This window comes from Onychostruthus taczanowskii, unplaced genomic scaffold (assembly GCF_017590055.1).
Source record: "Onychostruthus taczanowskii isolate IOZ18803 unplaced genomic scaffold, ASM1759005v1 scaffold6, whole genome shotgun sequence".
NCBI classification, from domain to species: domain Eukaryota; kingdom Metazoa; phylum Chordata; class Aves; order Passeriformes; family Passeridae; genus Onychostruthus; species Onychostruthus taczanowskii.
This window is the reverse complement of record NW_024503679.1, coordinates 7,721,432-7,793,520: the sequence shown is the minus strand read 5'-3', so window position 1 is coordinate 7,793,520 and position 72,089 is coordinate 7,721,432. Positions and strand designations below refer to the sequence as shown.

General features: G+C 42.0%; 1 protein-coding gene across 11 annotated transcripts; it reads right to left on the bottom strand.

The window, feature by feature from the left end:
* Positions 1 to 13,910: 13,910 nt before the first annotated feature.
* Positions 13,911 to 45,381, bottom strand: SEMA6D (semaphorin 6D). 11 transcript variants are annotated; one of them, XM_041418542.1, is made up of 19 exons: positions 45,325 to 45,381; positions 28,701 to 28,842; positions 28,196 to 28,307; positions 27,535 to 27,595; positions 27,364 to 27,426; positions 27,176 to 27,277; positions 26,865 to 26,955; positions 26,468 to 26,587; positions 25,937 to 26,025; positions 24,968 to 25,185; positions 24,728 to 24,859; positions 24,376 to 24,531; positions 24,121 to 24,294; positions 23,266 to 23,406; positions 23,087 to 23,164; positions 22,207 to 22,298; positions 21,807 to 21,863; positions 19,828 to 19,995; positions 13,911 to 17,745 (listed from the first exon to the last, which is right to left on the bottom strand). In XM_041418542.1, the coding sequence occupies exons 2-19, from the start codon at positions 28,807 to 28,809 to the stop codon at positions 16,442 to 16,444; spliced, it is 3,267 nt and encodes a 1,088-aa protein (XP_041274476.1). In that variant the 5' UTR covers positions 28,810 to 28,842; positions 45,325 to 45,381; the 3' UTR covers positions 13,911 to 16,441. The 11 variants fall into 11 exon arrangements, with proteins under 11 accessions (XP_041274476.1, XP_041274477.1, XP_041274475.1 ...); XM_041418543.1 differs by lacking the exon at positions 45,325 to 45,381 and adding an exon at positions 45,020 to 45,304 and having other exon boundaries at positions 22,207 to 22,268; XM_041418541.1 differs by lacking the exon at positions 45,325 to 45,381 and adding an exon at positions 45,020 to 45,304 and having other exon boundaries at positions 13,912 to 17,745.
* Between the last annotated feature and the right edge of the window lie 26,708 nt (positions 45,382 to 72,089).

Below are 72,089 nucleotides of genomic sequence, written 5' to 3'. Positions count from 1 at the left end.
TCAAAGAGAGCAGCCTTCACAGTCCTAACAGGCTTTCATCCATGTGGCTTCTTGCTTTCCCCCTCCTCCTTCTGCTCTAGCTTTCTCTTGTTCACCTCTCTGCTCTGCAGCTTGCTTGGATGCCTTGCTGCCTTGGGAGCTCAAGACCAAGGATTCTTTCAAGCTTTCTGTCCTAGCATGTAACTGAATGCATTCAAAGACTCCCAGATGTGACTGGCTGTGAGTGTATTGCATGAGCTGGGCTGAGGGCTGTACCTAAGCCACTTTCAACTCTCTCATAGTTTTTCCCTCCCCTACTGGCCAAGGAAACCATACATCCTTTTCCTGGTAAGAAGAAAAGAGCTCAAAGACTTTCCGTGTCGTTTCCTTCCTACCATTAAACAGATCCATCTCTATACATCTGATAGAATTTTCTTTTGCAGCTAGTCAACTCTCCTGATTGTGCTCTTTGCTGATCTGGTGGTTATTTTTGTTGCCTCTGTGGAGAGCTGCTCTCAGCACACCCAGAGCCAACGTTCCTGACAGGCAGCACAATCCTGGAGTGCCTTGGCAGGCTGCCTGCGTCTGTCCTGCAGGCCCTGGGGGGACTCTCACACGTTTTGCTGCTTACTTTCCTCTTTCCTAGAGATCTAACACAATTTTGCAAGTAGTCACTTGGAGCCATATTTTCCTTTGCCCTGGAATATTTTTTTATTTATTTTTAGTAAACGTTTGTCAGTATTTCTAACATTGTGCCTCCAGCAACATGGCCTGGACTGAAGCCACGCAGCAGTCTGACAACCTGTTAGGCGAGTCTCCTATCAATTAGGCTGCAGCTGTCATTGGATCTATTCTCAGCCTCCTTGGTACGTGTTTGCAAATAACAGGGGCTGCTGTTTTGCAGCTCTTAATTTTTTTTTCCTCCACAGCCAGTCAAGAACATTTTGTCCCTAGAATTCCTCCTGTCTCCTTTGTTTTTGCTTTCTAATCATCCTTGCTTTATTCTATAAGCATAAGAATATATGTTTATCGAGGATATTATTATAAGTAAAGTGTCCTCACTCTCATTTATATAACGTACAAAACAAGGAAAACGTCCCCCAAAGATACAAAAAAGGAATATCTTACTCAAGGCTATACCTTGATCCTTTAAACATTTTCAGACTTTCTCCAAAGCATCCAGACTTCTTCTTACCTGTGGGGAGCTGCCATTTTGAAAGCCCATATTGCATGGAAGCTCTTCATGGGGGCTACCTTGTTTCTGCTGATGTCTGAACTTTGAGGTGATGGTGTGCTTTGTTATCAGGTTTTCCACAGCTGGAATAGAGTCCCCGACAATGTACAATCTGTTGGAATTTCTTCTTATACCTTCTGGAGTTTACAGATTTCTCTTCTAAAATATAATGAAGATGGCTCTATAATTTTTTTTCAGCTGTTACACACTGCATGCTGGTATTTGATGCTAATTTTTCATCCAGGAATCTGTGGAGTACAGCCCACTTTGTATTAGATAGAGGAGCCATGCTTAGGCATACAATTTCTTTTGTTTTGCTTCCATAGGAAATGGGAAATCAGAATTAGGTTGTTCAAGCAAGGCAAATACACTCAGGGTATTTCATCCTTGGGTTGATTGAAAAGACAAATTTTTGATGTAATTCCTTTCATAAGCCCAGCTCCATCTTTGCACACCCAGTAGAAACTGTTCCTCCTTCCTCTCAATCCATAGGTCTTAACAACATGCCTCCAGCCAGCTTGCTGCTCTGGAAGCAGAACCAGCCCATCATAGGCAGATTGCAACAGTTGAGTTTAGACCAGCTCATGCTGAATTGGCTGAAACCCCTGTTCCTGCCTGGTGGGAAGCTAAGGGCAGATGGGGCTTTTTTCCTATCCCTACAAAATAGCATACAATAATGCAAGGACCTTCCCTGTCATCACTCGATGTTTGCTCTGCAAGAATATCCACCAGGAGCCCACTCAGTGCTGTGGCTGAGCTGCCATTCAGAGCCATCTTGAATCTCTTTTGTATAAAATTATTCCATCCTAACTGGGTGGCCCTGTGAAGCTTGTGGGCACTGTAGGTGTTTATGCAGCCCTGCCTGGCAATGCTGTACCCAGAACAGGAAGGTTTCACAGGATCCCAGCTGCTTTGGTGTTACTGCATCAAGGCATGGGGCAGCTGCTCCTTGAATGGAGCCTGCAGAGCTCTGGGCACCCACTCTGTACATGAGGAAGGGGGGGAAAAATTAGGGATTCCAGAACACACAGAAGACCTAGGCAGGGCACTGTTGGATAGTCTAGTAGTGCATTGGCACCTCAGAAAGACATGAGAGGTTTTGTGATACTCTTCCTAGCAAGGGTGGCTCTAAATCCCTTAGGAAGCCTCTATTTAGACTAGAATCTAGGCTCCAAATTCAGGTGTTTCATGAAATACTTGTTAGAGATAGATCCTGATGAGCAATGCAGACCTTTGGGCAATCTCCAGCTGAGATATTTAAGGTTTCCCAAGTACTTATTAATGAAGAATGCATTTCACATGCATATAGCATTCCACATTGCTCCTGCTCAGCCACTAAGCTTTCAACTCTCTGAAAGTGTAAGCCTAGTTAGAGCAAACTGCCATCCTGCAGACAAAGCTTAGTTGGCAAGAAGATGTAGTTTATGCAGTATTAATGTTCTCCTGGTAAACAAAGACAAATAAAATGCTTTACTTGTTAACACCAACTCAAAGGGAAAGGGAATGATGGCACTTGCTGTAATCATGTTCAATGTTCTGAAGTTGTCTGTGTTTTTCACCTTTATTCTAAGCTCTTGTTGATAATTTTCTTCTTATGTTTTAATAGTGTGTGTCTGCTTCTGAGAATTCAGTCTACGACTTTGTTTCCAGACTATATTTAAGGTGAAGGGTTCTCTCTGGATTTTACAGTGATAATATTAAGTGCAGCAGGAACATTGGTTAAATAAGCAGGAGAGGCCAGAGCTGACTACTTTGGTGTTCATTTCGTTGTCAGCTGCCATTGGAATGGTGTTCAGATTAACGTGATTACTCTGCAGTGGCTGCAAGTTCACAGACCAACTGTGCACTTTTATCAAAGTCGTTAGAATGATTTTAGTCCAGGTTTCCTACCAGAATTATTTATATAAAATGCAGCTGTAATTCTATACTGGCCGTTTACACGTGAGGATTTCTATTTCAGGAAGCTTTGGAAATAGCCAGGATCTTCAACTGCACCCTTTCCAAAAGATACAAGATCCTTTTAACATTTAATGATGACTGAGAAGGTGCTTAAAAATAACTTAGAAGCACAAAGCACATTAGTGCGGTCCCCACCAGCTATAGGACCGGACTAACAGTTACATTTTGGATTCTGTTTGCTTTTTTTGTCCTTTCTTGTTTCATGACCTGAGGTGAATTGCCTAGTTTCCCTTGACAAATGAGCTTAATACTTATCTATTGTCTATATTTACGTTATTACATTTAGGAGGCGATAGGATCTGAATTCATCTTCTCTAAGGAAAGAACTGTAAAACTCTGTGGTTGTCAGGTAGTATAAAATATTTCCTTCTACTTGACTGCACATGGTATTATCTGCTCTATAATTTGCTGGGTATCAAGTCCATTTCACATGCACAAGGTCCCTGGTTAATGATGGTATAAGTTCTTTTGGGAGGGATTATGCTTACATATAGATTTGTAAAATAGTGAATATAATGGCAAGCTAATCTTGACTGTATCATTTATGATTTGCTGAAAGTTATACAATATAGGTAATCAATTAGCCCATTCTCCTTCGTGCTGCTAAATGAACATGAACAGCTCATAATGGGCAGCAGTAAATAGACATTTGTATGTACACAGGTACCCTGTGCAGTGAAAGGGGCATGCAGGAGACAAGGTGCTGAACAAAACAGCCCTGCATAAAACCAGGCTTTCATTTAAAGGAAGAAAAATGTTGCTGAAAGCTGCAAGATTATTAGCATTACTATGCATGAGCAGCAGTCAAAAAAGGTGTTACAAGAGGAAGAGAGACATTATTCAAGTGTCTAAGAAGATGGACCATCATCAGCAGTGGAGAGAGAAAAGCTTCCAAAGAAATAGCATAGCATTTCAAACATTAAATTATAAGGGGACTGAGGCTTTAAAAGGCATATTGGAGTTTCTGCATTATTTATAATTTGAGATTGCCTCTTCCCCCTAGATGCTTAAGTTTTGTTCCATTCATACAGAACAGAAAAGTCCTTCTCATACTTCTCAGCTTCTGGACACTGAAGCAACTCTAAGTTTTAGGATATAATTTACTCTAAGAAGGCATTGATCACCTGCAGTGCTGCACTGGGCTGAAGCTGCTTCTTGGGAAAGTTGGGAAATGAGGAAAATTTGGCTGCCATTGCTCTGGAGCTTGGGAATGGAGGGCTTGAAATTCTGTATTATTTTGTATTTTTATCGCATCCATACCTATGAACTCCAGGCACTGACAGGATTTCACAGTGCTGGGTGCTGTCCTTTCCCCAACACAATTTAAGGTCTCGTGGACACCTTTTTTGAACCTAGTGCACAGCTGCACTGACAGCGCAATCACTCAGAGTGCAGAAGCTTACACTAGGAAAAAAAAAACAAACCTGCAAAAATATACCTTGTATCAGTTGCCTCAGCAGAAGAAGCTGTATTGGCAAAAATAAAGGGTTTTTTTTCCCTTTTGCTCATATTATATCTGTGTCTACATTAGGGCTTTTGCTGGCATAACTGAAAAAAAATCACAGCTAGCTGACAGGGATATGCTGACAATTTTTTTAAAATAGATGATGGATCAGTGTGTGTTTCTGTATGTAGGGAAGAGGGAGGGGTGAACACAATTTAAAATAGAAGTTTCTAAAATTGCTTTGCAGAGATACCCTTTAAATGGCAAGCACTACTACCCTTGCCAATAACTTCCTGCCTCCTGGCCCTCCTGTCCTCCTCACCCAGGCTTAGACTCCAGCCCTGTATTCCCCTTCCCTCGCGCCTTGTCTGCTCCACACCCTGGTGTGCCACAGGGACTCTTGCCTGCTGTCCTCAGTTCTGCCCTGGCATCCTCCCACCTCCGTGCCTGTGCCTCCACCTTCACTGCAGGCAAACACCTGCACTGAGGCTCCAGTGCAACACCTCTGCCACCACGAGCTGCCTTTCCTCCCTGAAGTGGGAGTTTCTTGCCTTCCTCCCAAGGCCTCTGTTGGGTTTGAGGGCTCAGGCTTTGCATACAAACATTAGTGCTCCATACACACTGTGCCATTGCAAAATGTTTCATTTTTTCAACCAAGCTGCATATTAAGTAAGAGAGCAGAGAAATTTCAATTTCTAACATGAAGACAAAGAATTTCCAGAACATCCAGAGAATATCTTTAGGAAGAGATAGAGCTGTGGTAAGGCCCAGGATTCGGAGCATGAATGTTGGTTCTGTTGCTGCTTCTTCTGACCAGACAATTACTATGTTTATGTTGTTCCCTCACTCAGGTTGGTTGCTCCAAATGACATAGAAAGGTATTTTATCTACTAGCTCCTGGGGAAGGAATTGATCCCATGTCATCTCTGGACAAGAGTTACTGCTTTGGTGCTTCAGATTCTCTGTGTAATAAAATGAGACTTCACAGTCATGGGGTATGAACCCTAATTTGATCAAACTAAGGTGAGGTCCTGTAATGGGTCTGAAAGTGCAGGGAGCAGGGATTAGCTCTTTCTCAGATGATTAACACTCCTTTGGAAGCACAATTTTGTGAAAATAAGTTGCTAAATGGGCTTCAGATGGTGTGAGAGAGTGAGGAGTGAAAGGCAAGCATGCTCCTGAGCAGACAGCAGCCTGGGAAAACAGGTCCTTGAAACACTCACTTGTCAAGATTTATAGCCAGCACCCCCAGAGTCCTTACTGATGGTTACTGAAGGTAATTCATAGGTTATGCACCTGGAAATGAAACATATCTAGTAATTTTTTTAAAAGAGCAGTGAGAGGACTTGTTTTAATTTTTTTTTCTGAATATGAAAGTTTAAGCATTTAAATAGCTTTTAAGTAAGTAACCCAAGCCCATTGGTATAAATTATTTGTTCAGAGTTTAAACTGACATTTCATAAGTATGTTAATTGATACCCCACTAACTTGCTATAGGTATCTTCCTAAGTGCCAATTATCTGCCTCAACATTCCCCACAATTTAAGTTTGTTAGTAAGAAGCTAATTATACTAGTTTATTGCTGATGGAATTACATGAAGAGTAGATTTCACTCTTACATACTTATTAGACCTCAGTAAGTGATCCTTAGCAGTCTGTTGCTATTCAATTAGCAAGTAATAACTTACTTAATGAATCTAATTGAAATGCTTATTTCAGTCAGGCACCTCATATAAAGCGCTTTACTTTGAGCACTTTCCTGAGTGCTAGTTGTGTTTACTTAACAAGAACTAAATGGGGCCACTGAGGAGAACTCAAGACTCTGATGAGAACTGAACCAGTGTTAGTAAATTCCTGCCAAACATGCCTAGAAGCATCTGCCAGGTGATTTCTGTTTTACTGAAATATCACAGGAATAAACCAAGACTTCTGTGTCTCTGAGGATTTAAATCCACGCAGAGGATTCTGCGGCATGAAATTCTCGGAACACTCCTCCTGCAGTGGATGTAAACACGCTGGCTGCTCTGCTGGGAGCTGCACAGCTCAGCTCTGCTGCTCTGCATGGATGCTGTCATTGAGTTCTTGTTCCAGTTCAATTCTCTTAAAAACTCACTCCTTCTCCCTGGGAGCCTGCACGTTTGGCTTGAGATCGATAGAAGTATGATGATGGGTACATTTAACCATCTAAAGCTATTGGTATAATTACAGTCCAAAAGAGGATACAGTTGAAGGGTTTTATACTGTTCCATGTCCTTCAGTGAGACTGACACTAAGTCATGGTGAATTTAATCTTACTGCACTGAACTGTTGTGAGTGACCACTCCTGGGGTGAGCAATAGTCAACTCCTGTGTAGAGACAGGTCCCTCACAGCAGTGACAAGGGGGTGTGTGCAGGTATTGGGCTGCACACACCGTGCCTGGTGAGCTGTTAGGTGGGAGTTTCTTTCATGGGAAGGGCAGAATTCAGATGGCATTTTACAGTCTAGGAAAGGATAACCTGCTGTGCTCATTTATGGCATGGGAAGAGCCAACAACAGTTGGCTTCTGAAGCTGTTTTATGCTTTAAGATTAAAAGTGTGCTTTATTCTGTAATGAGGATTTAACAGACAAGACTTGTGTTTGCAGATAAATGCCAGGATATCTTCCTAAGCAGTGCTAACAAATTATGCCATTTGGCAATATTAGTGTATGGGCAGTAACCTTTTCTCAAGAATTTTTAGCAGATAGATTTAGTGTCAAAAAACCCCATAAAAGCTGAAATATCTTCTCCAGTATATCAGGTTTGTTACCAACCTTTTAATGTATGCCTTCTACTCATTGAATTGAAAGACCTTATTGATCTCTTTGCAGCTGAACTGATTATTGGGGTAAGAGAGAGACTTCCTGAAAGAAGGCAAGAGAAATTATTCATTTAACATATTCTCATTTTAGTAAACTTCCATTTAACCCCCAGGGTTAATTAAAAAAAAATTGCTGGTTGGCTGGCATAAATTTATTAAATCAGACAGAAACTGAGTTCAGGCTAGTACATTTAATGTCAACGTTTGTAATAATCTTAGGGGGAAAAGAATTCACATAGACTTATTAGTATTCCAGAATTGCTTTATTTTAAAACAACAGCCATAACAGCAGAAAAACGCAGCAAGGAAAGTAGCCCCCAAAATGGAAACAGATTTTGTAACCTTGGACAGTAGAGAAATTCTTAAAAAAGGACTTTGTAAGTCTGTGGTTAATGGTTGAAATTCTGTTGTCATCAGGAGGCATTAGCTAGTCAGTCTCTGTAGGGCTGGGATTAGGAGATTTGGTGTGTTGTCCAGTGATGCCATGGGTCTTCCCCATGTCTGCAGGGTGAATGTTACACATCAGAGCTGGCGTCTTTGTTAATGTCTGAACAGGAGCAAGGATTAAATAGGCCTAACAGCTGAGGGGATTTTCAAAGGCACGAGTGGCATTTAGACATGTATCCTCTGCTGGTTTCTGTCAGTTTCCCAAACTTGCTTTCAGACCTCTGGTTTGGATCTGTTGCCCCACTGCTCTCCCTGACCCTGTCATGGACAAGCTACTTATGGGTGGTTGATGGACATCTGGGGAAATTTTCAGAGAGACAAAGTCAACACCTGAGTTACACTGATGAGATGGAGGAGCCCATGCTTGATAGGAAGGACTTGATAGGGAACCATCCTGGAGAAGATTCTGCCTTGTCGTTCATGTTGTGATAAGCTTGAGGATGAGACTGGGTGGCATAACAAAGTTGCAGTCTGCCATTTTGAAGCTGAGCTCCTCTGATCCTGACTTCACTTTGCATCTGAAGCAAAGGGGAGTGGAGCTAGAGTATCCTACAAAGCAGCAGTTCAGGAGAGAAGCCTTCATTGGAAGGACTCTATGAAAAAACAAACAACTACTAAAATAGTAAAGTGCAGCTTCATGACAGATTAATTATTGTTCTGTGCAAAGCAAGTTAGACTATGTTTCAAAAAACACAAGGAGGAGTGTAAAAGCTCCAGTACTGGGTTTAGATAGACACCGCTGACATTGTTAGCTGGGTGGCATTTGTGCAAGACTTTATTAGAAGCCAACATCATAAAGCTGTCCATTCTGTCAACTGGTTTCAGGGCAAACATTTTCTCCTCCCTCCTGCCATCAAGTTGAGATGACAGGTTTCTAAATGGTTTTCATCTGAAATGCGAAAAAAAAGTACATTTTTCACAACTGATCTTGCTTTGTGTCCTATGTGATATTTTGTCCCTCCTGGTCCCTTTCGTAGTTAGAGCCTTTTGAGATGTATCCCCTCCCTCAGAGTATGGGGAGCAGTTCTCCCTGGAGTTTGGTTCCTGTGGAAGAGCAAATCCTGTCTTTTACCCCAAGTACTGCAGTTTAACTGAAACAGCAGGGACTAGCAAGGAATGATTGTAATATGGAACATATCATGTATAGTAAAATGTCATTTTCAAGTACTTTCTGAACTCTAGTCCCAGTAATGAAGCAGCTCTGAAACATCACATGACTTCTCAGTGTGTTGCACTCTGTATAACCTTGCCTTTGATCGTGATGTCATTTCAGATGAAAGGCTCGCGTGGAGAACGGTGCGCTGTGCATTAGGATCGGTAGATGTCCTCTGGGATCTGAGCAGAGAAGGACTGTTTGAGATGCACACTCTGTGCTTGTCAAAGACAAGTAAGTGCTGCAATAAAAAGAGTAGTTGGATATCTAAACGCCCCTCAGTCTAGGTAGAAGGAAGACTTCACCTGTCTGCTAGAAGATCCGCCTAATCTGAAAGTTCTTTTAGAAAGGGTTTTAAGGAGGAATAATAATTTTTACTGTCATTCAGTCCAGGGTCCTAGCTCAGGTCAGTTATTTCCTGAATTCTTGAGTAGCTCCAGGTGGCCCTGCTTAAGCAGAGGGGCTTGAAACAGATGATCTCAGAGGTCCAATCCAACCTCAATCATTCTGTGATCTTGTGATTTTGACATTTAGATGTGCCTGACTTACCAGTAGAAGTGAAACAAACTCAAGGCACCTTCTTCTGCTTCTGTTAGCACCAAAAATGCCCTCCCAGCAGTCTCAATGAGGTCTCTGAGTACTTTCACCTTGTATTTCTCTTGTGCCTGGGAGCTCAGCATTTAGCACCTTATGTCCCAGTTGAGTCCAATATTTGATGGGATTTGCTAGCAAATTTAAGAGCAGACTTACAGCCACACACACTGTGGTCCAGGGATGGCAAGAGGACTCCACACACAAAATGTCAGCTGGCCCAAGCAAGCCTGTTCAGTTCCCTTGACAGCACCTGCTGGAAAACTCTCCAACAACCAGAAAAAGCTCTGTAATTCCTACAGAGACATTTTTTTTTACCCTTGAAGCCTTGATCCCTATCAAACACTTGTGGCCAGAGATGATGTTGGGGTCTGCAAATGCTCTCCTGCAGATGTGCATCCCATTTTGCTTTGGCCTTGCTCACACCTCCTTAACATTTGCTTTCTGGGGACGTCTGAGTGAGTGAGCGTGAAGGCCTGGCCCATGCAGCTCTGCCATCTCCCTCCATGGAGGCAGTATTTCACCCCAGCATCAGTGACAGAGACTGAATGTTAGAGCTGCATGCATAAGCTTTCACAGAAATCAATTCTCACACGCCACATTAATATTGGAAGTGCTTCTCTCTCACCTAATTGTTGGCCAGGCACAATAACCTGTGACTAATGGCCATTCATAGTTATACAGCACGGCCTGATCATAAAAATTTGCCATTAGTCTCTAACAAAAAAACCCCAAACATCTCAGGCTGTTAATTGACCAACATGTATTCCTGAGGAAATCAGAGTAATCACATGGATATTCAGTGCACAGAAAAGGAAGGTGCAGCTAGCTTATGCATTGTTTTTATGATTCATCTGCTCTTATCTGCTTCTGATTATTTTTCCTCATGTGAGGCCAGTACTGTAAATCAAATATTTTAGAAAAAACCCTGTGCTTGAAGCGACCCAAATTAAAAACCAGTTGCCACCTTTCTTCTCTTACTAGGCAGCTGTCCATTTCTGTGCAGGAACAGACATATGTTAGAGGCTGTCAATACTGCTGCAGAAGAAAACCACTGAGCTCATGGACTGCCTCTGCCAATGGCTAAGGTCAGCTACTGGAAAAAGTTACAAAACAGCTATTACAGCCAGGTATGATCCTGCAGCAGGGCCTTCATGCTCATTTTTGTGTAGGTCAGTGAGACTCTGCCCTGGAAAAGAGCTTCTCATTCTCAAAACAAGGACAGCAAGATGTGTGCAGGTCGGTTTGGGGGTGCTGGGATTTATTTTTTCGGCCATTAAGTTTTTCTGTCATAAAATTCCTCTTATGTTGACAAATGGGGATCATTGCTGAAAATGATCAGGACAGCTTGTCTATGTAGTAGATTTTCTTCACCTCCCCTACCCTTAAAGCATTCCAGGAGCTCAAGCAACACTCTTTCTGGCTGCCATGAAGGGCAGAGGCACCAGTCTGGTAGGGAGGATGCAGTGCCACCATTGCACCCCAACGAATTCTCAATCCTTACCTAAACATGGAGACCCTCTAACACCCTGCTCTGGTCAGCAGCCTTCACTGTAGGACACAGGCTGGGATCTAGTTACAATTTTAATGAGAAGAGTTCAGAAAAGTTATTAGTGACTGTAGGAGAAAAGCAAGTGAGGACACCATAAATCAGGCCCTCAGATGAATTCAGAATGCACTAATAAAATCAGAGCTTCCAATAAATTTCATTTCAGGCAGAGTAGAAACAGTTTCTCAGTTGAGAGTTCAGGACAGATTATAATTTCAGATGTGTGTCAGGCCAATGCAATATGCCAATGAAAATGTTTGCAAGCAGACAGCAATGGCTGGACCAGAGTCAGGCCCTCACACCAGCTGAATTTTAGCAGGGTTGAATAAAAAGGTGAGAATGTCTACTTCTCTGAGCAAAGTTGAATCTAATTAAATATTTAATGTGGGTTTTTTTTCTCCCAAATCCTTTGCTTTCTTGCTCTTTCATACTGTGATATGATGACATTTGAACAACAAATGCAGTCTTGGTATGTTGGTCTCCTGGTAGTACTTTTTGTATGAAAAGCTTGCACATCCCAGCTGAAGTCCAGATGCTGCATTTATGAGGTATTTTGTCGTGATCAATTTTTAAAAAATATTTTTCCATGCCATGAAATTAATAGGCACCTGGGGAAATACCAACCAACTCTTCCTTACTCCTGCAAATACTAACCTTTCCCAGATGGGAAGGTATTTCTCTTTCCCTTTATTTACCTGCAAGATGTCCTTGCTAGTGCTCAGAATCAGAGAGAGAGAAGGAAGCATTAAGAAGGAAACAGTACAGGACACACCAACTGCACTAAACCCACTGCATTCTGTGGAGCCATTATGCAGTAGCATAAACCCTGCATAATCTTCCCAGGGTCACAGAGTGAGTCATTAGCAAGACAGCACTAAGACAGAGGCATCCTGATTTTTCTAACTACTGTGATTACTTTAAGACCCCAATTTAAAAGGCCATAGGTTTGTTCTGGCGGTGCAGTCATAGAGATAACTACTCACAGCTTTACAAATTGGTTTTCTTGCAATCATCTCACTAGCACAGGCCTGCAGCCCTTTGGTGTTTTGTCTGTGTTCTGCTCAAAACTATTTTTTTTCTACAAAACCCAAAGCAAGCCAGAGCTGAGCAGGAGCCTCTCCTCTTCCCTCCTGTGTCCGAGCTGCCCTGCCCCACATCCCACAGTGCTGGACCTCCCCTTGCTGGGGTGACCCACGGCACATCAAGCACCCTTCATGTGCTCCCTTGTCACCTGTGGCTTTGGATTGTTGTTCAAGAGAGACCTTAGGATGCTAAAAACCAACTGGCTGACCCAGGAAAGCATGGGAGGAGAAAAACCCTGTTTTCTTGCTAAGCTTTTTCTTATTGCTGAAGTTCCTTTTCAGAATGGGGCTGCTGGAAGTGGCTGCTTTGGCATTGTCATTGGATACAAGTCACCTCTGTTAGTAAAGGGAGAGTTTTCTTGTACTTATTTTTCTAACAAATTCTTAATATTTATTTGCACGTATTTCTGTGGTGTTTGCATGCGCCATGTAGCCCAACAGAGCAGGCTGGCAGATGATGGTCTGGCTACACTTACCCAGCCACCACATCACTGGGTAAGGGAAGGCTGGTTCAATACAGACCAAACCATGGAAGCCCAGAAAATGGTCACTTGACACATTTTAGATAAAATAGAGACATTTTCTGAACAAAAAAATATCCCAGGATTTGTGCTGCGGATGCACATTTACACATCACTAAAACAGCTATTTGTAATTTTCTCATGGTGACCTTTAAAGCCTGGCTGAAGATGACTCAGGTAGGTCCAGCCCCTCCAGAGGGAAGGCCTTTAGCCACACTGGCTGACACTGGTGTCAAAGGCATAGTTAATTTTATAGTGGGAAAGCAGCATGTTGTGAGAGCTGTATGTGTTTGATGCTACGTTTTATATATGAAGACATCCAATGAAGAAAGCCCCATACTAATAAAAAAAATTAGAAATTTTCTTTGGTACTAGAATATATATATAGAGCCATTATAGCTTTGGAACTTTTTAAGCACCGTATTTCTTTTTCCTTCAGAATTTTTTTGCAAGATACAACTAGGTGCCATTGTAGTGTTTGTTATAACATGCACAGAAATTTCAAATGATTAATACCTTGACAGTATAATCTTGTAAAAAATCATTTTTATCCACTATCTAAAATCAACTTTTAATTAAAATAATGTTATATTTGTTTTCTGATGCTAAATTACCTTATTTTAAAATTGTGTGGGATGTTGGCACATACTAGATATACAGCACCTATTTTTCTGTTGGGCTTTAACTGTCTGCCTGAAATGTGAGTTTCAATTATTAAGCATTAATAAGTATTTAGGAATGTCCTGCTATGTGAGTCAGCAGTTAATTTGGCCAGGAATTAGCTGTCTTTTGTAATCCACATTGTAGAAGGAACACACTACCTTCTTTCAAAACTGTACTGTATCTGCACAAAATTGGTATTTTTTTGACCTTGATAAGAAAGGTTTGCAGGAACAAGAGGCCAGTTGACACCTGGATGGAGCTCCAGGGATCACCTTCAGTGCACAGTGTTGGTTTTGTGTGGGCAGCCCTGACTCTGGACTGAGCTCTGCCACCACATGCTGCTTACTCTGATTTTTGTATTTATCTCTGTATGTTGTATTTACCAGACTGCCCCAGGGACACAGAGCTCGGTGGCTGAAGAGGACACACAGGACCCTGGTGTGTCACCCCAACCTCCTCAAGTCCCACAGGCCAGGGAGCGGCCGAGGGCTCCGCGCCCTCCTCGCAGAGCTGCTGCAGGCAAACAGAGTAATCCACAACACATCTGCACCAATAATGAATTACACACTCAGTACATGGGAATATTTTATTTTGACTTTACATGCGGTGTTAAAAACCCAAAGAACGTATTATTTACACATCCACAATACAAGTTTACAAGATATCTATACATGTTAAAGTACTCTATAGTAATAGAGCAGCTTCATTTAAGGGTTACTTTTTTTATGCCGTACCATTAAAAAAGATACAATCTGCGTTTACCTTTGCACAAATGGATAAAGCATCTTTTATTATTAAATTAACAGAATAAGGACTAGGTTGAATGTTAGAAATTTCAACATAAATACCGAGAGAACTCACATTACCATCTACAAGGCAGCACAATGTTACAGGAGGTTATCAGGGTTCACATACATTTATCTTCCGGGTCACACAAGTCTGTATTAATATTTGTAAAGAGAATTCGGATCAGTTTGTGTCTTCTGACAACTGAGTACATTTTAATAGTTATTAATCTGTAGTGTTTTAGTTGCAAGACAGAAGTGTTTAGGAAGGAAGATCATTGATTTTTGGATCCAGAGGTCTCAGGAAATAAATGTCCCTTACAGCCTTACAAGAAAAAAATGACTACTTCTATCCTTTATTCTTTGTTCTGTAACAGAGATCCAGTTTTTAGTGACTAACCTTTTCTCCCCTTTGAACACATAATATAAATCTCCACCGTCTCCGAAACCCGTTGCAGTTATTTGTCCCACTAATTCATGAATATTCCTCTGCCACGGTTATTTCTATAGTTATGTTCAATAAACAATGTGGTAGTGTGTAGTTTGCAAGCTAAAATAGCCATCTGTGTTGAACATCAGCTGCAAGTGGATACTGTAAACCCTACTAAATAGCTTACACAACTTTAGCAGGTGTTCCATTACCCTAGAAACCTCATTTGATTTCACATTATAACTGTTTGATCCTTCAGAGAGCTGGAGTGGAATGTTTATCATGGTAAGGTGATTTAATGCTGCTGTCTTCTTGGATTGTAGGCTGCCTTTAGTTACCATTAATTATTCTTGCGTTTTATCTTTTTTTTTTTTTTTTGGGTGCTGTTGAGAGGTTTTACAACTGGCACTCGGGAGATATGTGCTATAGTGAGAACACTTGACAGATTTAATTTTTTTTTAGTACTTTTATCATTTGCATGAATAAGGCACAAAATGCACAGATTCAGGTAAACTCACACATAATATTTACAGAATATTGTCATTACCTGCATGACTTTGGAAAAAAACAAACCTTACTTTACACAACAAAAACAAATTGATTGCACTACTGTTGAGTTTTCACAGACTGCTTCTGCCAGGCCAATTAATGTTTCTCCTTTTTTATTGACAAGAGTCTATCAGCGTATAGGGCGTTATTAAATGCAACAAAAACGTGACCTTCTCCAGTTACACAGGCGTTTGCCAAGTGAACTGACTATTAGCTGCCCTCAGTGAGAAGTACAGGGGCTCAAGTTCACAGTGGCCAGGTTTTGGATGGAGGCACTGTGGAAACACAGTAAAACTCCCCCGTTCCAGCCCAAAACACTAGATTTGAAATGCACAGCTCTGAATCAATAGCAGCATACCAGAGTTATGAGGAATTAACCATATCTGCACTCTTTGACCGGGTGACTCTTTCATCCAGGCGTTCCCCTCAGAAGGCTGTCAGAGATGCGCAGTTCATCCGTAGCTGGCTCCAGCTGAGCCCAGCGGGCTGCAGAAGGCAGAGTCATCTGTTTGTTCAGTCATGCTCAATGTAAACAATTCCATAGCATAAAAGATGCAATGGGAATCTAAGTACATACTAGTGTGTACGGTACACACACACATCCACACACACGCACAGCTTTATCTGTGGCAAAAACAAAATGCCACACACATGGAGAGAAAAAAATAATGCTACAGTTGGGCCAGAGACTTAATTCCAGCAAATTGATTATTAACCCAGCTATTCATTGAGACATTACCATTTTCTGACATTTGTGCAAGAGGCAAGGTGAATGCATACATAGTAAAATGTTCACATTTAATGGGAATGACCACACTTAATGGCAGTCTAAAATGGAACCCATTTTTCAAGTATTTGCTTACTGATTTTTTCCCAACAACTGTTGTTTAGCTATTTAGAACAGTAACGTAGCCCCCACCCCATTGTGCTACATGTCTCCTTAGCTCCAAACAAAAGAAATGTAATGACCAGCACTTTCCTTTGTTTTTTTGTGGGTTTTTTTTGTGTTTTTTTTTATGTTTGCTTGTAGCAAGTACACCAAGTCTCGCTACAGCTACATGTGGCTAGACACAGATGTTGCTCAAGTAAAGACAGTTTCTTTGGCCACTTTGTTCTCCTTAGTAACAAGCAAGTCTCTGCCTCATGTGTCTTACCACAACATCATTTCACAACCTGTACAGGTCAGTGCCCCACTTATTTTAGCACAAGCATGTCCTAGTAGCTGTATTTGTTCAGTGGTCTGACTGGCGTCGTCTGAGGGACGAATGAGGGTTTTGGTGGCACGTCAGGTTTTAGGGAGGGTGTCCTCTTTATTCCTGTGCGAGGCAGGGTGCCATTGCTCGTGTAGCTGCTTTGCCTGGACAAGGAAGGCTGGAGGTGAACGCTGACAGGCGTCCCTTGCACGTAGTCCATCTTAGTGCCTGCCGTGGGAGCCATGTACCCCCCACGATTAATACTTGGCTGTCTGGATAACAAAACACCATTTGGTGAGTTCAAGTTTTTAGGAAGGGCAGATATTGAGTGCCTCTGTGAAGAATTTTTGTGATAACCCCTCTGCCTTTCCAAAGAGGTCATTGGTACTGCAGGAGTGGTGGGAACATCCACTCGTTTTGTGGGACTGTTTCTCGGCAGAGTTGATGGAGGAGAGTATAAAGACGCCTCCCTGTTGGGAACCTTAGGTGGGATCTCAGACATATTGCCCATTGGATCTAGCATTAATGTCTGGTGGGCCACTTGAATATCTCCCATAATTGCTTTGGGATTATTAGTAGTTTCATTTAAGTGTTTCAGAAAATCATTCAGGGTGTTCCTGGAATCAACAGATCTCCTGTGGTCTCTTTTGCTGGATGATTTTGTAAGTGGATGATCAATATGTTGCATCTTTTTGTCCGCCTTGTGTGCATTAGAATTTGAGAAAGATGTGTTGTAGTCATGGGTAGCATTGGGAAGAACAATAGCACTGGGAATATGTCCATGACTTAGAGGAGAGTGGGGTGGAGGACTAGAAGGAAAAAACTGAGGGCTTTTTAGGGGGGTTTCCTTTCGTGAGGCATTGAGGTTACCGTGCGCTTTGTCCGACTGGCTCTTCATAGCCTGCAGAGTCTTTTGTTGGAGAACTGGAGTAGATTCAGGAGTTGGAAGTGCAGCTAATTCTGGAGGCTGTCCCCTGTGGTCCATCATCATGGCCTTGGTATCGCCGTTTGGAGGCAACTCCTTCCTGCTGGTCAGCAGGTTTGTGTACAGTTTGGGTGAATCAATGTTCTGCTGATACTCCTTGACAGGGCTGTCAAACAGCCCATTCAGTTTGGCAAAGCTCCCGCTGGAGTCAGTGCAGGACTGAGCCGATTCTGCATCTTTGTGTATTTTCCTGGATTTCCGGACAAATATATCCCGGTAACAGTAAACGGCCACTCCCGCAATAAAGGCTCCCAGGACAAAAGCAGCAAAGACACAAGTGATTAGGACATTCATATGTACCATTTGGTTGGACTCTCCTGATTGTACTTCCCACCTCACACCTGCAAAAGACAGGCAGGATATCATAAATCCACAGGTATTTCATACTGACACATTTCAGAAGAAGGCACCCTTCCTCATGGAAGTGTCTATTAAGCGTTTTTAAGTGCTCTGGCTGTGGTGTTGGTGTAACTCAGTAGGATCCTGCAATTTACTCCTCTGGTGAATGCAAATAATTTTATAAAAATTATAAGATAACTGTGTGTGCATGGACAAGGCTAAATGAAGACTGTCCATTTTCTCTGATAATGAGGAATGCCTGTTGCAGCTTCTCTCCTTATGTTTTGTTTAGCCTGTCCCCAAATTTCCTTTAAGGCTCACAAATAGGGGCCTTATGTTATTAACATTAATGATTTCTGCTGGAAAATTGAGGTTAGAAGGTCCTACTGGGCCAGACAGCAATTAATAACTCGTAGATGGATTTCTCTTTCCCTCTCCTGCCCAACTCATAAATCAGTATCAAAGGAGAGACAGGATTATGCAAATGTTGTGTAAAAATGTATAACATATATACTGCATTGTTACAGCCACGCTAATGGAATACAGTAGAAAACTTGTAAACTGCTCCACTCCCAGGCTGCTAGTCCTGGAGTGGCACACCTGCACTCATTATACGTGTCCATGTTCGAAGATAATGTGATTCTGTTAGAGCACTGATTTTTATTTTTACCAATAATAAACATAAATACTTGCATAACATTATAAAAAAATTTAGGTTAAGTTATTAGAGAATGTTAAAATTTAGAAACTTTTAGCTTAGACCAAGAAATTGAATATTTGATTAATTTTTTATTTGGGTATTAACAAGCTCCCTTTGATTTTTTTTAGATTTTTTAAAGCAACCACAGACATCTTGCAGCTAAGACAATGTTAGTTTTTAATGAAAGTAATTCTGTTGCTATCCCAAGAGATGTTAAAATGAGAAAGCAAGAGGGAAGAAAAGAGCCACTTTTTGTTAGAGGCAAGGCCTTTGAATATTGTTAATGTTCAGGGTTACAGGTTTTAATGGCACTGTGCAGAAGCAGAAGGAAAACATGAGTAAAGTTCACTAATAGCTATGACACAAAATGTGATTCAGAACCAAGAGCAGATGATAAAAACTTAAAGCAAAACAGAAAATAACTGCAACAAATTAAAATGACAAATGCACGGCCATAATGGCTGATAGGAAACCTGATATGCTTTGGTGAATGGTAATAAAACAGAAATGGTTTTTGGCTGGTGAAATTTTTTCAGTAAATACAGAATTGTGCAAACATGTCTGTCACCTTGCTGTGCTATGCACTGAGAGAGACTTGGGTTAAATTTTGGTTAGGGGATTGGAAGCTTCTTGATTCTGTGGCTGACTGCAGTAGTCCTATTGAATTAAAGACTCAGTTGCCATAAAAGCCTAATCAAAGGTTCACTTAGCTGAAAGAATGGCTAGAGAAAGATGAACTACAGGCAGAACAGGTTTCTTGTGTTCAGCTTAAAACCTCTGGATGTCTCAGTATGTACTGAGATCATCTCTCAACTGATGCTCATACCCAGAGGATAAAAATTCAGCACTTTCTTACTCTGACCCTTGTTCAAGACCATGTTCCAGGCAAGCAGAGTTTGGTATACACCCATTTAACACACAGATGTCTCACGGAGCTCTGCTTTGTGTTCTGTTTTGCCACTACCCCCAACCAAAATGAAAAAAACCCAAAACATAAGCAACCATTCATGAGGACTAACAGTCTAGGCCAGTGTTTAGGTTACTGCTTAAACAGTTTAAGACTGAAAACAATAAACAGAGGTGCAGAAGGTAATTTTTTTTAATGTATCCAGAACTGCCATTGATTTCAATGGGAGTTTTGGACCACTCCAGGATTAAAAAGCTGAGCTTAGTATCTGTGTTTCCCATTATAAGCTCTAAGCAGCACTTTGTCCATGGGATAAGTAGGTATGAAAAACATGATTGCACTGTCTGCGTATTCACAGGAAATGGGTGTAAAATAGAGCCCAACAATCATAACTGTTACATTTAACTTAAGCCTTAGACAATGTTGAGACTATCAGGTTTCCATTCAGCTGCAATGTATTCCCTGGTAAGGCCTTACCCTTTGGGACACCTGATAATGGATCAGAATAATCAGAAGTGTTTGGGTCATCTTGAACTACAAATTTCCGAGAGCCAGTCACTTTAGGTTTCCAGGAACCAATCACTTTAGGTGATATAACTGGGATACTTGCCATTGTGGTAATGGAAGCTGAGGAGAACTCCATGTCTGTGGTGGCAAACAGATTTTTATTAATGTGTTTCATGGCACATCTAAGCTATAGCTGGACACAGTATTTTATGGGAGTTACATGTCAGAGCAAAATGTGACCCCCCACTACACTCTGCAGAAGTACAGATGGCTGATTAAAATCAATTACTTCAAAACTGGAAGTATGAAAATAGTACATTTACACTTCAACAGCTGCTAGCCAAAAAGCCAGAAAAGCCAACTGTGAAAGCAGTGCAAAAGTTAAAGTAAGCAACTGTGGGGGTGAAAAGCACAACTTAGTCTACTTAATTGCTATATTCTTCACTGGAAACAGCATACTTGGCTGCCTTTTAAACATCTTTAAAAAAAAAGAAGTTACTTGGAACGATGCACACTCATGACAGGTTATGCCTGAGAAACCAGATCAGCTCCATTACTGCTATTATGGTATACCAGGAACTGCTGAATGAGCCATTTCTGCAGGTGGGGATAAAAGGAATGTTTTTAACCCCTATTTTGTAATGGTTCCTAAGGAACAATCCTGCAAAGATTCCGGCTCCTCTGTAACATGTTTGCTGAACAGACCCACCACAGCCTAGGTGAAAATGCACAGAGGAGGAAACCCATGAAATTTGGTTTACAGTCCAGTCTCATTTGCACCCTTGAGTATTTTGTGTTCACTGTCCCAGTAGGTTTAGGCAGGAAAGTCTATGGCTCGAGATCAGACTTGAGAAATGTACTTCAAAAGCACATTCATTCAGGACTTAAAAATAAGGTTCAATTGTATCTGTGTCATAAAATACCACATTGAAAATTCAGTTGATAAACACTCATAAAGCCAGGGAGCATTTCTGTGTGACAGTTTTGTTTTGTTTCCTTAAGTGAGTCTCTAACTTGCATTGTGGGTAAATAGATCTGGAAAATATTTGTCTCAAACGTTACTTCTTGTCAAGTTACAGAAGTGAAAATGTCAGAAATCAAAACACAAATAATGTTCTTGTTGCACTCTTACAACTTTAACATACAGACAGATTATTGTCCTATTTGTCAGTCAGAAATGTGCCCTTGGTTTGAAAGCAAAGGCCCAAGTTCCAAAAGCAAAGACTGGAAAGTAAGGCCTGAGTCTTGCTCCTGTTGAAGTCAACACAGGTTCTGCTCTTGAGTTCAACAGAGGAGCACTGGGTGTCCCTGAACATCAGGGGCTGGTGGTGAACACCTTATTAGAAAAATCACTGGAGGAGAAAGGGATGCAAAAGTCCATCTGAAAACAATGCACAACATTTTTTCTAAGCCACTTTTATCTACACAATTTCTCATTCAGCTACACAGTTCGTGATGTTAAATTTTTTTTTCCATTAGCATAAACTACTTAAAGCATTTAAAAAATAAAGAAATACACATTTTAGAAAATGTGTATTTGTGCAAAAAGCTTGCTGGGAAAGAAGGAAAAGAGAAAAGGAGAGGTAAGGAGGAAGATGATGAAGTTCTGCCATTCATCTACTAGAGATGACCAAGAGGGGCATTCACAAATGCATGGCTGGGGATCAAGAGTAAAGCTTAGTGGACTTCGTGCAGTGAAGATGTCATCTATGTTAATCAGGCTCTTTAATAAAAGATGTCTCAATAAATAATGAGCTGTTAACATGCGGCTACACAGGGTGAAGTGCTGAGTGAGAAGAGTCTGACTATCTTTACCATCAGTGGGAACATGAGTAAAAGCACAAAAATGGAGGATTGCCAACTGTGCAAAAGGAAGGAAAAAAGGGCTGAAAATGCTGAACTGAAGGAAAGTAAAGGTCATTAATTCAAAAAAATTAAAAAAAACTAACCAGATGTTGGGTCGCCAAATATTTTGTAATCTGGTGTAGCTGTAGTAGGCAAAATTTCTAAAAGAATTAAAGGAACAAGTAATCAGTAAAAAGTAACAAAAAGAAAGCAAAAGATCTCAAACCTGAGTAATGGAAAATAAAAACTAAAATATCACTGGTTACAAAAAAGAAATTCTTCAATACTTTGCTGTAGACCCCAAATAGCTGTAAACTGGTGAAGGAAAGAGAAAAACTCTGCCACCCAGGATTAAAAGCTCAGCTTTGTGAACATTCACAGTAACACCAGGTGATGTGTTCATCATGTTACTGAAAAGCTCATCAGAAATTTAACATCCACAGTGAGGTGTGGCCACAGACTATGGTGAGACATTCCAAAGGAGCAGCAGTGACTGTGCCTTACCATGGCAGTCCCCAAGCTGTGCCGTGTTGCCGTATTCGACATCTTGCACGTATCCTCCCGTGCTGTGGTTGTATGAAACAAACAAAGAGAACCTGCAATTAACAGTATTAGTAAGGATATAAATGGAGATTTTTTTTTTTCCTGGAAGCAGCAGATGGAAACATACACAACAGCCAGTGTATGGCCCACAGGATTGTACAAAATGTACAGGATAGTCCGGCTTTAAAACTATCTCTGTGTGCTTATTCCAGGAAATAGAAGAAAAACAATCCCATTTTTTAACAACTACATCATGTCTTCTCCATTGGGCATGCTCTTGGGTTTAGATACAACCATCCAATTATTCCAGTTAAAGTTTGCACTGGCTTGCTACAAAGGCCTCTTTTTAAAATACAGCTGCCAGTGCACCATATATTAGAGACTTGATTTGTGCAAAATGCCTTTGGTATGCATATATAACCCCCAGCTCCACTGCAGAGGCACAACCTTGCTCTTCCCACTGTGAATCCTGCGCTTTCATATTTGCAATTGCCTCTGCCCTGACCATGGGCATGCCTGGGAGGGGATACTGTGTCCTGTCCTCTTGGAGCTGCTCAGGTTTGCATAGTGCAATTGCTTGCCTGCCTGCTTCCAACTTCTCTTCCTACACATCTGCCTGTCCTCCTACACATCTAAAACTCCCACTGAAAGCAAATCTTCACCCAGAGGTTCCAGAATTAAGCCAGACTTAGCATTCTGTTCTCTTACAGATACAGTCCACTGGAAAAAAATCTTTAAAAAACCAGAGATTTAGTAACTGTGTGCAAGGGAAGAGCACAGGGCATGAGCTCATGTAAAGCATATTTAGAGATGCTGGGCTAACTTGAAAAGGAGTACTTACAGCATGCCTGGTGTCACTCTTCCACATGCCTCATGGTCTAACCAGCCACAGTACGGGTCCCGTGAAGCAATACATGCCCTTGCAAGAGAAAAACCCCAAAAAATCATGCATGTTTTACTTCCTTCCAAAGACATGTTGGTGCCCTTGCTTTAAGGGGGAGTTCAGGAATGGAGACATACTTTTTACATGACCCGTGACGCTCACACCGACTCAGGGGAAGTCGAACGACGCAGCTGGAGAATGCCACGAACAGAGCATGGTGATCTCTGTCCAGCTGGAGGGAAATGACTCTTCTGTCCTCCTCGCTTTCTGCATTACACCTGGTCAGCAAAAACAAGGGCAGGCCACTTCTTTAATGACTGTAGTACTTTGTGCAGTAAACATTTTATTATTGTCTGTGTAGCTTCTGAACAGAAACTTTTCACACACATAAATGTAACCTATGACTCTTTGCTGAGACATTGCTAAACAAACCTCTGAGTTATCAAATGCTGGCTTCTGACTCCTGCTAACACCTAGGTGAGAAGTTCACTGAACTATGTAGGAAAAAAAATTCCAAATCCATTTTCTTTGTTCTCTCAGTCAGCATAAGTATCATGAGAGAGCAGAAGAGTCCTGTATTGGATGGCTGTAGAGTCTAATTGGAATGCTTCCACTCCCAAATTCTTTGTGCCAAAAAATAAACAAGTTTAAAATGATCAGATATAGGTTATACACTATCAGCCACTCTTGAGCAACCCTCAAGATAAGCACAGATCATTTCTTTTTAACATCACCAAGGACTTCTGACGTTTCAGAAGTATTTGTGGGAGAGTTAGACCGTGTCACTGACGTCACTGGAGTGGAATTAGGTTATTCATTCAACCCATGCAAAATGGCAAGTGACCAAATACTTTCAGGTTATTCAACATGAGGAACACGATGAAATGACAAACAAGTGGTGATGTTGGTGATAATGAGCTAGTTTACCATAATCTTTTTTAGCTAGGTACCAAGGACTAGATGAAGACCTTAGATGTTCTGGTAATACTTACTTTGCATGATTATATGCTTCAATCTCTTCCAGTAATATGCTGTCATTCAAAGAAAAAGGCCTGGTCTTTGCCAAGATTTTAAGTACTACTCCTGCTTCTGAGCCAACAAATATGACTGTGTAGTTCTGGTAGGGTCCAGCAGCGTGGTCTACAGCAATTGCTGTCAATCTGTATCTAGCAAGACCAGAAGGCACATCATTAACAGCAAGTTGTTTTGTTTTCCTTTTCACAGGTGTTACTTTTGAACTGTCATACCTGACACGTGTTTTGGTAAACCAGGGCTCCTCAGTGACTGAGGGAACAGCTGAGTCCATCAATGGATGAGATTTGATGAAGGAGAGTGTTTCGTCTGGGAAATCAATGGAGGTTTTGTAAGCCTCTGCTAGGCCATGTTTTGCACAGCAGCCAGGTCTGAAATGAGAACAATATTGTTTTCCTCTTGATATTTTAGTTAATGAGAGAAGGCAGCCGGTTAATGAGCATCCTTATGGCTGAAACATCAAGCTCTGCTTTGGGTTTTACCCAGCAAGGCACTCAAGAGTGCAGCTGATTTAAGGTAGCTCTTTACAGGGACAATGTTATGACATTTTGAGTAAGAACCTTTTACCTTGGCTTTGGTACTTTGTCTTCAGGTACAGCTGTCCAAACAGAGTCAGGAGTCTTTTGTTCTTTAAATCTCCCTTTGAAGACTTTCTCAATGTCATCCATGCTGAAAGCACACACTGCTGAACCAGGGATACTGTGAAATTCGAAAAATAGTTTCAAGAACTCAGATTACAATGGCACCAATCTCAGTGTAAGAGAGAACCCGAGATCTGCCTTTGGTGAAAGGTTGCTCAGCTCTTACCTGTTGAGCTGTGTGGTGAATACACCCACGACAGTGGGCACTCCATTTATTTCTATTATGTCTGTGATAGACTGCAGAACATCAAAGTAGAAGAATGAATCCCCAGGAACGGAGCAGTTGAGCCGAGCTTTCAGAAAGGATGTCCAGTGCTTCTCCAGGACCCTTTGGGAGCCCCCCATGTCATTTTTGCAGATGCGTGCCACACGGGAATACACAGCCTGTGAAAGGAAAAAAAAAGGAAAAAGGGAGAGAGGCTTGAGAGATGCAAGGGAAACAGTGCTTGTTTCTGAGCTCTTAATGAAACACCAAGATAACGTTGTTAACAGGAAGCTGCCATTTATCTGCACAGAGAAGATGAAAGCAAATGGTGTTCAGCTCGTAGTGCACAGGCATCTTAATGTATCACCAAGCAAATGCATCTCCACAGTTTGCTCCCACCCTTTTCACCTTCAAAATCATATTGTTAGTGAGATTTAAAGACTTTAATTAACCATGTGTAAGGGATTTAATAATTTATTGTAGAATATCCTTCCATGGTGAGGCATGAGTATTATTCTCTGTACTGGCATGACTGAATTATTCAGTATCCAGGGACATTAGAGAAACTTCTTTGAAGCTCTCCTTTTGTGTTGTTTTCTTTTGTTTCTTTAATAAGCATGAAAACACCCTCAGCTTTTCCAGTACTTGGCACAAGAGTTAAGGCAACAGCAGCACTAAGGCAACAGCACATTGAAAGGCACCTGTAGCGAGCTCACTAACAGCGAGGCCGGAGAACAGAAACAGCTTTTTGGTGGAAGAATGCACTGCTCTAGTTCTCTTTTTTCCCCTCCCTGTAAATTAGAACCATGATAAAACTGTGCAAGCTCTGTCCTAGTTCCTTCTTCATATTATGAACTGTGCTCATTCCTGATGCTGTTTTAGGATGAGCTCCTTCTGCTATGACTCAACGCTCACGGTGACGATACTGACCTTGCCTAAAGTGTTGTGCTCTACAGCAATTTCTCGGAAGAAGAAATAAACATAGTTCCCATATTCTATGGCATGAAGGAAGTGTGGTTCTGTAAGAAAGAGCAAGGAAAAGTTACTTCAAAGAACTGCTCAATGGGTACATGACAGTGACACTGTGAGACTTGGCAACTCCTCCCCAGGTCTATGCCAGCCAAGGAGAGCTCCAGTCTTCCAGATACTTTAGGAAGTCCAAGTACAGGTACACTGGAGTTTAAATCAACTTGAAGTCTTTAGGATTAGCTAATGGAGCATAACAAGGCCCCACAGAAATTGTATTACAACTAAGGTATTTTGTTACTGCAAATTCATTTGTTGAAGAATTTAACAAAAATTCTGGGTTTTTTTCATTATGCAGCTTTTTAATATTCTGAAAGCCTCATACGTGCTGACATTGCAGCATATGTGTAAACCAGGCTGACTGTGAATAACCTGACCTTCTGTGCCACTGAAATTACATTTGCCACGTGTATGGGAAAATACTCCCCAAATTACCTTTTATCCATTTGGAGTCATACTTTATTGTTCTTAAGGCAGATCCATCCCCCATGCTGCGATAAATAACAGCATCACTTGCCAGGAAATCTGCTACTGTTGCCGAATACAATTTCCCATCTAAAATGGAAGTTGAAAACATGGTGTTAAGAGGCCTTTAATAATCTAGAGAATTCTGACTAGCCTGTATTTTTCCCCATTTCGTTACTGTCATACTTCCCCAGACTGCTGTAACCTATTTATTAACAGGTCAGCTTCTAATCCTTTGGAGGCCCTTTAAAAAATTTAAGAGCAGGGGCACCATGACACCTTTAGCTTTCCTGTGCTTGCTTTAAAAGCTCTCTGTCTCCTTTGGTGTCATTAATCATTTAGACTCATTACAAGTAAAAGTTCTTACCAGCAAAGAGGGCGACATTGGTTTGTCTGGCATCAAATGGGCATCTTGCCAAACCACTAATTTCCTCCCCATCATACTCTAATGTATTCAACTAGAGAAGAAAAATAAATGGGTGATAGTGTCATTTCTATTTTGTGCACTGGCACAAAAGCAAAACATTGTCTTTCCACAAAACTTAATTCAGCACATTGGCTTCTGTCTGTTTTTATTTCACCTTGAAGCACTCTCCAGGCACACTGGATGTATTGGCTATGGCATAACCAGTGCAAGCAAAACCAGTAACAGATTAATGACATCTTCAGTACTCTTACCCGATAGTATCTGCACATAGGGTTAAATGCATTTGTTCCACAGACAAACACCATCTCATCATTTCTTGGAACAAAGACTTTAATGAAGTTATGGCATTCATCCTGAAAAGAGAGTAAGATGTATTAATCACAAACTCCATGTATATAATAAATACTAGTGTCATTTTTCTATAATGTGCTAAACTTACTTTATGTTTGCCTTTCATAGCACAGTTCTCTCTGTCCTGCTGCTTTGATCTCCATGTTAATTTCTGTTAAAGCAGACCAGAAAGGAATGTTTGAATTCCTTGTCACAGCAAATTCTTAACCCATTAAAACAAAAGAAAACACCTCTCCCTTTCCAGCAGGCATCTACTCACCTTGCTTGGGATAACTTCTGATTTCGGAACTTCATTTAAGTTTACAGTGTAAACCTGGTCCCTGTTTGCAAAGTAAAAAGACACAAGTAAATTCATTAATTCTGTGCCTCTTTATTTGATAAGCTAAATCTATTTTCAGAATGTTATGTTAGACCAGCAACTTCTAAGAAATGCTCATGGATTTTCTGTGTTTAATGTAAATGGGAGAAGGTTGTTCATGTGTAACATGGGGTGGCTTTGATTTTTATTGGTGTGGTCCTGAGATAGCACCTGCAGTGTCCAGCTATCCATCTGTGTCTGCCCATTCTGCTGAGGACTAACCTGGGCTGTAAATATGTAAGTGTGTTATCCTCACCTCCTACAGCCCTGAGTGTCAGTCCAAGTTTAAAATGATCAGGAGAGGTTTTTATCAGGCAGGGCAGTAATATAAAAGACAGAAAAGAGCATTTGATCATTGGTTTAAGCTTAACTACAGTAACTGCAGCCTTCAAATCCAATTTTCATGCACTGGCCATAGATATAGTATATTTCTCTGGGAAATTCTGCCCCAATTCTAATTTTTATCATATTCTGCACATTTTTCGAAATGAATTTTACACATAAATGCAAAAGCAGAAGAGAAAAGAATTTTAATCTAATGAACTGAGTGAAGGAAAATTACCTGCCAGTGATATAAAGTGTGTCTCGAATTTTCAGCATTAGTTGGAAGTCCAGTCTGTGCTGAGATTCATTGCCTGAAGGGCGTCCTCTAAATACTGGATATTGCCTTGAATCTGCAAGTAAAAATGGGCTACACCATCACTCAGGATTATAGAGCTAAAGAATCAATATATAGCATTGATTAGCTGTATATACTAGGTGTAGAAGGGTTTAAACTAAATTCCTTGAGTAATGTCTTGAATATAAATGAGGAAAAGATGGCTAATGTCAGCAAATGTTCTTTTTCCTGAAGTTATTGCTGTATTTCTGATTGCTTTTTTAAGAAAATGATTAAGTGTTCCATTAAAGATACAAAGCCAGTAAACACATTTCAATTTGAAAGGAATCAGATTTTTTTAAAATATCCTGTGGGGGGGTGGGGGGTGGTGGCAGGGGCAAGGAAAAAAAAAAATCGACATTAGAATTTTTTCCCTGGTGTTTACCAGCACTTTATGCAGATTACTTACAGTGGTAGTCCACCACGTTGATGGGGTCCTCGTCTTCGGGGAAGCTGACGGCCCGGCAGCGGGACAGGCTCAGCAGCGACACCAAGGCACAGAGCACGGGGAGCCTCATGGCTGGGGACAGGTGACAGCACCGCTCAACTACCTGCGGACAGGGACACCGCGGTGAGGCTGCAGCTGCACGGGACGCTGATGGGAAACTGCTGCGTGACACAGCCCTGCTCGAAGCTGCTCTCAAACACATTGATGGTTGCTAATTTTTAGCTGGATTTACGGGCATTTCCGAAGAAATGACAACTGTCAGCCCATTTAATTCACAGAATCAGAAACAGAACATACAGGCTGCTGACCTGGCAAGAAAAATTGTCAAAATTGGGATTAGAATTTTAATTAAACTGCAATCTCTTTCCATCCCCTCAATCACCGAATGTCATCCAACACAAACCCTTTACTCATAAAGTACCTAAATCTCATCCACAAAACGTCGTGACACACACAGTGTGCCTGAGCATCCATGCTGTGTTTTAATGCCATTGCTCGTTTCCAGGCTGTGCCATCTCAGTGCTCAGTCCAACAATGTGCCCATTGTCACAGATCTGATGCCCAGGAGCAGGCACCTGATGCTCTGCCTTGTGCAGTGACTTACACACGTGCAAAGTAAATGCAAAATGCTGCCCCTGCAGCGTGACAGTGTTGTCACACACTTCACAAGGGTGGCAAGAGACTCAAATGGGGATGCAATGCTGAACCACCTTCCCAAGATGCCACTTTCCCCCTCGTTCTACCTCCTACTGTCGAAGGCTGCAGAGGCTTTCACCTGAGGGCTGTGTGTGTGCTCTGCAGATCAGACAGCACAGATCACGACAGCACCACAACATTATACAACAAAGCTTTTAAGAGGGGAAGGGAAACATAACTTCAATTAAACCACAGGGATATTTTAGTGAGCAAAATGCAACTACTCAAGTTGCAATTTGGGTAGGATACAAGAAAACACATCTCTAAGTGAAATGTGATCCTTAATGACTGCAAGTGGACTGGGCAGGGGTCATATTTCTCATTAGAAAGCTGGCAAATGTAGTATTATTCCCTCCTCCAACCTTTTGGAGGCATTCATTCAGCCCCGACTCACAGGTCAGAGCTCTGAGTCATCAGCTCAGCGCCTTGCAGTTGCCGAAATTGGTTATTAAACGCTTTGTGTAAACAGAAAAAAAGGAGAAACCTTTCCATTTTAATGTTTCAAGACTTTCAGTGTTGAATATGTTGCCAACACAAAGTGCCAGACCTGATCCAATAAAGCACAAAAGTATTAATCATTTAATAATTTGAAAAGCAATTAAAAACCCCCTTCATAACAACACTTAACCTTTCAGTAATGCTTATGGGGGACGAAAATGCTGTATTTGTTAATTGATACTATGGCTGGCTAGGGGCAGGGCTCCCTCCTTCCAGAGGCTGCTGAGCTGTCAGTTCAGGCTGGACTGTGAGGAGACCAGCTGAACGGCTGGGAACATTTGGGGATGGGGTGCGGGTGTTTGGATGCCTGCCCATTACAGACTGACCTGGAAAGAAGCATTTTCACTGTTAATGATATTTCTGTATCTCAGTCCACCAGTCCAGAACGAATGGGCTGTGCTCTTAGTCAAGATTGATGAGTGCAGTGGTTAATAAACACTAATGATTCCTGGCACTTTCCCTCTGCTCTTCCTTGTCCTGACATGGCCTCTTCAGCTGAAGCATCTTGCGTTAAATTACTAATGAGCAAACTTAAAACAAACTGGAATTAATAAAGTTAGTCAAATTAGTTCTTTCTTGTGAAAGCACCATTAGAGCAAAGTCCTGCAGCACTGTGGCTCCCAGACACAATAACAAATCATTAATGCTTACACAATCTTTTTTTTTGGGCTTTTTGTAAGTAAAAGCAGGCTCCAAATATCCAGCCCACTCCTCTTCCACCGAAAGAGAAAGGGGAGACACATAAACTGCACGTTGAGTTGGTGCACACTAACATCTATAAGGTGCTTAGTAAAAGTCTTCCCTGAAGCCTTGTTTTCTTGGAGAACAAATGAATACAAATTGCCAAAGAGCAAGAAGCTCTCCCAGACATGTAGGCTGCAGTCAGCATAGAAGATGAGGCTGCTTGTGGCCCACATCATGACTCAAAGAGACCCTGGCCCGGCTTCAAACTGCACACAACTTGCAAACTGTGCAAGTTCCACCTGTACCAAGCAGGGGCATGTAATAGGAAGTTTCTTTTTCCTTCCAGTGTTCCATCTGGGGAGAATGGACTGGGGTGACAATTACAAAACTTCCATGTAACCTGCCTTACAGAGGCAGATACTGACTTCTGGACTCCAGGAAATGGCTGCAGAAAAAAGGGCAATTTATTTTTGTTTTTAGGTCACAATTGTCAAAGGGCAACTTGTTTTTAGGTCATGATTATCATGGCCAATATGCAGCAAACTGTCACAAAAGCAAACAGGAAACAACTGAAATGCCAGGTAAACAAAGTATCAGTTCTCTCAAACAGATTCAAATTCAGGCAGGGTATCAAAATCCCTAAAAGAATGCAAAGTTTTGTAAATGTAAATCCAGAGGATGTGCTTCCCCAGAGGCTGCATCCAGAGCAGAAACAAACTCACATTGCCCAAAAAACCCTCAAACATCTCAGGATACTCCAGAAATGAACTCCAAGAACATACAGAGCAGGAATAGTTATGTTCAGCAATCCTTTCTAACTAAACATCATCTGTTGCAAATCTCTATCAAAGAAAATACTGACATGAAGCACAGACCTTTGTCACAACAAGACAGAAAAGCAGACAAAGAGCTGCACTGGATTAGCAAACCACAGGTAATCACTTCGCACCAGCCAGGCAACAAGTAGAGATTTATTATTTTGCTTGTAAAATTACTAGAAGAATATTAACAGTAGCTCTGCTTTCCAGCTACATATGAAAAGAAAATGCACCTGCTTCAAGAGGCTCTTAAATGCAGCTTTTATCTGGTTGGACACAGGCTTGAGATCAGAACCACTGAAGAGAGAATAAACTGGGAAGAACAGCTGTTTCCTGGATAATCAGAAAAATGGGCTCCATCTAGCCCTTGGAGCAGGGGTTTATGACAGCCAGGTGTAGCCTTCTGGTAGACACAGATAGACTGGTGTGAAAGACGTAATTCCTGCCACATTCAAACCTTTTAGTGGAGGCCACTACTGGGGACTACAAATAACAATGCTGAAATATCTGTTAGGCCTGCAATAGCTGATTACGAAATGCTGGCAATGTCTACCTTCAAGAAAATGCAGAAAACATTCATACTCTGGGTTTGATTATTTTCCCTTGCCAGGATTCAGCCCAGTCTTTGATTAATTTCTCTTATAAATTGCATTCCTAGCATTTCTGCTAGAAAACAATCCATGGCAAGTGCAATGTTTGGAAATTACCATATTGCTATCCTTGTTTTGCAGCTGGGGAATTGAGGCACAGATCAAGGCTGACTTTGTGGCCCAGGCCAACCACAAACAAAGCTTTTTTGAAAGTTGTGAGCTGCTTGGGGTCAGATGTGCTCCTTCCCTGCAGCACAGGCACACTGAGCAGCGTCCCTCAGGTGAAAATCGGGTTACAGATCAGAGCTCCTCTGGCCACGTGGCCTGTGCCATAATGAGCTGTGTCTGCAAGGAGAAAGAACTAGAGGTGTAAATGTTAACTGGTGGCAAAAATCCACCTTGTTAAGGAGGCGAGCAACCTGCCTGAAACAGGTCTCAGGGAGATGCTGTCGGTCAGATGGGAGGCACGCAATTGTCCCAAGTAATAAACTGGCTCTTTGTGGCTGCCACCTTTCAATCTCAGATAGAAATCCCATCCTTCAATTCCTGATTGGGGGAATCCAGAAAAGCAGGATATAATTCCTGTTAAAATATGAGCCTGCCTTCAAACAATCACACATGAAGGGGAACAGGCTGGTGTTTCTTGCCCATTAATCTATTCCAGCCTTTGACAACGTGCTGGTGACGCTCCATCAATCATCTTTCCGTGCACTGCCACGTAAAAGAGAAGGGGGAAGGGAAAGGGCATTCAGCCAGCTGGGAAGAAGCAACATATAAAATGGCTCCAAACCAGACTGATGCAATATTTTCGACTTACTGAAAAAAAATTTCTTAAAAATTCTTTAAAATCTTAACACGATAAACGCTTCCCAAAATGCTAAGCACAGACAGGAGTGCATTACACCAAATCCAGGCTCAAGTTCAAGACAGGTCAGAACAAAAGATACATTTTAAAAGTTTGTTAATTTGCGGAGAGTTTGTCAAGGAATCGAGGAAAGGGTTGCAATAATAAAAGCCGACTAAATGACTACATCATCTTCCTGCTCCAGCAGACCCAGGCTGTCAGGTGAGACCAAGGATCCCCTCTGTGCTTGGAAGTACAAGTTGGCCATAATGTTGAGAGGGGACAGGCAGAATTGATTAGTAATATGCTGAGCCTAGTCAATTTATGTTGATGTGGTTTCCCACAATCCCAGCTGACTGGACTTGGACAAATCAGGAAATCCCTGCTGTCCTCTGTTTCGTCCTGCATGCAAATGGCTCCCTGAGGGCACCAATTAGTGCAAAGGCACTGACTAGTGTCTTTCTCAGTTGGTACCTTCTGGAATTTTGAGCATGAAATCACTCTAATAATAAAAGTTAAGCCAAAACAAAAAAATTTTTACTGCTGCTTGTTTACTTCAAAAAGTTTCTCAGGGCCTACAGCTGAGACTTCAGACCATGATGCAGAGCAAAGCTGATCTTGTGCAAAACCCTGAAACTTCCCCTGAGACAAGCCCTGCTGAGGGGCACGGGGCACCCTTGGACAGTGGCTTCAGGCACTGAGCCCTTGGCCAAAGCAGGGCCTTGAAGCTCTTCAACCAGAAGAACACTCAAGCAACAAAGATCTATTGGGCAGGCTAGAGCAAGTCACAGATTCCACCTGCACCCAAATAAAGGCCGAATGGGAACTTACTTGTGTTTAGCACCTCTCCCCTTTTTTTGGATGCAAAGGACTAGTGTAGAAAGGTTAAAAACCTTGTTTACTGCAGCCTCCGGGATTATCTTTTGATGTACAAATCACTTATGGTCTACAGCAGTTTTAACAGCAGTTAAAAAACACTACCTGAAAAGTGTATGGTTCAAGTTCTGGGCTTCATGAAGATAAAAGCCTGCTGGCAGTGACTCTCTTTAAGGGGGCTAAGGATTTGCACCTGAGTTTACTTGCTGATGGTAACTGCTGCCAGGTGGGAGAAGTTCAACTCCTTGAGTCAGCTGCAGAGAGAACACAGCTCACCAGTGAGTGCAGAGTACAGAAAGGGAGTGTCACTCACTTTCAGTTTGTCAACCAGGTCAATGCTTTCAGAAGGCAAAGTGCTGAGAAGGAAATCCATGAAGGTGGTGCAGGCTGCCTTCAGGGGTGCCCTAGACATGTAGAAACGTACACACTGGCAACCACAGATGCACCAGAACATTCACCCAGAACAGCACCTCATCCCTGCTGTGACTGGAATAAAATAACTCCAGAGCAGAGCCACACACTGGGGGAACCAGGCAAAAGTGGGTTTTGGTAACCAAAATATGAAAATGGAGCCTTTTTTTACCATCTGAGTCAAAATATAAGACCAGCATGGCCCAGGGTCTGGTGCTTCAAACTCTAGAGGGGGAGCTAACAATTCCTTTTCCTAACTCTATTTTTTGGTCTTGGTCTTTTTTTTTCCCATGTCTTACTGTGTGAAATGTGTTTCATGAGTCATTTGCTTACAAGCCAGAAAGTATTCCACATAGAATGCAACATTTGCCTTAAAAATCTGTATCAGTATTTCTGATAGGAAAGGCAGGGAATTAGATTCCCATTTTAGGTCATATCTATACATAGGTTTTCCAATGATGCAATTGCATTATAGCGTGGTAAGTCCTCCCAAAACAGGGATACAACAGCATCAATGCAAGCGTGATTTTCTTTATAATTCTTTTTAATGTCATTCCAGTATGTGTTTCTTCTAATGAAGGCTGACTTCAATAAAGTTCCTGAAGGCAATGCCTGACACAGAGGTTTACAGTACATTCAAATCTTAGAGATTCTCTATGATGTGATAAATCCATGTTGTGGAATTTGGTGACAGATTGTTTCAGCTAATTATCAAATAATGCAGGAAAATATTTGTGGCTATAATGAAAGAAAGGTACTTAATTCTTGCAGTCCCTTTCAGGAAGAACACGAGGCATGATTTTGTATGAATGGATAATAAAAACTCTTTCTGTCCTATAAACGTACACCTAAATGTAAACTTGCAGTATGCAGCCATCCTTACTTTTTATAACAACTTTAAAGTCTGCAGCTCTGAGGAAAAAAAATTAGGATATTTAGAGCTGAGATATTAATTGAGCATGAAAGTGCAAATAACAGGTCTGTTATTTTAAGATAATACTTGACTTCTTTTAAGGATTCTGCATTAACACCTCTTGATCTATGCCTAAGTAAAAAAAGATAGTTTAATATTAAAGTGATGAAACCCTACCAGTGAGTATCACAGCTTTCATCTTAATTGGCTTATGGCACTGCCAGCTACACTTCAGTTGTTTGCAGGCTTTGAACGTTGCAGCAAGCGCACCCCTCTTGCTCTAGAATGAGTTGACAGAACTTGCAAAATGGCTGGGGTGACTTTTAATGATGCAAGTGTTTAGTGGTTGATTAGAAGCACTTTGAGGGCTAAATTCTCCTGTGATCAGAAATTTACTTGAACACCAGATAGTTTCAGCAGGAAAGGAAATAAAATGCCAAGCAAACTGTAAGTGATTGCCTCAATTATGGTTATTTTAAGTTAATTTTTGACACTGAATGTTAACTACCTTCTCTTACAAGGGTGACATGAAAGTCCTGCACCTGAAACCAGCCTTGGATTTCAGCTCAGATCTATGGTCAAATCTGTTCTGTTTTGCAAACTCCTGCAAGACATGCTTTCCTTGCAAGCTTGCCAGGGCTGGGCTATCAGTGATGGAGTGCAGGGTGCTTTAACTTAAGCAGTGCTCTGGATCTACTGTTTTAGCAGACCTGCATTTCATTAATTCAAACTGCTCATGCCCAACTGGGACTGCCCTAGGATATACTAAATTTATTTGTGGAGATGTCCATGGACTGGTGCAGAGAATGTCAGGTCAGTGACCTTCGTTCCATACTCTAGGCACTGATCCTCCATTAATTCCTGGCCATGGGCAGTTCTGGTAGCAGGAACTCCTACTCCTGCCTTGACCCCAATCCCAGAAAAGCAAAGCCACCCTGCTGGGGAGAGCAGCTGTGGCTCATCAGGGTGAAGTCCTGAGCACCTTCAGCTTCCAGTTTTGTCAGAGGTGTCTGATGCTTTTGATTAATGTGTTTTAGACCAAAATACTTTTATCCTGAAAACTAGGGAGAACCCTTAAACCATAATGGCAAAGACCTAATTATTTCCCAATGTACTCACAGGCTTGGATGTAGGTTCAGTAACACCCAAACTGCCCCCTTGGTCTGAAACAAAAGCCTAAAACCTAGACCCAAGTATCACTTTTCCTCCCTCTAGGAGGGTTGGCTACAAGTGTGGGTCAGTGCTGTAAGTGAAGAAAGTCACTGTTCTTCCTGGAAGCCTGCAAAACATGATTTACATAGCAAAACTGCCACTCATTTCAGCATGATTAGGCATCATCTGATAAGGCAACTCTGAGACAGGAATAAACCAGTACTTGCAGGTGAGGACATAAGGAAGGTCTCAGGCACAACTTGCTCAAGTGCAGCTGACGCCACAGCCAAGGGAGTGCTGGCAGCACCCCGGGCCTGCTGTCTGCCAGCCCTGCTGCATCCCAGCCCTGCAGAAAGCAGTCCAAGCAGCCTTCCCCCCGAGCAGGGCTGCAGCCTGATCCTGAGATAAGTGCTGCCCATTTGAGTCCTGGCTGGAGCCCAGGAGGTCAGGGTTTGCCTACTGCATGAAGTGAATGGGACGTTTTGAAATGGGAGATTTGGGGGAAGGAATATGCACCAACAAGCAGGGCAGATAGAGAAAAAAGGGATTTGCACTGTGGAAAGGGCACATCTGCTGTTCAACAGGCTGTGCCTCAGACAATGCTGCTGTCAACCTCACTCCAGAAAGCATCACTTCTTTCCACCCACCACTCTCCCCTGCTACAAACATCCCTCCAGCATCTCATCTCTGTGCCTTGCTGGAGCACTGCTGGCTTGAGTTGCTGCTGCTGGGGAAAAGGCTGCTGCATGTCACTGCTCTCACTTGAGAGAGAAGGTAAATGGCTGCGGAAAATGCAAAAGGAGAGACAGGAGAGGACTCAACTGGCAAGAGGCACACGAGAGATCTTAAACACTGTGCTGGTATTCTCTGTATGCCATTCTCAGGGCTGGAACACTCAGCCAGCCTTGCCTGCAGGAATACTGCCTACAGAGACTGGGGAACAACGTGTTTGTAACTAGCTTTGCCTTTTCTGCACGGACAAATCGGGTAGCTGGCCACCCAGTTACCTACTTGTATATGCAAAGCATGCACTCTGCCCCTTTCCTGGGCACCATCAATTACATGTACAAAACACAGGCATGAAAACCTGGAGGAACCTTGAGCTTGAAGTTAACAATTACTATTATCTTGTTAGGATTAAAGATTAACTATGCCAGTAAAAGGATATGTTATGAAATGTCTTTCCCAGGCTTATAGTAAATAGAGAGTTTTGTTTTCTTGGTTTTAGTTCGTTTTTTTTTTTCTTTATCTCAAAGTCTTCTCAGGATTTGGAGTAATTGTTTAAACTGCTGCTTTTATTTACCATAATACCAAAATGTTGTCACTTGCCACGTGACTGCTCATACTTTCATTTGAGATGTCGTGCAGAAACACATGGAAATCTGGTGAAGGCAAACCAATTTTAGAACATGTTCCGAGCAATTGTTTTGCAGCACTGCCCTACAGTATGAAGTCTCTTCCATTTCTTAAATTGCCTAATCAAATGCAGACTCTGTTCCAGTCACGCTAAATTTTCACATAATGGCAGAAAAATACTTCTTTCTAGCCTAGCACTGAACAGTTGGATCACATTATCACATTTGCTGCCTTTGTAGTCTCCAAGTGTGTATTTGTAAAAGTATGTATATAAATATTCACAGGGGAGGGGGGGACACCGTGCTCATGCTGTGAGACCTGGGGATGGTCAGGACAGGGACACACCTTGAAAGGCGCCTGTGCTGAGGGTCTCTTGGGGGGACCTGGCTTACCAGAAACACAGAGTAGTGGTGAAAATTTTATTTTTATGCATTTAGAAATCAGACGTATTAGTGCAGCATTTGATGTGGCTGATTCCTGGCCCTGCAGTCTGCTGAAGTCATTACACTGATATAAATGCACCAAGGTAAACTCCACCTATTTGTTGCCAGTTTGGGGCTGGAGACATGACTGGTGACATGTGTAGCCATGGGTCTTCCTGCTCTGGGTCCCAAGCTCGGGCACATCCCTATGTTGATTTGGGGAACTCTGCAGAACGGAACTGCCCACTTTCCACAGAGCAAACACAGCCTGCAGAGCCCATCCATGGCAGTGTTTGCAACTGCATGCAGCCATGCTGGGCACCAGCTCTCCCTCCTCTCTGCTCTACTTGGGCTCCATCGCCTCATGATAACATTCACTCTGCAAGACAGGGAAATATTTGCATCACAATACTTTGGCATTTTGACTTGTGAGCCACAGAGAAGTCACAGATCAGACCTTTCAGAGTAAAATGTTTTTTAAAAAAAATATTCAAATCAGTAACACATGGACTGCAAGTGCTTGAATCAAGGTCAGAAGGAAATCTGTGCCAAATCAGGGAATGAGACTTAGGGCTTTAAAGCTTTCCATTACAGCCCATCCCATTCTCTCCTCCACATTGGCCTCCCCAGATCCCCCAATACAATTACAATGTTTCCTTAAATCCTTGGGTTGTCACTGGGAACATTAGCCAGTGCAACAACATGACAAGATAATCATACCTACTTCCTACACTATTTACTTCTGCAGGTCTATTTTTCTTACCCATCTGCACCAAACATTCAGGTTTGTGCTGGCACAGCTTGCTGCTGAAGACCACTGTTCAGCCATGAGCAGTGTTTATGTTTTTGGTAAGGTGAAAACCTGATGCTTTAGGGGGAGGAAAAGCCATAATCCACTCTCACAGTAAAACCTGTATAGCAGTATGCAAGACAAAAAAAAAATAAAATTCTATCCCTACCCTTGCAGGAAATCAGATTAATCCCCAAAGCATGAGATTTGATTATTTTTGTCTGAGGTTAGCATCAAGGGAAAAAAACCTACATAATGCTAAAAATATCCACACAGCTTTTACTTTATGAAGAAAATATGATTTACTGAGCAAAAACAAATTACTGGCTTTTCGGTGTTAATCTTTGATAAACACGTGCTGGGTTAAAGAAACTGTCACAGAGAGAAGTTTGCAAATTGAAGGAAACCATTGAACTCTCCAAGATTATTTCCCCTCTCCCTTATTACTCCTTTCGTGAGACACCTGGGGACATTGTTCACACACTGTTGACAGCTTTCCCACTACTGCTTTTCCTCTGTTATCTGCTCCCTTCTCTTCAGCACTCATCCCCAGGTGGCAATACACAAAAGAGCTATATTTGCAAGGGGTGCCAAAGCTGGCTCTTGGACAACGGTTAAAGAGCCAGAGGGCCCTCTCCTGCCTTCCAGGTTGGCCGGTTTAAGTTGTTTCCACAGGGCCCTGACCCAGCAGGCAGTGCTCTGGTATTTCACTCCTGAGAGCTGCACTGCCCAGGGAACACACACACAGCCCTTTCTTGCTTTGGCTACCATCACACCAACAGGCAGAGCCGTGCTCCCTCACGCTGGGCTACATTCAAGTGCCATCTAGAATTTCAATACTTAGCCTTAACTATACATGGAGGTTTTTTTTTAATTTAAATACACATTTTTCTTCTCTGTGGTCTCCCAAAACACAATGGTTACACAGCCTGACGGGACACGTAGGGGTTAACACAACATGGGAAGGGGGCACAGCATAAACAAGGGCTTGACATACAAGCATGAAGATTTTCTTTCAACCCCAAAGTGCATCTGTCATGATAGACAGACACAGAAATAGCAGCAACACTTTGTGCTGGTGCTGCAGTCCCTGCCCACCACCAGCCCCCGGGAAGAGAGGCAGCAGCACTTGAGGGAAATACCTTTTGTTTCACACCACAATAAAGCTCTGAGGAAGGCCCTACCCAACATAGGTACGAGCTGGTACTTTACCACTGCTTGAGAAAGCAGAGTCCCAGCTGCCATGACCATCTGGTAAATAAAGATGAACTCTGTAGCTCACATTAAGAAAAGCCTATGGATGCAGTAGTAGCTGAGCTGAGTGACCGGCTGATCACCTCTCATCTCTTCTGAGGTTTCACTCCTGCTGCTGGTGGGCAGCCAGTCTGTGATGCTGCTCCCCACCACTCACTCGTTACCTTTCTAGATGAGCAACTCTGTGTTTGCCTCCCTGCTGTCCCTCACACACTTGAAGAGCCCCCTAGCAGGCATGTGCCAATTAACTCCTCATTCTCATCCCAGGCCCTCTTCAAAGCTCCCCTCTGCCTCTGATGCCAAAGCGTGTGTGCCCCCTGGTGCCCCCTGTCCCCGACACACACAGCTCGCTATGTTTAGGTGGCTTGTGCACCAGCACAGCCGCTGATTATGCAGGTCAACACGGCTCTCCTGCTTCTAGAGGCCACTGCCCGACTGTACCCATCTGCCATCTCTTCTTTTAAACCATCCACTGTGGGAACAGGATCCATCCCTTTCATTCTGTGTTTTCCCAGTGCCCATCCAATTAGAAACTGGGCTGCAATTTGGCTCTTAGATGTAATGGTTAAAAAAAAAAAGTAGTGGCAACAACAAATCTTTTTGCACGGAGAGTCTCTGTGTGCAAATACGACCTCTGTTATGTTACCAAGGTCAGGCAGACCAAGGCCAATCTGCTGTGTGAGAATATAAATCAAAGCTGTCCAGGGACTGATTTCGTTTACAATGTTTGTAACCATTCTGGACAGAACAAATGTCACTTGCTTGCCTGAGCTCCTTGCTCCTCCTCTTCCATGACCACTTCTTTGCTCCTCCACTCCCACAAGCCCCTCCCTTCCCACTAATACCTCTTGACCTCCTTTGCTCTTGAAAGCAAAAGTTCTCTTCTAGCAAGAAAGCAGCGGCTCACACATGACAGACAGCCATGCTAAGCCAATTTATTTAAATTATGCAAAAATCTCAACAAGTAAAATTAGCATAGAGTCACAAGTACATTCACCTGCCGGTTACCTGCCATTCAAAGCACACATCAGAATTAAAACAACAAATCCTGTAACAACTTCTTTCCTATTGCATTCATACATCTGCAAAACAAACCAAGGAAAGCATCTGTAGCAAGTATTAGAGTCTGGGCACAGATCCTGTGAAATCACATGGTTTCCGTTGTGGAACTAAAAAGGCTTCTACAAGAATGTGTGAAATACACAGCCGAAATTCTCCATTTCTTTCTGTGCTCCTTGGCAGTTTGTGTGGCTAAGTTAAAGTGGCAAGTTCTGTTTCTGTAGCTGGCACTTCCCAAGCCCACCCCAGTCTGCACACTGAGCACACACAGGATGCAGCCAGCAAGCTCCCTCTCTAGTATGGACAGAGTTAATGTCATCCCACTCCAAACAACAGGTTGCTGTCTCCAAACTGGAGCCTTGAAAAGCAAGAGTCCAGCGGTTGCCTCACTCCTCCCAGCTATTTTGCAGCCCTTCCTTCTGCAGGTGTGCACACCGAACAGCAGTGGGGCTGGGCAGGGGTGCCAGAATGAAAGAAACTTCACGTTCTGGATGTTAACTTTAGTTACCATAGCCAGACAATGCTGCCAGTGGCGTGGAAGAAAAAATTGCTGTAGCCAGCTGTGCTGTTCACAGTCGGGTGGTTTCTGTGTAGCTCCAAATGGTTATGGAGCCAGTAGCCTGTTGTGGCCAAGGACAGGATGATGGATGGTCTACACACACTGTCCAAGCAGGGAGAATGGCAGAAGTTCACTTCAGGGTTGTTAAAATGCTAATCTGGGTTAGTTAACAAAAGCCAAAAGGAAAAGAAAAGTTAGGGAAATCAATACTGCTCATATGTTGTATATATGCACTACAGATTTGATCTCTGTGGTTGACACAAACATTTGACTTTGGAAGTGGGACAATTCAACAGTCATCCTCTCTGAATAAACTGAACCAGCTTCTGATATTAGCTGTACTGTAATTACTGTCAAGCCACGACGAGGGAAAGCAGGCTATGGCAGACAACACACAGAGCTCCACAAACAGCATTGAAAGGGCAGTAACACTATTCTCACTGCACACCTCTTCCATGTGACACGGGAACAAATCAGAACCCACTTTCTTTTGAACTCAAGGCTGGCAGCTATTCACAGAACAAATAACAGCTTAATAAAATGGCTTAGATGGATTTTAACAGTAACTGCAGTAGCTTATCGGATGCATAAGAAGGGATCATCTGTTCGAGCAGCAGTTTTGACGAAAGCAACATTTGAACTGTTTTAATTACATACAGAGTTGCTAAGACTGAAAATAACTTGTACTACCCAATGCCAGTAATATGCTTTATTCCATCTTTTCTTAATTACTTGTGGAGCAAATTGTTACTTTATCAAGTGGAAAGGTATCTGATTTTATCAATCTGGAATTAGAGGTATGTTTAACATATGAGTATGTAATCAACCATCATCTCCTCTGTTCAGTTAGCAAACACACAGTCCAAGCCTTGAAAAATATCAGAGACTGCAACATAAGTAGGCTTCACATAAGCTTATACAGACACAGAAGCTGTTGAAGTACCTGTTTATTTTGTCTTACCAAAAAAGACTGGAACTGAAACAGTCTCAGTCATACCACTTTTCTACACCTGATGAAAACTGACCATATCCACCCCCGATCTCCATCTGACTTCAGGTTTCAAATTGCTTTTTATTTTTCAGAAGGACAAACAAACATAGCATTTCAACATTTCCATGCAGGTTCTGTCCATCTAACTGGCTACACCTGACTTCAGGGGATACTGAGTCCTGTGTTAAGTGCACTAACAATTTTGAAAGAATTAAAAACCCATAAAAATTCAGAACTGAAATCTGAATGCGATCAACTGTAGTAAGACCAGAAGATACATCATTACGAATGCCTAACATACACTTTGAACTGAACTTCCACAGTGGACTTTTCCTTCACACACCTCTCATGACAGGACAGATTGGATCAAAGATCAACCTCCAGCGAACTGCATCTATAATTAAGCATTCCATCTAAATGTGCTTTTCCTAAATAGACAGCAAAGCTTTGGCGGCTCCAAGGGCTAAAATATCTGCTCTAACAGTCAGCTCAGCTATTCCCAGCGACGTTCAGATGGTCCAGCTCAAAGGGCGCGAGAGGCTGGGGGGAAAACCCGCAGCCACACAGCTGGTTTGTGGAGCTTTGACAGGGCCATCGCTGTATTCCTGGCACACACTCCTGCATCACACAAAGCACATTTAGAAAATGATGTTATCTCTGTTGCATCTCACCATAAAGGAGAGCAGGTAGTGAAAGACTGCAGGATATGGGGGAGGAAGGTTCACTGTAACTAAAGGTGCAGATGAAAGTGAGAAGCTGGTTAAATAAACCTATGTAGAGCCTCTGGGTCATACTTTTTTGGCTGCCTTTCTGAAAACAAATCTGAGCTACATAATTCAGAATCCTAATAAATTCTTACTACAAACTTTTCCTTCCCGATTTAAAAAAACCCGAGCCTTATATTAGTTAACACAAAAACTGCTGAAGTTCATAATTATATAGAGAAGAAATCAGAGCACTAAGCTGGCAATTTGTTTTTATCTAAGCCAGAGTAAATGTTTATACAATATCTGCCAACATAACAAAATATGCCCGTCACTTACAACATTAAACATGATTCCATACAGCCTAATTTACTGAAAGGAACTCAAGTAGACTTCAGAGGTGCACAATATTTTATAGTGTGAATAAAGCAGGAAAAAACGTCTATTCTCTTTTGCCACAAAAGTAATTGCAAAGCTTTACAATGAACTTCCTGTTGGACTTGGAAAAAGGAGAAAACCTCAGAAAATTCTCTGTGAAAGTATTTGTATGTGAGAGCAACAGACCAGCAGTAAACGCCTCTAAGACAGTAGGAAGCTGTTTCTTCAAATAATATTTAGGGAACATAAGTAAGACCAACAACTTGAAGCAAAAAGGTATTCCAATAAAGATGCATGCTTTTTTTCCCCCAAAGGAAATAACCAGGGGAAAAAAATGCTACACATTTACAGAGCACTGAACAGTATTCTGGAGGAAGTTTGCTGTAATTCCTGCAAATTATGTGTGAAGCGTGTGTGTGTGTGTACATGGATAAGCTACAATACCATCTGTACAGCAAGTGCCACATATGTGAGCATTATGAACCATCATTGCTGCTGCTATGCTCAAAAGTAAATGTATTCTAAGCCACACACAAATACAAATACAAATGACTTTACACACTAAGGGCTAAATTCTGCTCAAATTACTCACAGGCTAATGCCTGTGCTACAGACATAATCTTGACCAGAAGTAAGAAACAAGTGAGAGATCGACACAAGTCCACTAAATTAAGACTAGATATATTCACGCTAACAAGTGGGATTTCCACCGGAACTACAATTTTTTCAACACATCAACCTAAAGCAGTTAACCGTATTTTTCAACTCACAAGATAAAACACAACCATTAAAAAAAAAACCAAACCAAACAAAACAAAACCTCCACAACCACCCCACAGCCTTTTAAAATACAGGCGTAATAGCCACCTAGATACATCTGTGTGACCTTTCATTTCCATTCATCCTTATAAATAATAAAGAAGGCTTTAAACCCTTTCTAATTACTCCTTGAAAGCAGCTGTATCGGTTTCTGCAGTGATGAAACGCCCCCACCCTCCCAGAAAAAAAAAAGTTTCCCCGCTCTGCACCTGAGCATTGTTTTCGACAGGAGGGCGGGCGCGGAGCTGCCCCTGCCGCGGCACGGGGATAATTCAGAACTGACTCCAGTATTTGTTTCCATCCATTATTGATGGGGAGCTGGAAACGCGGCTCCCTCTGCCTCCCAGCGCCCGGCTGCTGCCGGGGAGCCCGTAAATCACGGCTCGCCAGGCTCCCGCCCCGCCGGCAGCGCCGAGCCCCGGGCCGGCCCGGCTCAGCGCCCGACGCGGCGCCAGCCCCAACTCACCCCAAGCGCCCCGGGGCGACTTCGCCGGGGATAAACCCGACAGCTCCGCTTCGGCTGCCCCGTCTGCGGCCGGCGCCGGCTCCCGCCCGCTCCGGCCCGCCGTCCCCCGCCGGGCGCCCCATCCCGGCGCTGCGCTGGGAGCCGGGGCGGCGCGGGGGAGGCGCGCCCGTCAGAGCCCACCCCTGCCTCCACCTCCCGCGAATGGATTTAATTCTCGCCCGTGCCTCGCCGCGCGTCCCACCGCCAGCACCGCGGCGGCCCCGGCCCGCGCCCCGCCACCACCGCGGACAACTTTTCGGTCTCACCGCAGCGGGAGCGCGGCCCGCGGCCGCCGGCGGAGCTCGGCGAGTCGCGCCATGGCGGGGGGGCGCCGCCCCGACACCAACACCGGCCCCGGCCGGCTGCGCGGAGCTCCGGCAAACTTCGCCCGTAGTTTTACCCCTCCCAGCCCACCTCGGCAAACCTGCCCTCGCCCCTCCCGCCCCGAGGCCGCGGAGGTAAACAGATGGGGCGAGCCAGCGAGAATTTGTTTTGTTCACCGTCGACGCCACCTTCGCTTCTTAAGACAGAAATTTTCATTTCTATTTGGGAAGAAAAAGTCATTGCGAGCAATGCAATTTTGCGGGCTAATGAGACTCGATTTTGCAAACGAGTACTTTGCGTGTCGTGCTGGGGGGGGATGTCCTTGAAATGACATCTTTTTAAATGCCTGTCCAAAATCCCCTCAAATATTCCAGAAACAAAGGGTTTAATCCCAGAAATGAAGTCCAGGAAATAGCTGTCACTAATTCATTTTTCTTCACATGAAAGATAAATTAATTAAGGCTTAAAGTACCATGGAGTATTTTGGATGCCCCTGCAAGGGAAAAAAAAAAAAGGATTACTCGCCAAACTGTTTCATCTATGGTTTTTTTTAACGGGAAATAAGAAAAATTCCAAGTAAAAGTAATTCTGAGATTTTTGCTGGGGAATATATCCTCCATAATGCGCAGTTCCCAAATTCCTGTCCCTTAGCTGAGCACTGTCTCCACAGCAAAGCCTTGGGCTGGTTGCTTCCCACAGTGCTCCTACCCCTCTGGAAGACAAGCACTTGATACTCCCAAGCAGCATTTTGGGCTGATCTGGCAGCTTTTTACGCACGCACCACTCACAGTGGGAGCGTTGCCTCTTGAGAACTGATTCATCTAAGTAAGGGCGCCAGGATTTGGCCCATAGTAAATTCTCTTTAGAGATGGTGCCAACAAAATCTCCCAGCCATGGGAATAGGACGTTTTTGGCAACTCAGTCCCCCTTGGCTGTCTCTCTCTGATGTTTCCTAGTGGTGACAGGCTAAAGGCAAGATCATTATGGGCTTCCTCACAGCGAACACAGCACAGCTATGTGGCACCCCAGGAGCTGCTGCCTGGTTAAAGGTCTAAGGACATTATTTTCTCTTTCTCATGAACAACCCTAATCTGAAAAGCATCAAAATTTACACAGTGCATGAAAATGCCGCGATAGAGACTACTCACTTGGTAAGGAATTGAATCACAACCTCAGGAGAACAAAGCTGAAAGTGCTTCCAAAAGGAGGATTTGTTTCACCAATAGAATAGCTCTGTGTCCTTTGCACTGGAAGTGAGACACCCGGAGCAGGCCCCCTGTGGTGGGGATTTATGGTGGGTATGGATGGGTGCCTAGGTGCAAGCTACCCACACCAGGGCATTAAAAATGTGGGATTTGCTCCGTGGCTTTTGAAACTCCTGATGGTAGTGCCAGCCAGGAAAACCGCAGTACTGGAAGAGCCACTTATATTTTCATTCAATACACCCCTTTTGTGACTGCTATGTAGAAATTACTCCTGGATGTTGTTCTGCTATCCCTGCTGTGGGGTGTCGGATACCCAGCCCTTGGCACTGCTTGGGCTGTGGCTGGGTGCTCCCCTCTGCTCTGAGAAGGGCAGCCTGTGGGAAGGGACCTTTCTTGCCTGCCATACCTCTGAGCCACAAGCTGACTCAAGGTTTCCATATATCAGGATGAAAGATTAATATGGTTTAAATCTCCTTCTGCTTCAATTAGGCAGGTGACACAATGTTGAGAATCAGATCGCATTCCCGTAGGGCAAAGAGTTTCAGCTAGAAATACAGAATTTTAGAGGATTTTGGTACAGCCAAGACTAATATCTTGTGTCTACACCTAAATATGGTAGTTTATTATCATTTCAAAATTTGCTGCATGGCTAGAAACCACTTTATGGAAGGATTTAAAGTATGTGCATTTACAATATGTGTGCAGGCAGGGAATTACACAGCCACAGGTTTTTAAACACAAATATATGCAGGCTTCTATTGATATGATAAACTATCAGTAACATGTGCTGCAAAGCTTCTTAAATCCTCATTGACACAACAGACCACTATTGTGTCAATAGTGTGCAGATTAATGGGGTATTGTCAGGCTGTTTTAGGCCTTAACTTTCATTTATCCTAAAACTTGTTCTTCATTGTAACTCTTAACCTTTGGATTCTGCCAACACATTTCTTGTCACAAATATACTAATGGAATTAAAAGAAACCTGGCTTTTAAATGTTAATTACCCCTAGAATGATTGATTTGCAAAAGAAACACATCAGCAGAATCTGAAAGTACAGAGGCAGAATAAAATGGACTGAGTGTCAGCCCAAGAGCCAGGAATGCCCGAAGACCAGCGTTGGCTTCAATGAGACTGTCCCTGTGTCCCAGGTGGAAACAGAGCACTTACCCACCTGGTCTCATGGGTGGGGTGTACAGGTGATTCCTACTGTCCAAGGGACTTTTCACCCTCTAAGTGCTTTACAGACTTGAGCAACACTTGTTCGTGAATTTGAAAATATAAGCAAAGTGTTAAAAATTTACATACTGATAACAGAAGCACCCTCTGTTAGAACAACATACTGATTTTTTAATTCATTAAAATATGGATTAATATTAAAGTTTTTAAACCAGACATTTCATTCTGTTTGAATGCCTTCACTGGGTTTACAATCAAAGCTGAACTGATTTCAGCAAGTAGGTGTGCTGATTGACATCAAAACTTCAGCCACATGGTGATTTGGTGAGGAAGTGCCAGTGCACAGTGCAGGGCAGTTTGCAAGTTTGGGAAACCACTGTCAGATCATGGTAGCTCAGGAAAAGTTAGCTCAAATGGCACATCCCTAGGAAATACCAAGTACTGAGGGAAATGGAATTGACAATTTACCCCTGGCTGGGCCAGAGCTCCATCAGTGACTCAGCATGCAAATGCACAGACACAATGGTTCCTGAATGAAATATCAAACTTATATTTTGAGGACATGTTCATTTAAGCTGTGTCCTTTCCAATAAAAACAGCAAATGTCATTTACAGGGGGATGGTTAAATCACAGCAGTGCCAAGAAGTGATGATGTTATACCTAAGAGTCATTTTGTTTTAGCTAAATATTTCCTTCCTCCCTTCTTTTTGCTAGTGCATACAGACAGACATCTGCCTACTGCAAGGCATTGCGTAGAGGAACAGGTAGGTAATTTAATATGGATCGATACATAATTCCTGATGAAGTAGACATGCAGTTTTTATATTCACTATCCTTAAATCTAAATTGCAAAGTGCGATGTTATGACTTACCTTTACTGTAATTAAATTTGATAGTAAAAGAGAATAGAATTTATTTATTATGAGTGAATAAAATTAGTTGGACAATTTAAGGTGCTATTCAATGAGTAATGCTCCCATAGAAAGGGTAAACATTTGTCTGCCTGATAATAGTAGTTTGTATTAACAGCCTAGAAAAGTTATTTTCATGCAGCTCTGGTTTTATGTGTCTTGTCTTCTCAATATCCTGGGAGCCATTGCACAGGACAGGGCAGGCATGTATAATACGTGAATAAATGTAGGACAATTTCCAAGAAAAACAGGCTTTTTATCTCTATTGATTGGTGAAGAATTCTCTCCTTTGGACTTTTAAGAACATAAATGTAGAAAATAGGAAGATCAAGCTGTAATGCCTCACAGCTCATGACTAGAACAGGGTTAAAGCCACATAAGCTGAAACTGGTAACTCATTATGGTGTCAGCCTGCACAATGCAGAATTCCATGTTTCCTACTGCTTGCCTCTGTTAGAGGGATGCCAACCATTCCTGGCTTTAGCACCCATCTCCACGAACCTTTTCTGCAGGTGTTGCCCTTCTTTAGCCACTCATTCCCCATGGTTTAGATCCCGAGAAGATGGGTCTTTAATCTGCCTCGAGTGCATTTAAATAATATTCCTGTTCAATCACCCTAAACCTTGTTGCCAGGGGGAATATTGGTGAAAATCCCAGTGTTTGGCTGGCAGAGCAATAAAGCTGAGCCAACCATTTTCCTTCTTTGAGTCCTGAGCTTGTAGCAGTATCAATGCAAGTCAGAAGTGAGACATTTCAGAACATGATTTACACCAAGTGGCTAAAAATAGCAAATTGCTAATATAACAAGCCTGTGCTGTGTTGATACAGACAAATAATTGTTCATAAGTCAAGTATTATTTAAAGAGGGGTAAGTTTAAGAAAAGATGTAATAAATTTATCTCTGTAAATAGTATCCAAGGTATCACATGAGGGTAGTTCTTTATAACACTTAAAAGAGAGAAGATAATTTTCTCATATTTTCCAAATGATGGGAGACCCCTCTTTTCACCCTTGACAGCTGTCAGAATATTATAGGAGGTGCTTTTAAGCAATTACCATTTTGTAAAATATAGGCAGGAGTGAAAACAATTCCAACACTTTTTTTATAGCATCTTCTTGGGGGCTGTATGGAGAGTTGTGTTCAAAGTATTTCTGATTGTCAAGAATTCACTTTAACATAGAATCATTTAGGTTAGAAAAGACCTTTAAGATCATTGAGTCAACCATTAGCAACATCATTGTTCCCCTTTTAATATTTTTCTAATCCTCCTCTTCATTTACAGGGATGTGCAGAAATCTCAGGCTGTGTGCCTGTCACTTGAAGGTGTAGTGATAATTTTTTTGCCAACACTGATGCTGGGCTGTGGACCCCAACTTGGCAACTTTGTCCTGTCTCTGTAAAGGACCAGCATGTGCTTTCATTCCTGTGATTTAGCTTTCTGGCTGGTGGAAGAAATGTGCTCACACTGTTATTCATGACCACCCACCATCATCTGACATCAGTTTGCCTTGAGAAGCCCACAGAACTACCTCTATATTGAATATTTAAGTGATAAATCCAATAGCTGCTTTCAGGCAAAGGTCCGGCCGAAATTCAATGGGTTGGCTCTCCAGTTCCCCCATCTGTACTCTGAGGAGGCAGGGGAGATGTGCCAGTAATGAATAAAAATAATTGGAAACCAAATAATTTTTTTAAAGGTTTGTCAGTATACTGCATGGGTCAGCCAGCAGGGATCCTGCAGGACCCTGTACAGATGAATGTGAGACAGTGGAAAGCCAGGAATTCCTCCTCTGCTGAGGCTGTGGAGAGAACCCCATGTCAGCAAAGGCAGAAGAGACATAGACACAATGTTTGCAATGTATTGTCCTGTGTATTTTACAACTTGAAATGTGAAATCTGGATGAAATGTGCTTGGAGTGAAACCTGGATGACTGTGTGTCAAAGCCAATAAAAGGGATTCAAGCAATAACCATAACTGGGCACAGTCCTGTAAAACTGGTCTTTCCTGCCTGTAAGCTCCCCATCAGGCTTCACTTTGAAAAACCAACTCTTGCAGGCCAGTGGTTCTTGCAAAGATCACTGCAATAATAAAACACGATTAATTCCTGCTCCTTGCAAAAGAATCATCTTGTAAAATAATCCCAGTGAGGGGCAGCTGTACAGAGAGCTGGCAACACCAAAGCCAAGCTGAAGGCATTGCTGTGGTCCCCTCTGGGTCCAGGTATAGAGCCTGGTGTTGCTCACTCCCCTCAGCACTTCAAATGTCTGCAGGAATGATTGAAAGCAAAACAAACTCCATTTTCTGTACAATTATTAGCTTTTCAGTTTGGTGTATTACAGCACCCTTCTCTTGATGGGGAATTAATTCAAAACATCTAAGGTAACATCATCAAAATACTGTAATTAGATTTAATGGCACACTTCCAAGATTAATAGGTGATCTTCCTCACAGCCTACAATTTCATTTTCCAAAATTTCATTTGCCATACTGCTACTCAGTACAGATTCACCATCACAGTGCTTACCTACACTTTTCCTTTACACTAGTAGTAAAATGTGCTGCCTTTTCCAGGCATAGACAGATGAAAAGATGTATTAGTAACAAATCTGTGTTCATGGCATATAATCACAAGATGACAAGACACTTAATGTTATCTATTTATATATTATGTATAGCAATTTCTGTTACACAAAATCACTCTTCAGTCCCATTTTAGGGGATTACCTAATCCTGTAATTGATTCTGTGTGATGAGTCCCTGTTGTCCTGTGCAGACCCACTGACTTTCAGAACAGGAACAGGCCTGAAAACATTCCATTATTTCACTGGTTTTTTAAATGTGTAAATTACAAGATAATGTAGGATGAGAGTAGATGATTTTATCTGTCTATTTACTTCACTGGCTCAGAATTCTAAGTGTTTTATGACTTGACCAAGAAGAAGAAGAATTACTCCCTATCAGTAAGAATGACCAAAGACATGATTGATGTTTTCTTTAAGGTAAATTAAATATTCCCATAGAAATGTAGCCAATCATATATGTTCTCAAACAGCTCAGAGCTATAGTAAAGCTACTTTCTACTGTAACTGTCACATCTCAAAACTTGCAAAGGGATGAAGCAATTGCTCAGTGGTTATAAATACCAGCAGATTAGTTTATCTATAGATCTGTATCATGTTACTCATTCCAGAGTCCATAAAATCCAACATGAATCGGCTTGACTTCGTACACAAACAATCACATCCTACATAAAGGTGAGTCCACAAGTAGCAGCTCATGACATTTTATAGTCATGGAGGTTTTAGTATTACAGAAAACAAGTAATTGCACATGTGTGCATGTGCAGACAGACACACACAGACACACGTAAACCTTGCTCCTTCACTGTCCCACCAAATATAACGCCACGGATTAAGGCCTTAAATAAGTCTCTAAGAATGTAATTTAGTACAGTCTGAATCCCCCTTGGGCAAGCCTGAGGTAGCTCCTTGGGCTGTCACAGCTCAGCAGCTGTCCAGCCTAACACTGACTCAGGAGCCAAAACTCTGCCTCATTTGGGTGACAGTGAAACAGTTGTAAAGGATCAGACACGTATTATCCTTGGATGAGCTAGGGAGGGTGCTTAGAAAATAGTTAATACCAGTAATGACTAAGAATAGAAAGGTAAACAAACTGCTTGCAAATTTGTATCTGAATGAATTCCGAAATAAAGCCTTACCACATGGCATTCCTATCCAGCAAGAGGGTAGACTCTTATCCTAGGTTAGAAGAAAGATGATCAAACTCTCTACTTTTACCTCCGTGACACACACAATAAAGTTCATGGCCCACATACAATCAGTAATGACAGGAGCTGCTGCCTTTGGCATATTACCTTGAGTTTCTGCTTAGTGTGTGCCCCTTTACATCTCAGTATCTGACTTCAGCCTAGGATATTTTGTTGTTGAGACACAGGTGATTACCTTTAATTAGTCTTTCGACACTTACAGCCTTGTCTAACATTACTGTTTGTTTGAAAAAAATTATTTCTAGCTTTGATGTACCTCAGTGTTCCTTCTTGTGTGCTGGCTGTGGGCTGCAAAATCCTTTCTGTTGAGTAGCTGTAACAAAGCCATCCATGAAACCTTTCCCTTCTTCTCTTCTGTGTTTTGCACATTTGTGCAGAAGAAAAATTTCTACTTATGGAATGTGAGCACACACAGTTACTATTCTCTGTATATTATATATTCTCTCTATATATTCTCTGTTCTACTATTCTCTACAGTAAGAGGCAGAAGTGAGTGCAGATTGTTTGATCCTTTGGAGTTACTGTTTCTCCTTCCCCCATCAACATTTGAAATGTGCATGGTGTCTAGAAGTCACTGATCCAGGGACATATCCTACTGCTTTCCTTTGGAGAATGCAAGATGACACATTTTCACCTTTGAGGTGACAGTAGGTGACAATGAGATAGGTGGCCCATTTCAGCCCCACACTGTCTCCCTGATCACAGTATGCCAGCTGCTTGTATGACTGTGCATGTCAGCCCACTAATCTTGAGTGATGCAAAGCTCCACAGAGTCAGGGGAAATACCATTGTCTGTGACAACTCATGCAGGAAACAGTCATGCAAAGGAGCTGTCAAGGGAGGAGGCTTGGTCTAGGAGAGGGGGGTGCGTGGGGTCAAAAGTGTAGAAAGCACTTTGGATCCAAGGCAATATAAATTAGCCATGGCACCTATTCTATCCTACAAAATCTCCTATTTGCATCACATACTGTCAGAATTAACACTTCAAAAACATACAACAAAGCAACAACCAGTAATAATCAAGTTAGATACTATGGATGGTGCTTGACTTGGAAAAACAGGCTCAGGTAGGAATGCCAACACTATTATCTGACATAGCTGGAAAAAAGTGTAAGCTGTGACATCTCCATTCTTGGCAAATCACAGAGACTGCTGCAGGCACTCTGTTCCCTCTGCTGCTTGGAGTGATGCAGTCGTAGCTGCTGTCGCTGTTAGCTACAGATCTTCTCTCTTCTGTGTCTTTGTGGGGAAGAGGAGGGCAGGAAAAGTGGTTCACTACTTGGGAAGAAATGGAAGAAACAGTATTTGTGGTTCCAGTCAAAGTTTTCCAGCTCCTTTTATAGATTTGACTTTTTAAAAAATTAGTTGCATAACAGGGTGCCAGGATTTTAGCAGCCACGTTATAGCAAATAAATAATTTTCTAATAAAGTCTCTACTGTCCAATGGCCAAAGATAACTACAGGTTATTCTCAGCTTTCTTATCAAAAGCTGTTTCAGACTTGGATATTTTATCTAAGTACTTTAGATGCTGCCTGAACAGCTTCCCACGTTCAGAAGAATCTCAGTGATTGTTTATTTTGTGCATATGTACTTTGCATGCCGGAAGAGAATGCCTAGATGGTAATTTCTCTCCCTGCCATTATTACCCATGTATGTGCACCAGGCCAAGAGCTCAGCACCAAAGCTGAGAGGGATGGAAGGTCTCCCCCTGAGGTGTAGCCAGACCATGCAGAAACACTCTCCATATGTGGAGACCAGCTGTGTGAGGCACAGGCTTAGCAGGCTCCCTGCCACCTGGCCAGCCCCCTGCACTGCCCCCGGCCAGGCGCTGCCAGGGCAGGGAGGGAGTGGAGTCAGAGTCAGGGGAGAGAGACAGTAAAGGGGGAGAAAGCAGACTGCCCACTGCTCAGCCAGCTGACTGGGGATTTGGAGAGCAGATCAGGGCCATGGTCAGCCCTGGACTCCCATCACATCACACTGCCAGGACTCAAGCTCAGATGAGCTTTGGGCATGCCAGAAGAGGCCATATGACTTCTTACTACAGACCCAAGCGAGCAGCTCTCTGCAAGGTGAATCATCTATCAGTCCTGCCCATCAGTAATGTCATGGCACTGATGTCAGGCTGACAATTTAGATTCAAATCCTTCCTAGAAGGATCAGGATAGCACGTGTGCATGTGTTCCTGGGGTTGCTGGCCATCTGGGCTGCTCTTAAAGCCATGTGGTTTTACACCCTGCCCACGTTTCAGGCTCCTGTATCCAGAATGGCATTCAGCAGAACTGCATGTGTTAACTTGCTCTCTGATCTGCACCCCTTCATGAACTTTTGACAGTGACTAAGTCTGTGTTTTCCCTAGGATCTTCAAAAACCTTTCAAACAGACCTGATGACAGAAAGCCTCTTGATTTTTTGTTGGGACTGCGTGAAGATCCCTCTGTTCTCTCAGATGCCAAAAGAAAAAAAAAAAAAGTGAACTGTACTTTTCAAATGTCATCCTAGGGAGCCAACCCTCAAACTCTTCCTCACATATAAAATGTCCTGGCAGGATTACCATATAATATCCATTGCAGCAGTGGAAAATATCAAAGGATCATGGCTTAAAATTAAACAAAGCAGCACCCTTTCTTGTCTCAAAAGCAATACTATTCCTCTTCCTCTTTTTCCCTTCTCACCTGCAAATTGCCATGCAGTTTGGTAAAGTAGGATTAAGTATCCACAATAAACACTCCCATGTGAGGCCAGCAAGAGCAAATGGAAGCAATCACTTTACTTTTTAGCCCAAACCTTCTGTTACTGTAGCAAATGAGATTTTTCTTTTTTGCAGCTGACTAGCAGAAACTGATTTAGGCCCTTTGCACTTGCTGCCAGCAAGTGTTCCCACTCCAAAAATAGCCTGCTGAAGAAAGAAGTGTCAGTTGCTGTCTTCAACAGGCTGCTTTCTAAACCCATTGTTAGAAGACACCTACTTCAAATGAAACCTGGCATGTCACCACGCTGTGGGCAAAGTGCCATTCCAGCAGATGGGCAGGGGGTAGGCAGTGCCAGCAATCCAGTCTGGATATCAACCTTGAGTAACAAGGTTGTACTCCCAGCTGAGGATGTCAAAGCCTGGAGCTGTGCTCTACCTCAGCCTGTGTCCTTACACACCTTGCTGCTCACGCACATCTACGCAGTATTTGAAAGGTTTCTATCTGATCTGCAGCCCATCCTGCTCTGTTCCACTGGCACCAGGTTTCAGTTTGGGAGGGTGAGCCTGGCCTGCCATGCTCTGCAATGAAGGTGTGGGCAGGACCACGTGAGCAGTGCTTGGCTTTCAGTGCCTTTCTCCCCACTGTGGCATTTAGTAGCAAATATGTGGGAGAACACCTCAGGGTGCTGTAGTCGAGGCAAAAACTTCCAAAAAGACCTCAACTGCTGTGGAACAGTGAAAAACCATAATGTAGGCACCTCTGAGTGGAGCTGCAGGAGTCCAGCAGAGGTTAATCTCAGTGCTCCAGTCCCCCTACATTTAGAGTGAACAGGTGCCCACGTGTCAGGTGGAGAGAGCAGTCCTGCAGGCCCATTCTGTTCCACCCTCAGAAATCCCCACACTCTCAAGTGGCTCACAAGAGCATCAGGCCTCGATGAACTGGGATTCATACGCCACAGCCTCGTGAGACTGATATGACAATGAAGTCTCTACCTTTCAATGTGTCTTGTACAAAAAAAGCCTCTTCTCTCTCCTGAAATGCCAGCCTGTGTGTGGAGACTTTATTTAGGTTCTTCTGTAGTACCTGTTTGTGTTATATGTCTTACAGAGTCTCAAATTAATGCATGTAAACTCTATCTGCATCTTTTCAAAATCTCGTCTTATATGTCCCATGAAACTATTAGTTTAGCTATCACCAGGTATTAAAATTTAAAAGGGTCACTAAATGCATACTGCTAGGAGGGAACAACATTAGTTACACATTACCAGAACAAAACTAAATTAAGAAACAGCTCATTTCCTTTGTACCATCAATATTTTACTCAGCCATAGCCTGGATGCTTGTACTCACAAAAGGGAATTAATCATTCATGTGCTAATGTACATCCATTTTTTAAAAATCATCACTTAAGTAATCATTTTTGTGTGTGCTCAGATGTGTGATGCCTGCTTATGAAAGTGGAGGAAAAATCAATACAAATTAAATAAAATTTAAAAGGTGGATATCAGTGAAACAGATGCAAAAGAGTCCTCCATGCAGTAAAACTGTAATCAAATTGCTGTAAAATTCTGTTAGTGAGTCATAATTTGAAAAAAGATACTGGTCTAATGTTAAACTTATTTATATGCCATGCTATTCTCTTTATTTTGGTGCAAGCATACACAATGCAGTTCATCACAGATTTTGTCTTAAAACATGCATAAAACTGAAACAACAAAATCTTTATCGCCATCTAATTGGGTACTGCCATTTCCCAAGAGTTTATTTACCGAGAACCACAGTGATTGTATCCTAACATCATCTGTGTCTGCACATCCGGGAGGTTCCCAAAGCCCTCCTCAAAGTGAGGTGCAGGAAGTCTTGTGGAGAGGCTCCCACCTGGGGCAGCACAGGGATCCCTGCCTGGTGTCCCCTGTCACACACCAGGAGTGGGAAATGAGGTACAGAATGGCTCAGCAAAACCAAACTTCTCCTCTCCTCCAACATCCACCCAGCACAGATCACAATAATCAAGGTTTCATTTCCCCAGCTCCCTGAAAAGGACTAACTGTATCTCCTGGGCTGGATTTGCTGCTGCCTTGGGCTTGTCATTTACAACCATGGAAAGTGCTCCAAATCAAGAGACCTGCTTTGCTCAGATATAAATTACAGCCACTTTACTCAGCCATAAATGTCTGTCTAAGGTGAAAAGTGGCAAAGAACAGCAGTTAGTGCTGGCTGCACTTAAAAGAGTTAAGATGGTCCTAGCAGATTGGAGCCCACAGTCCCATGGAAATTAAACCAACTTTTGCTAAAGGTGTGATTGCTTCTTTTGGACTACCTACATCAGTGAAAGAATATGGCAAAGCTGTTAGATCCCTGCAAGAACACTGAATTTCACAGAAGAGCAGCACAATACTTGAAGTAGAATTTGGTGTAGCAGTACTGTAGGTTTTTTTCTTCTATTGCTTCAGTAATTTTATGGTGATGTATTTTGATGACAATTTAAAGAATCTGTGTTTATGAGGCAATAACACAACCTGCAAAGTAAATTCCAAGGCCAAGTTGTCTATTAATGTATGGTATGGCTTCTTGTGAATGACTAGAGATGAGCTGGAACAATGCCCAGGAAAAAGCTAGAGAATGTGTACCTTGATTTCAAGATTTGTGTTCCTTTTTCAGTTAAGACCTGACATTCTGACTGTGAAATGGAGAAAATGATCCAGCAGACAATACTTCGATTTTTCAGAAACTTCTGAGAAACTAAGTAGGGGATTCCTATTCATCTCTTCACCAAAAGCCATGTTTTTGGGTATTTAATTTTGAATAAAAGACTTTTTTATTTTTCTCTTTCCCTTCTTATTAGTCCAAATATTTTCCAGATGAAACTTTTGTCATAACCACCGGCCCTCTGAACTGTTTCTCCCTCATCAAGACATCACACTTGCAGCCATCTCAGCTGCAGATGTCAGTGAGTGCATGGCAGAAAAAAGCACAACAGTATGATGAGCTTACTGATAGTGGATAACAGGAGCAGCATGAGCTGACCTTGATTTGGAGATGTACCATGAATGGCTATATTTTAGCAAGGAACTGAGAATTTATCTTTTCTTTTGGAGAGGTACCTGGTGAAGCTGGGTTTGGCCACAGCTTAGGAACTCCCTGAGAAGCCAGCAGGAGCTCAGTACACAGTGCACAGGCACCAAACCAAGCACACAATGTACATCCCCTGGCAGTGCAAAGCAACCTGGCACTACAGTCCAGAACACAGCTAGGAGTCCATAACCTTGGAGAATTGGATTGGTTCTGTTCATTTTATTTCAACCCAGTTTAGGGACAATGCATCCTGAGCAGTGTATGAGGCAAAAAAGAGTTGCCAGATGAAGCATCCACCAGGTCTGAAAGCCACTGCCAGTTCAACATGCAGGGCAAGAACTTTTGCAATTACACAAACAGTTAAATAAATATGGATTTAAAATTTCTCATTTTTATCAAATTCAGCTTCTGACCATACCTCAGCCAGAGGGAGGAAGGGGAGTGAGAGGGCAATGAGCTTCTTAACCTCAAGGTGTGCCACCTGGATGGAGGAGGAAGGGCCCTTCCTAAAGGACATCCATTGGTTTATACTGGAGGTGACACAGATTCTTTGCATCAGCTGTCTGCATGGAGCTACCTGACTGCTTGAGACTGAAGCTGCTGATAAGAATGTAAAGTTTGACCTATAGTAACTTATTTTTCTGGGTGTCTAATGGACTAAGTGGGTTTTTTTCCCAGTTCAGAAGCCGCAGGTGGGCTGGGGATCATTTGAGAGAGATTCAGCTGTGAACCTCCAACACTCCCTGTGCAGATGAGAGTTCCTGCAGAGAAACCGGAGTGGCAGTTTGCACAGGTGTAGAGAATTGCCCCAAATCTATGTGTGTGCCTCCACTATCTCAAAACACATACATGTGTGCCTTTTTTTGCCTTTGCTTAAACTTAGCAAAGTGTCCTGAAATGCACTTAATATGATTTGAAAGATAAAAATGTCTCTGTCCTACTCGTGCCAGTTTATTGCTAATGTGGGCAGGTGATTCATCAATGGATGAAATGAGATTTTCAAGTTGTTTTAAAATGATGAGGTAGTTTTCAGAGCTCATGCAGTTTGTTACTAGATACATGATTTATTAATATATTTGTCAAATAATGTATTTGACAAGTTTTAAAAACATTTCTGGATAATTGCTTTTATAACTCATCAATCTTAAAGGGGGAGTAGCAAGATAAGATTGTATTTTACAATCCGTATTTTTCTAGTCTCTCCCTTATCATAGCCCAGTGCAAGGGATGGAAATCTGAACACTGGATACATGTTTCCCCATGATTTTTCTTTGGTTTACTGTTGATTTTCTTTGTTCAGGATAGACTAAACCTTGCAAGTTAAACTAGCCAAGGAGACTGGCCAGTTTCAAACTTCATAATTGATTGGTGTAACTGTGATTGCTTTCAGCACCATGGGACCTGTTAACAGCACTTTGAATATTTTGGTTTGATTTCACTCTAAACCATACCTAATTGTCCACCTATTCCTTACTGGGCCCTATTCAGAAATATAGCTTTCAGAATTACATTTGCCTGTTAAAGACTTGACTGCAAGATGGTTTCAGGGCTCAGACACATCCTCACTCAACAAAGCAGATGCAGCCATTTCCTCAAGCTATTTGTTGCCACCTGCATGTCAAACACTGTCCCACCAAGGCATGGATGGAGCAGGGTGTGTGAGCCTTTGGTAGCTGCTCCAGTGTGATGTCCTGAGGCTTATATAAATTCCCTGGATGTTCCCTTCCATCTGCAGGTACCTAAGCCTTGAACATGCACTCAAGGACCAATGACACAGAGTGAGCAGTTTTCCTGACTGAGGCCAGAGCGTCCAGTCCTGTGATGAGATGGGCCAGAAGACTTCCCAAAGTGTGCTGGGCAGCACTGAGGTTCTGCTGGGGCAGAGGAGTCTGCCAGCACCAGGGCAGGCCCAGGTGCTCAGGCTGAGCACACACATTCCCTCCCATGTGCTGATGCTCATTTCCAGGCCCAGCTGCTTTTTACTGCCCCTCTGCCAAGCAATTGCTCCCCATAACTGCTGGCAGAACACAGCACGTGCCTCTTCCCTGTGCTCTCTGGGCAAAATCAGGCAGGCAGCTTAACCACCTGCTAAACTACTTAAACCTCATGTAGTTTCAAAGCCATAACAGCCTAGCAGAAAAACAGGGAGAGGTCTTGGAGACCATGCTGCTGAATACACGTGGGGCAATTCCTGACACTCGATTGGTAGCTGGGAAAAGTAAAGCAGTGATGCCTTAACCACAGGAAGGGTTTGTTAACAGACATTGTGGGTTCACAACTACTTTTGTGAGACTACTGGGCAAGCGGGGTGGGGGAAGAGATAGGTTACACTCAGATGTAAATCTCTGCAAGATCAGCATGTACACACCCTCCACAAACCTGCTCATGCAGCTAGTGTATAAGCCTACAAGGAGCTGCTGATTCAGGGGTTTCTTAATAACAAAAATGTATTTTTTGGAATTTAAGATTTGGAACACGATGCAGCCTGCTAAACTCTCTTTTATTAAAAAATAAACTAGAACAACATCAAAAGCATAGCACCAGCCAGTGCTGAGAAGGCAGACTATTATATTGAGAGCAAGAGCATATACATTGAGTAAACTTAATTTCTGAGATGTGCCATACTCAGACCTAGCCCTGCAAACACACTCGCACCAGATTTCCTGGCATGGGACAACGATCCTGCCTGATCCAGTCCTTACAGATAAGGTCCTTCCATCTGCAAGAGCTGTTTTCCTACCACTCTTTCTTAGTATTTCTTAGTATTATTCAACAGTCAGTTTGATTTGTGACAGTTTATACTTTTATATACATTTTAAAGTTATCTTAGTCTTTAGCTGTGGTATTGTCATCCAAACAGCTCAGAAACACCAGCTACAGCAGGAAGGGTGAACAGAGGCACTTCAGGAACTAATGAGAGTGGGGAGATCTGCATATTCAGAGCAGGAGCAGCACACAAAAACTGAGCCACCACCACCAATGGGCGAGCTGATTGCTGTTTATTTGAGGGGAGAGAAATGAGTTCTAACTGTCTAAGACACTTTTGTTATCATGAAATGCATATTTGGCTACAGCAAATGGCTTCAAATCAGAAAAGTGACATTTTTGTGCTGGCTGTTTATAAACAGGATGTAGTTAGTGTAAGGCACCCACAGCTGCAGTTACTGCAGATTTTCAAGGCCAGACTCAAATGTATCATACTTTATCATTATTTTTCTCATATTTGCTATACTCAAGGCCCTGCAGTTTTATAGGAAGCCAACAGAATAACTTGTCTGGTTGGTTGGCACTTAATATTTTATGGCAGGCAGTTCATTGTTTTCAAGAGAGTTTGTCTTTTCACCTGAAACTTTAATCACAGCATCACAGTCCCAGCCCTGGTTTTGATAGGCAATGTCAGTGTCATGAGCTTTAGTAAGTTCACAACTGAACTCAACAAACCTGAAAATATTAAGAGTGAGTTCAGTATTAAGAGTGAGTTTGGCTGAGATGACAGTCAGAAATTCAAAGCCTGCTGCTGACTGTCTGACCCCAGTGGGGTACCAGGTGGGAATGGGCAAGGAGAGGGGTAGCAATAAGGCAATGGGGCAGCATCACAGGTACAGCTTTCCGGAAAGACAGATGCAGCTTCAGTCCAGATGTTTTCCTAACACTCATTATAAAGTTGGTGGGAGAGGTTTGAGGAAAAGAACTTTTTTTTTATCCCTTACATCAACGTGTAAGAGTAATTCTTGTTTTCTACAAGAAAACCATTGTGGAGACTAGTGGCTTTCTGTGGGGAAAAAAACCCCAAAGACTTGGGACTACAGTACTGAGATCTGTAAGCAGTTGCTAGAAGTTGTTCTCCAAACTGGTATACACAGAGTTTACATTTGATTCCAGTAATAACTAAAGCCACTTATCTTCTGCCAGAAAAACATTTCTTTCCAACAGAAAACTGCAATGAGTGTGCTGTGGTCTTCATCATTCTGCAACTTCCCCTCTGTGGACAACATTGAAAAGGCCAGTTTTTCTCAGTTGTTTTGGTTCCTTTTTCTTCCCTGTATCTGTCACTGACAGTACTAATGAGTTTTGAAACAAAAGGACAATTTGTTACTTTAGAATTAGCACCATGACTGCTCTTTGTATGGAAATAAGGTTATTCTGCTCTAATGAAATTGCTGAGCTGAATGCACAGTTTGAAGTTCATGACCCATTGAAATTATGATTTATGGAACTTTCTTGCAAATTACCTGTGTTAACATCATATGTAATGTATTTCTATCACTAGACCTTTGGAAAGAGTTTTCTTTTGCAAGATTCTTCTTGTTTGTTGGGAATACTTTAGTTCCCTCAATACTGTCCCATAGGAGGGTTTAACATTTTACAGTGCACTAAAGACCTCTGAAGTTTCTGCTTTCAGATAACTGCTTGGCAGTGTCCAGGCTCAGTCCACTTATATGGCTGCTACAGTGAAAAGCCTTTTTTCTGTACTATCAACAATTTACACTTGGTCTCAGCTTTGGAAAGACAGGTCATGTTGTCAAGATCTGTACCGAGATGTGACACAGAAAGAGGTAAACAAAAAACCTGCAAGAGTTACCACAAGAATTCCCCTTGTCTTCTAGTCTGTACCAAATGTTAAACCTGTTACATGAGAAGACAAGGAAAATCAATGTGGGATCAAAGAATTAAGGAGGAGATAATGGTGTATCAAGAAGCATTTTGTTTTGGAGGATTATAATATGAAAGGCAAAAACAAATATGTGGAATGAAAAATGCTGGGGAATGAGAACAGTGTGGTGTGGAATTCCCTCTTTGTAATTTTCGCCGAATTTTCATTCATTGAAAGTGCTCAATATATGGCAAATATTTGAGAGACCGGTGCCAGAGCAGTATTTTGTATATTCTGTAGATGGAAGTGTACTGGGAATCTGGTCAGCAGTGTAATTGTTTATATTCATTATAAACAATCTGTGTTATTTGGCAACAAAACCTGCCTTTCTGAGTTGACTCTCATTGCTGCTGAGATAGTTCTATCAGCTGGTTGTAATTTTACTTTGGGGGCATGCAAAATATATTGTATTTCTTCCAAATTATCTGTGGGAAAAACATGAACAATACACCGAAGGCCCCTCAGTCTTGTGGGACTTCTCTTGGCCCTTTTTCAATAGCCTTTAAGGGCCATAAGAGGATGCAGAATAGGTTTAGTTTGCATGTGTCTTGTACCACTGTTACATACATCTGCATCTTCTTCCCTGGCTTTAATATCCAATTACTCTCATCTTGAACAATGATAGCAGATAAAATAATGAAGAAAATTGCTACTGAAGGTAGAATTGGGGACATGGAAAAAGGGTGAAAAGATCTTACTGTGAAAAGGTAATGTCCTACTTGGCTTAAAATATGAAACAATTCCTATAGAAGCCATTTTCTGAGCTTTCCACACAAGGCTGAGCTCCTCACAGATGTGCAAATGTGGTTTCTGCAAGATGGGACCTTGTGTTTGTCCAAGCTACCCTGCACCTGAAGGACTTCCTTGTGCCTCATATAAATATGTACTTGTGCTCCTACCTAGAGCAAGGGGAGCATGAAAGGTTTTTTATCAGGTATTTGGGAGGGAGATTCCCAATTATTCTCTACTATATGTGGAGGAACTACATCTTCTCTCAATTTTTTTAGAAGAGTAGAGAGAAGGCCTGACAATGAGTTACCCAGTAAGTTCATGGTTAGGATCTTTCACCTCTTGGTCTCAAATCTGCTCAGGATGGGTCAAAGCAAAGACTCAAACCATGAACTTTTACATCCCTGTTCTAGCTGCTAGGAGCTGGTCACTTGAAAGGAGATTTTTCCATCATTCTTGAGCTGTTCCAATTTGTAGGAATAATTAAATATTATTCAATTAAATGAGAGATAGATTCTACAATCCAGCAAGTCTGGGCATTCACCTTTGGTGTCGATGATGTAGGTTTGAGTCTCTGCTCCAGTGACTCATCAATCAGAGTGAACAGGCACAGCTGAATTGCTGGATGGGGATTGCTTTCACTTGATTGATGCTTTCCTATGAAAAAAAGAAACCCTAAACCAAACTGTTTGTTGAAAGAGGGCAGATGAGCTCTGAACGAGCCCTACCACATCCCTGCTGTTTCTCTGGCCACAGACCTGACCATACTCATGCACAAATATTATGAGAGCATGTCCCAGCCACGTGTTTAAGAAGAGCATTTCAGCAGCATGAACAGCTTTACTCCTCTCCCGTGCTGGCAGCCTCCACTGCGGGGGAATGTGTTTGTGCTCACACCTGTGCCTAGAGATCACAACTGCACACCAACATGAAAGAATTTTTCCACGCACATTAGGTGCTTTAAAGAAATTCCTATAATCTTCTGTTTTCCAGTCCTTCTCCCCTTGTCTATTTTTGCTAAGCCTGTGCTTGTCATGCCTGCAGGCTTCAGACTGAGGAAGACTTTTATTCTGAAAGCAGCTGTTTCTACTACAGGAGTGCCTTCACTTTTGGCTGTGATCTTCCTCCAGGAAGGTGAGGCTCTGCTCTCAGCTTACACCCAGGCTATCCCAGCTTCACTGAGTTGACCCAAGGACAGAATTTAGCTCTGTGGGCTAGAGGCTGAGCTTTTGCTCTCTTTTAGCAAGTCTGACTCTCTTGTCATCCCTCCTGCTTTTGGAACGTGCAGCAGGAGCTTCTCTAAATTTTAATCAGGCAATTTCATTTGTTCAGTACTTGAAGAGCAGGATTTATTTACCGAGGATTTGAATTTCTCCAAAGTAGAGAGAAACTAAATAGCACTGCTCTTTAAGCATGTCTCCACATTTAGAAAGCATTGGGTTACGCTTTCCATTTGAAGCTTTTCTTCTTAAAAAATAATTCAGCCACCCCTCGTGAGACTTTCCTGGCACTGCCCCCCCGTAACCCAATCCTCCCCCATCAGGGAGCACAGCCCGCTGCCTGCCAGGTGTGCAGGCAAGTTTGTCACATGAAAGACTTCAGGCATAACTGCTGGCAACATGAACTCTGAAAAGGGATTCAGAGAGGGCTTTATATATACTTAAGTGTAAGAGATGTGCTATTTTGCTAATGGGATTCAGTACCTATATTTTACTGTAAATGCACCTTTTTCTCTATAAGCTATGAATGAGAAATTAATTTTATTTACTTTATGGATGGCTTTGGGTTGTAGATAGATCTCTTCCCACACGCATCTTTTGACATCTTTCCTTTACCTGACAACTATCAGAACTAGTAGGAGAAAACCACCATTTCTATTTGAATGAATTCTCTTGTTATTATAGTGTCAGGCACTCAGCATTGTCTGACCCTGCAATCTAGAGGCCCAGAGTGCCTCCAGTCCTGGGGAATACTTCTGAAAAATAGTGATAACTAAGATAATAATAATTCTCAGCACTCCTGTAAAGCTTTTAATCCACTGATCTCAACCAGATACTGGCACTTACTACTAGAGGAAAGTTAAATTTGTGGCATGAGGGATCCTATCATTTGAAGGAGGAAGCCTGCAGAAAAACGTGCACTGGGCTGTTAGAAAGGACAATGGTCAATTGTTTTGGGTAACATGCTGATCTCACTGCACTTAATGGCAAAATTACTTCAGTGGAGACATAAACACAAAAAAGCTTTGGCAAAAATATTGTCACGGTCTCTGTATTCAAAATATGCCTTTTGTAACAAAGCATCGCACACTGTAATGCAGATGTTTGCTATTTGATGCTCATTTTGTATGTCAGACTAATTATTTTTGACTATTTGGCTTCTTTGTCTAATTTCTTTCAAATTTCAATATGCAGAGATACAACTTTGTAAAAAAAGTGAAATATTGTAGAAGTACTTTGCAAATATTGACATTATGTCAAATTGATTTACTTGTACATCAGATTTTTTGTTTACATTTCACAGAAATTCAAGAAATGTCACTTTTTTGGCACCAGCATTCATGGCAAATAGCCTTCAAAGTGTCATTGTTGAGACTGTGGTGAAGAAAAAATTTACATTTGCATGTGCACACGCTGGTATTTGCTCTAGAGAAGTAGGCAAACACATCCGAGTAGGAGGGAGACAGCTGATCGTGTACCTTTCTGACAAACTAGCTAATCAATGCTATATGCCTAGCAAGTACCTTATAGCCTCACACAGAAATTACAATCAATCCAAACAGCTAAGAATTGGGGGGAAAAAATATTTTTTTAAAAAAATAAGTTTGCATAGCAAACACTTCTTAAGCAGCTGTGATTTATTTATGGATTTTCTACAAACAGAAGGAAAAACTAGATTTCTTTGATAAATGACTTATTGTTAATTATTCACTGAGTCCCATTCTCCCATTTACTTTAATGAACTCTAACATAGTGAATCTTAACACCCAATATAATGAAAGTAAATTTTCACCCTTAATGCAGTGTGAATGGCACAATTGCTTTATTCTTTTATTCACAAAGTGTCAGTCATTCATTTCAGCTCTGCATCATTCAATAGAACCAAGATGTGCAGTGAATGTGATTCCAGTCATGTCATCCTGTTAGTGCAAAGTGATTCTCAATAGCACTTGACAGCACACTGCTGCATTGGCTCAGTGCATTAAAACAAACCAAATTATTCTGGTTTTATGTACATATCGGTACTTGTTGACATATTAGTAAATTGTTTTAATAGCCTGCACTTATGAAGGTGTATATCTTTGTAGTTAAATTCCAATACATTGAAAAGTATACTTTGCATAGAAAATACTACTCTCTCAAGGAAAACTGTAAGCACAAAGTTTAGACTCGAAAAATGCAGTGATGCTAATTGTTTTATGTGCTCTTTGAGCAGCCATCACGAGCTAAACGTGTGTGAATGAATTGGGAGCGAGTGGCCCGAGATGCAGCTTTGGAGCAAGGGGGGTGTAACGTGCTGCCAGTTACAGCCCAATTAAAGGGTCTTCTGCTAAGCTATTTGTGGCCAGAACTGCAGCCTTGATGGAAATCAAACCAATATGGTTTTTACACGATCCTCAAAAATAATTTCCTCTAAGCAGTCTTTAGACCAGATTTACGTCTTATGTCAAACAAAGAAGATGATGAATACTTCCATCAGTTAATACCACCTTCAACAGAAAGGTGTGCACTGGCCTAGCAAAGATATAAATAAATCCACAGTGATGAATACTGACACTCTTTTCCCCTTTTTTCCTGCCTCTGCTTTCAGCTTCATGCTGCCAAGCCAACTCAGATGTACAGAAAATATTATGTGTCCTGTTTAGGAAGACTGACCAGTTTCCCCTACTTCATGGTGGTCCTTAAGGAGGAAATAATTCATCTCACTAACCTTTATGGACTTCAGTGCACAGATGACTTGCTGATGTTTTTAATTGGTTCAACAGTGTGAGTTTGATGTGGTTTGCTACACTTGCTGCTTTTGTGATGAAGTATCAAAACACCCAGGAAGTCTTACACTGATGCACATCCGACCTCTCATCTACCCACACAGCTGTTACTGGCTTGTGGTTTTCAAAATTTGATCAGAGGGCTCTTTCAGTTACCAGATGAATTAAGATTCATTCATTGAGTCCAGATACTGAGGGGCAAAACATGTTGCTGATGCCAGACAGAAACTTTGGCACTGGTGCATCTCACTGAGGTACCAATTCTTTGCTTGATTGTGTTCATTTTCATCTCTCTGTAGGACTTGGTGTCATCTCCCAAAACAGCTGAACCTTTGCCACTTCAGCATGTGATCTGACTCCTTTCAGAGCAGAGGTAATCCTAAAAGCCCTAGAAAACTGCTGTCATAATTTTGAATATATTCAGCATTAGAAATATATGAGCTACATCTACTTCGGGAAGGAAAGAGGGTGATGGGGCATTCCAAGAGTGGGAATGGGTCACTTAGGGTCCCTTTATTTTAATATTGTACAGCTTTTAGCTGGAGAACAAAAGACATGATACAAACCTGCCTGCAAGGGAGAAAGATCTGAAAATCTTACAGAAATTATCTGCAGGGTGAAGGAACTCTCAAAATCACTAATTTTAGCTGCCAGCCCATTGGTATGTTTTATTCTACAGCATTGATTGGGAATCACTATGATCAGGGAAGAGCTATAGAGCTACAATGGTTTGTATTTCACAAGCACTGATTAAATCTGGTCTCAGTAAGCAATTCAGATATCTAAATAGCACGGTTATCCACTTAGCCCTTCTCACCTGAATGTTTATTTCCTTAGCAAAACTTCTGACAACTGGAGAATTCTTACTAAATGCATGCTTTCATTTGATTACGTCTGAACACTGAATTTTTCTGTTATTTGAGAATGTATGGAGAGAATATAAAATCATAGAACTGTATGAGTGACTGTGTTACTATTTTATTTTTAATAAAATGATAATACAAGTACTCTGGAACTGCCACAAAACTGAAATCTGAGGATTTGAGGAGGTTTGCAAAATACCCAAAATGAAACCTGACTGGTTAGAGTCCCTCATGTGATGGGCTCTCTCCTTCAGACCTCGTGGATGCTTCAGAAAATACCCTCAAATGGCTAATGGTACATGCACAAAGTGCAAGACTTCACCCTCTGCACAGAAACTATTAATTGTTTTCTAAAGCCCAGGCCGGCTGCAAAGGTGCACTATAACCATTACCAGCACAAAGGGAAAATGGGATTTGTTTACATTTCAATCACTGATTAAACAATACTATCTAAGATAACAATCTTACCTGGACTAGGGAAAGGGTAGAGGGTACATAGTTCTGTACACAGAATGCAGAAATCAGAGGCCCTTTTGTTTGCATGTTTTATGATGGGAATTAGACAGACAAATAATAATGATAGTGGCAGAAGTGCAGTGGAGAGATTCACTTCTGCAAGAAAGAAGCCAGACCACACCCAGCTTCTCTCATGCTAAAAGCACAGATTATTAGGCATATGCAATTCTTGTATGTGTGAAACAAAGTGGATACATGAGCCAATGCAAATATTCTATTTGCATTAGTATATTACACTTATTATAGACCAGTTGTGGCAGGAACAGTATTTTTTTTCCTTTACAGTAATGTTATATCTTACTCTTTGAAGAATACCTAACTGATTTGGCTTTGTCCTTATTTCTGTTTGTCAAAGTTGAAACTTGTTCCCACTAAAATCAGTACATTTTAATTTTGGTTTCATTGGTATCAGTGTGCAGACCCCGCACACTCTGCTTGCAGAATACTGTATTTATACAGTTTTTGCAGACTAGTAAATACTATTGATTTCCTCTGCATAAAACATGTGGCCAGCTAAAGGGTGCTCATCTTTATTTAGAAATGAGCATACTTATTGGCTGAACTATTTAAAGGGTAATATATTCAAATATGTAAAAAATGTATTTAGCAGTATCAGAGATTTTACAAGTTTCTTAGTTTCTCATTTTTTTAAAATGAAAGCACACATATACTGTAACAGCAGCAATGCCAACATCAGCTGCTGCATACCAAGCTTCTCAGAATAAATTGGTGGAAGGGGAGACTGAGGGAAAAGGGACTAACAGGGTTAGGCACAGGGGGAATCACACACCCTCAGCATGCTTCTGGCCTGGTCACTCAGACATGGATAAGCTTCCACTCCTGGTTCCAGAGGTAATGGCTTACTCTGATCAACCAGCCAAGCTCCTTCAACAGTCAACTCACACCTCTAACCCCCCAAGTCTGCACATTTTGCACAGCAAGGATTTGCTTTGCCTGAGAGGAAGGAGGGAGGCACTGTCACAGCAGCTCCACTGGCACACTGGAGCGCTTCTTGCAGTCGGGTTGGAACAGAAGGCTGGAGTCCACAGAGAACGTGAGCCCAGAACTGTGACTTTTAAAAATCAGGATGGAAAAAACTAACTAAATGCAAAAAATTTTTTTTTCTTCTCCAGATTTTCACATAATAATCCAGACTGAAGTTCATTAAAGTAAATAGCTTCAATAATCATTGACTCAGGCATTCTTTATATCAAGAGCTGAATTACAATTCACTATTAAAAATTTCTGAAGTGGAACCAACCCCAAATCTCTGACCCACTGCTAATAGCTTGCCTGAAAATATTATTCCATCCTACTGCTCCACACAGATCATACAACAGGGAAGCTGTTCATGTGAAAACAGAGCCTTGGAGCAACCTCCTGCTTGCATCTCTTTCTATTGCTTGCTTTTAGTGTTGGCTTATTTTGCTCACTGTATTGTTCACTAAAGCTGTAACAAATTACTTGGGTCTTAAACTTCTCTTGGCTCCTGAGTATGGTTAGGAGAAATTAGTCACCCTTCCCATGAGTGATGAAGCCAAAAGGTGTGACTCACCTAACTTCAGCCACAGGCACTGGACTGGTACATGCAGCTGAAAGGATTTTACAGAAATACAGAGCCCAGTCCTGGTGGAGGAGATGGGTGTCCTCAGCACACATCACAAAGGTCACTCCTTTCCCCCTCCTGGAGGCTCCTTCAGGTCAGCCAGCTCAGCTGTGCCTGGGAGCTCCCCAACTTTATGCCAATCAAAGTGAGCCAGCTTAGCTGGGAAAGTTTCATTTGAGGTGTCAGCCTCTTTCTCCTGCAGATGGAGGAGTGCTACAAAAGTAAAGGTACTACAGGAGACTGAAGTATTGCAGCTCATATTGAAATATGGCATTGCTCCTGTTAAATTATGAACAAAGCCTCTCTGATGATTTTAATTTCCTTAACATCATTGTGAACTGAAGAAAGCTGTCTTATCTCTGTGGTCAGCATAAATGCTGGTTTTCCTGGTTTTTTTTGGTTTTTGTTTTTATTTTTCTTTAAATTTTTTTATTTTCCTAATTAGTGTATTTTCACAATCTGTTAATTCCAAGTCATGAATTATTTATTGTAACTCCACAAAACCAGCAATAGTTGCTTTCTATTGCATTCACTATAAAATGGTGGATGGAGAATTTGTTGAAGACGAAAAGGATGTGAGAAAAAAGTAGTTTCTCACTTATTCCAGCTTGATCTCTTCCCAGGCAGGAAATGGAGATCTGGGCACTTTTTGTGGACAGCTTTAATTGCATGACAAGAACAATGTGGTCAGTCTCTGCTGTGTGCATTGTTCCTATGAAAATTTGCAACATCCACTGTTGCAAAAATGTAGGGATTATTTAAACATCATTATCAATCATCACAAATATTTAGATATCAGTTCATAAATCATAATGAAATGTGTCTATGTGGATCTACTGCTTTCAATAGCCTTAGTACCTTTACAGAGAAAATTATAGGGACACACACGATCATCAGACTCCAAGCACAAAAATTACAAAATGCTTCCCAACTCAGCTGTGACCAGAAGAATGGGATGTTTCTGGGAGATCTTCATCCATGGCCAGATGTTTTCACCCCCATTACTGAGCAGCTTTGCAGCTTTCAGATGGCCTCAGTAAATCCCTAGGTCGTCCTCAGACTGCTGGAGGATAACTTTAATTTGCATGTTAAAAGACAGGCAGGCTTGCTTTATAGGTTGTTTTTCTGCAGTCCCTCACATTTTGTCCCAGAGATAAGATCTTCCCTGCAGATGGCAAGATAGAAGAAATGGGAATTTCTTCTCTACAACAGCCTCTGTTTGTTCACCACACAATCTTCCAAGTGCCCAGTAATTATCTTGGCAAGTGTTAATGTAGTAAATAGACACATACACACACAGGTAAGTGCATATATACAAATACACACACACGCACATATACATACATTCGTGGGGAGTTTTTTCATTCAGTTGCTGATCAGACCTCCAAGGCAGCCTGACCTCAGAACCTTTTCTCTTCAATGAGCAGGAGAATGTCTCAGGGCTATAAACATGCATTGTATAACTGCATAATATTAGCTCAAGGGCCTGCATATTGCAGC

Bases quoted from the DNA above. Each gene is read 5' to 3' on its own strand.
- SEMA6D (XM_041418542.1), bottom strand. From the start codon at position 28,809: ATGAGGCTCCCCGTGCTCTGTGCCTTGGTGTCGCTGCTGAGCCTGTCC. The intron at 27,596-28,195 runs GTAATTTTCCTT...CTTTGCAAACAG, and splicing joins ACACTTTATATCACTGGCAG to GGACCAGGTTTACACTGTAA. The intron at 27,278-27,363 runs GTAAGTTTAGCA...CTCTCTTTTCAG, and splicing joins CTATGAAAGGCAAACATAAA to GATGAATGCCATAACTTCAT.